The following is a 72089-nucleotide window of genomic DNA, read 5'->3' as shown; positions in this document are numbered from 1 at the left end:
TAGATATATCTGATTATCGGTGACACTGCAGATCATCAATAATCGGGTATATTCTGTATTCTCAGTGATACTGCAGTTCACCGGTAATAAGACCCTCTCTGTGTTACACCGATCGTTACAGAACGACAGACCAAAACCCAAATGGACGCACTGTATAGCCATGTTGAAGTCCTGACCACCGCGGTAAACCAAGTTTCCGCGGCAGTTTTGAACCAACAGACCCAGATCTGTCAGATATCTGGGGCTATTCAGGAACTTCAATCAGTGCGATCTCCTCTCAGCACAGACATACGTATGCCTGTACCTGAAAAATGTTCTGGTCACAGATCTGACTTCCGAAATTTTAGGAGTAGAGTGTTATCATACTTTGAGTTGAGACCTAATTCTTCAGGAACTATGGCCCAAAGGGTTACATTCATTAAAACTTTGTTATCAGGCGATTCTCAGACCTGGGCATACAGTCTGCCCACCGGAGATTTAGCCTTAACCTCCGTAAATTAATTTTTTAAGGCTATGGCCGTAATTTACGACGATCCAGACATTGCCTCGACTTCTGAGTGGAAGCTCAAGTTGTTACGTCAAGGCAAGAGTCCGGTTGAACAGTATACTGCTGAATTTAGGAGGTGGTCAGTGTCAGCCAGGTGGGACACCTTTGCCCTGTTGGATTGTTTCCTATCAGGGTTGTCAGATGAGGTCTTCGATCTCATGCTAAGCCAGCCTGAGCCCCAATCTATCGATGAGGCCATTTCATCAGCCATCAGGATAGATCGCCGGCTGCGCTATCAGAGACAGACCCGGGGAGAAAACCATGTGAAAATAATGTCCCACGCTGTGCCCCCTGAAACTCCACCTCCTCCCGATTTGCCACCTTAACCAATGCAGATTGGTCGATCAGAGTTTTCTCAAGTGGAGCGGAAACGCTACTACCTAGATGAAAAACGGTTACTTCTTCCTTGTACTGTTACATGGGAAGATAAAACTGAGGTTTCTGAGGCCTTTATTGATTCAGGCGCTGCAGCTAATTTTATGGATTTTGAATTTGCAAAGAAATTGGGTATTCCGCTCACCCCGGTAAAACCACCCATTCAGGTTACGGCAGTAGAGGATTCCCCCCTGCAAGGTAATCATCAGCTGTCTCAGACACCAGAGGTGGAAGTCACTATAGGGGTACTACACAGCGAAAGTTTTTTGTATTACACATGACAACCTCCACAGTCATCCTTGGCATGCCATGGTTGCACCTTTACTCTCCACAGTTCGATTGGACCACTGGGCAGTTAACCAGCTGGTCACCTCATTGTTTCCAACAGTGTTTAGGGAAGGTGACATTAGGCGAGACCAGGATTCATTTGGAGGGGGTTCCAGTACAATATTCCGAGTATTCTGACGTGTTCTGTCCCAAGGCTGCTGACAAGTTACCGCCACATCGCCCGTTTGATTGTCCCATCGATCTTCAATCTGGTTGTATGCCCCCAAGGGGCCATCTTTACAATCTATCCGGGCCAGAGAAAGTGGCCATGCAAGAGTACATTCGTGAGAATTTAGCCAAAGGGTTTATTCGCCCCTCTGGATCGCCCGCTGGCGCAGGGTTCTTTTTTGTTAAGAAAAAAGACGGAGGCCTGCGGTCATGCATAGATTACCGGGGCCTGAATAAAATCACAGTGAAGAATCGCTACCCTTTGCCCCTGATAGATGACCTGTTAACACAAGTTACCAACGCTAAGATCTTTTCGAAATTAGATTTACGGGGTGCATACAACCTGGTGCGGATTACAAAGGGCGATGAATGGAAGACGGCCTTTAACACGCCCGACGGGCATTACGAGTACTTGGTGATTACTATAGAAGGTTCATAAAGGGGTACTCCACAGTCATTGCACCCCTCACTAGTCTCACTAAAAAAGGGGCAGATACTACCCACTGGTCTCCAGAAGCTTTGCAAGCGTTCTCCACGTTAAAAGACTTGTTTTGCTCTGCACCCATCCTGAGACACGTCGACACTTCCTACCCCTTTATTGTTGAGGTGGACGCCTCGGAGGTCGGGGTGGGGGCTGTGCTGTCGCAGCGATCAGGGTTGCAGGGTAGATTACACCCATGCGCCTATTTTTCTCGTAGGTTCTCTCCGGCAGAGAGAAACTACGACATAGGCAACAGAGAGCTCCTGGCCATTAAGTTAGCCTTTGAGGAATGGCGTCATTGGTTGGAAGGAGCAGAACATACGATCACAGTTTTCACTGATCACAAGAATTTGGAATACATCGAGGGAGCTAAAAGATTAAGCCCCCGTCAGGCTCGATGGTCTTTGTTTTTCTCGAGGTTCAGATTCATAATTACGTACACTCCAGGTAGCAAGAACATTAAGGCAGGTGCCCTGTCCAGATGTTTTGAGCCAGAGACAGCACAGCCCTCTACCCCAGAGACCATTGTTCCGCAGAAACTGATATTAGCAACAACGGAGACATGGAAAGACTGGACAGAGACCTTAGGGCCCTTTCAGCAGGACGCCCCGGAGGGGAAGCCTGAAGGGGTTATGTTTATACCACTGCCATTCCGTCTCCAGATCTTACAAATGTTCCATTCACACAAAAATGCGGGACACCCTGGGGCCTCCAGAACACAGGATTTGGTTGCCAGGTGCGCTTGGTGGCCTTCTCTGGCAATGGGTTGCAAGGAGTATGTTAGAGAGTTTGCTGTGTGTGCAAAATGTAAGCCCTCCCGGCTGGCACCTGTGGGAACGTTGCAGCCCTTACCCACCCCGAGTGAGCCGTGGACCAGTGGTGCTCAAATACCCCTTTTTAAAATTCGAGTTTGGTCGAATTTGAATAGTAAATTATTCGAGGTCAGTCGAATATTCGAGTCGAATAATTTTTACTATTCGATTCGACCTCGGACTTCGAGCTCACTATTCGAGTCGGTATTCGAGCTCATTATTCGAGCTGACTATTCGAATTGGCCTTAAATAGCTTCCAACACTTGTTTTAAGGGTGAATGATGCAAGAAACATCTTTTTTTCCAAGTAACAACAGCAAGTGATTATGTGGGGATGTTCCTTTAAAAAAAAAGGTGAAAAGAGAAGTTGTGTCCAGAATTTTGTTCAGTACTGTATATACTTCTTCTTCTTCTTCTTCTTTATCTTCTATCTTCTTCTTCTTCTATATCTTCTTCTTCTATATCTTCTTCTATATCTTCTTATTCTTCTATATTGTCTGCTTCTTCTTCTTCTTCATCTTCTTCTTCTTCATCTTCTTCATCTTCTTCATCATCATCTTCTTCATCTTCTTCTTCTTCTTCTTCTTCTTCTTCTTCTTCTTCTTCTTCTTCTTCTTCTTCTTCTTCTTCTTCTTCTTCTTCTTCTTCTTCTTCTTCTTCTTCTTCTTCTTCTTCTTCTTCTTTTTCTTCTTCTTCATCTTCTTCTTCTTCTCCTTCATCTTCTTCTTCTTCTCCTTCTTCTTCTTCATCTTCTTCTATATCGTCTTCTTCTTCACTTATTTCCCTTTTCAATTTTTTTTTTAAAGAAATGCAGCTATTTTTGAGCGTAACAAATAGCTGGTGGTGCACGCATGTTTGAAGCGCCATTGTATGTGCTCCCTGGCAGTGGAAACACACAGACAGCAGGAGGTAAATTCAGCAGCAGCAGGAGGAGGATGAGTGTGTGCAGGCAGTCAATGAGGCAGGCAGCGTGACATAATAGCCCTGGTACCTAGCGGTGATAACAGGGCTGTAAATAAACACAGCAGGCAGGAGGTCCCAGACAGCGGTCGTGCAGCCCACATCGTGTCCAATACACAACTGGGACAACACAGTTTTCAACCCGGGCACCTCAGAAAAATTAAACCTTTTTTTTTTTTTAATGGTTTTTTGGTTTTGTTTGTACAACCAATTACACAGATATATAGCTATTGTTTGACGTAATAGCTGGTGGCAGAGTGGCAGCAGAATGTAATTCTGTGTACCCTGGCAGTGGGAAACACAGACCGACAGCAGCAGCAGCAGGAGGAATGGAGGAGTAATGTGAGCAGCTATTGTTTGACGTAATAGCTGGTGGCAGTGTGGCAGCAGAAGGTAATTCTGTGTACCCTGACAGTGGGAAACACAGACAGACAGCAGCAGCAGGAGGAATGGAGGAGTAGTGTGAGTGTGGCAGCAGGCAGGCAGCGTGACATAATAGCCCTGGTACCTAGCGGTGATAACAGGGCTGTAAATAAACACAGCAGGCAGGAGGTCCCAGACAGCGGTCGTGCAGCCCACATCGTGTCCAATACACAACTGGGACAACACAGCTTTCAACCTGGGCACCTCAGAAAAATTAAACCTTTTTTTTTTTTTTTAATGGTTTTTTGGTTTTGTTTGTACAACCAATTACACAGATATATAGCTATTGTTTGACGTAATAGCTGGTGGCAGAGTGGCAGCAGAATGTAATTCTGTGTACCCTGGCAGTGGGAAACACAGACCGACAGCAGAAGGGCAGTACACAGCAGCCCACTGTAGGTGTAAAATGTGTGGCTGCAGGCGACGTAATAGTCAAACTGAACCAGGCTGGCTTAGTGAGCAGGAGCCAGGAGGTGGTAAAGGGTGGTAAGGCACATTAACGATGGTTCTTAGCCAGTTCATGTCCCCCTCTCGCCGACAACAGGGGCCAGGAACTCGCCTTCCACCCACGCCTGGTTCATCTTGAGAAACGTCAGTCTGTCCACAGACTTGTGAGACAGACGTGAGCGTTTCTCGGTGACCACGCCACCAGCTGCACTGAAGCAGCGCTCGGACAGCACGCTGGAAGGGGGGCAGGACAGCACTTCCAGGGCGTACTGCGCCAGCTCGCTCCGGATCTCCAGGCGCTTGACCCAATACTCCATGGGATCAACAGGGGCATCGCTGTCAAGCCCGCTGTAGGACCCCATGTAGTCAGCCACCATTCGGGTCAGGTGCTGGCTGTGACCGGAGGAGGATTCTGCTGCATGCACCTCCTCTCTAGTCACTGCTGCCGGAGCCTCTACAGTCCTGTAGAGCTCGTTGCTGAGAGACAGCAGGTCTGTGGGGCGCTTGCTGCTGGATGCAGGCACCTGCTGCTGCCTCTGTGCTGGCTGGACAGTGGGGGGGGAAGGCTTCCTCCAAGCGCTCAACAAGGGCCTGCTGCAAGCTCCTTATTTGTTGCGCTGGGTCTCCTCCTGCAGGCGGCAGGAACTGGCTCAACTTCCCCTTGAGGCGTGGGTCCAACATCATGCTGATCCAGATGTCCTCCCTCTGCTTCATCTGGATCACCCTGGGGTCCTTGCGCAGGCACGCCAGCATGTGCGCTGCCATTGGGAAGAGGCGGGCCACATCTGCTGGCACATCGACGGCAGTGCTGTCCTCCTCATCCTCCTCCTCTGCCGCCTCATCCTCTCTCCACCCCCGCACCAACTCAGCTGCGCTGTGCTGATCCCCCTCATCAGCAGCAAGGTCAGGGACCTCCACCAAGTCCTCCTCCTCCTCCCCCTCAGAGGTGGACTGTGCAGCTGCTTGCCGCTCCTGCTGGTCCAAGGCTGCCGCTCCCTGTTCCAACAAAGCATCGAGGGCCCTGTTCAGCAGACAAACCAGGGGCACCCACTCGCAGACCATAGCATGGTCCCTGCTCACCATGTTAGTGGCCTGCAGAAAGGGAGCCAGCACTAAGCACACCTGCTGCATGTGCCTCCAGTCATCATCGGGGACGATGGACGGGATGTTGCTGGTCTTGTCCCTTCTCCGAGCGGCGGAAACAGTGGCCAGGGCAAGGTACTGGTTGACAGCGTGCTTCTGTTCAACCAGACGCTCCAACATCGCCAGGGTGGAGTTCCAGCGAGTCGGAACGTCAAGGATCAGCCGATGGCGTGGCAGCTCCAGCTCCTTTTGCACGTCTTCCAGGCTCGCACAGGCTGCAGCCGAGCGCCGGAAGTGACGCACAACGTTCCTTGCCGTTTCCAGCAGTTCGCCCATCCCCTGGTAGGTGCGCAAGAACTTTTGCACCACCAGGTTCAGCACGTGGGCAAGACAGGGGATGTGGGTCAGGTTTCCCCTGTCTATTGCGGCAACCAGATTGGCCCCATTGTCGGCCACCACCTCTCCGACTCTGAGGCCTCTGGGGGTCAGCCAAATCCTCTCCTGCTCCTGGAGTTTGGCCAACACATGGGTTGCCGTCAGCTTGGTCTTCCCAAGGCTGACCAAGTGCAGCAGCGCTTGGCAGTGGCGGGCCTTCACGCTGCTGCTGAGGCGGGGGGTTTGGCCAGGTGTGCCGGAGGATGGCAGAGGATCGGAGGAACCTGCTGCAGTTCCCCTGACCCTGCGGGGGGGGCACCACCCACTGTGTTGCTGCTGCTGTGCCCGCTGCTGCTCTCCCATCCTCACCCCCTTCCACCAAGCTGACCCAGTGGACAGTGAAAGACAGGTAGCGGCCTGTCCCGAAGCGGCTGCTCCAGGAGTCCATGGTGACGTGGACCCTTTCACCAACCGCGTGCTCCAGCCCTCGCTCCAAATTGGCCATCACAAAGCGGTGCAGTGCAGGAATGGCCTTGCGGGCGAAGAAGTGTCTGCTGGGGAGCTGCCAGTCTGGGGCTGCACAAGCAAGCAGCGCCCGCATGTCGCTCCCCTCCTGCACGAGCGTGTACGGCAGGAGTTGGGAGCACATGGCCCGTGCCAGCAAGCTGTTCAGCTGCCGCACGCGACGGCTGCTGGGAGGCAGAGCCCTAACCACCCCCTGGAAGGACTCGCTCAAAAGGCTCTGGCGTGGCCTTTTGCTGGCACGGGAATCAGCAGACACAGCAGAGGAGGCCACTGAGGACTGGCTGCCAGAACAGGCCTCAGTGTCGGCGGCAGGAGTTGCAGAGGGGGGAGGAGCAGTGCGTTTCCGCACTCCTGCTGGTGCTGCTGGAGGAGCAGGAGGGCGGGTGGCTGCTGTTGCTGCTGCTGCTGCTGCTGAAGGCTGTGCAGTGATGGGTGTGGTGCCACTGCCAGCACCAGATGCCTTCAGCCTCTGGAACTCCTCATGCTGGTGGAAATGTTTCGCAGCAAGGTGGTTGATGAGCGAGCTGGTGCTGAACTTTAAGGGGTCTGCACCTCTGCTCAACTTCCGCTGACAGTGGTTGCAAGTGGCGTACTTGCTGTACACTGTGGGCATGGTGAAAAAACGCCAGATTGGTGACAAAAACGACCCCCTACGGCATGGAACCGATGCTGCCTGTCTCCCTGTGGTGGTTGGGGGGGGCTTGGGTGCGGCTGGTGGTGGTACTGGCAGATGCTGCTGCTGCTGCTGCTGAGCCTGAGACACCAGCAGGCTGTGGGACCTGCCTACTGCTGCCAATGCTTGCAATGATGCGCCTCCTTGCAAGGCCCACGAGCGCATCCTCCTCCTCCTCCTCAGAGCTGCTGAGGACGACATCCCCTGGAGGTGGTGGCACCCAGTCTCTGTCTGTCGCCGTGTCATCATCATCCTCCCCCTCCTGAAACATGTCCTGCTGGGATGATGACCCCCCAAACTCCTCTCCTGATGCATGGATGGGCTGCTTGACTGTCGCCACAGTCTTGCTGTCCAATCCCTCATCCCCCAAAGTGCCCATCAGCATCTCCTCCTCCAAATCGCCAACAACAGCAGACAATACCCTGATGGTGCCTGGGGTAAAAATACTGCTGAGTGACAGGTCGCCAACTTGTGACGGTGAACTGGCCTCCTCCCCAGGCCCTGCTGGGCGGCTGCTGCGAACAGGGGTGGTGGTGGTGGTGGTGGTGGTGGTGAGGGTGGAGGCCTCGGATGCAGAGCTGATGGCGGGCTGCTCATCCTCCGTCATCAGTTGCACCACAGTGTCTGCATCCTTTTCCTCAATGGGACGTTTCCGACCCGGCTGGAGGAAAATCGGAGCAGGTGCTACACGCTGCTGCTGCTGTGTCTCTGCAGCGTGAGTTGCAGATGCTCCTGCTGGGCGGCGCCCAAGGCGTCCACGGCCAGTGGCTATGGGAGGAATGTTAGCCACTGACGCTGCTGCTGCTGCTGCTGCGGAACTGTGCATGGTGGTGCGGCCGCGGCTTGCCACAATGCTGCTCCCTCTCCTCCTGATTCCCTTGCTGCCCTTCCCCTTGCCCAAACCGCGCTGGCTGCCACTTCCAGACATCTTCGATGTTTTGGGCGTAAACACAAAAGTTTTTGAAAAGGGCGGGAGAAAAGTGGGGTACTTTAATGGAGTGGGTTGGTGGGTGACTGAGTGAGTGTCCCGACTCCCTAGTACAGTAAGTAAGTAGTAACAGTCAGGAAGTACAACTAGCAGTTACAATAATCAGTAGTAATCACAAGGAAATAGAGTGTGTGTACACTACAGACAGTGAGTGCACGCATGCGCAAACACGCGCAGGAGCTGGCCTATGAACAGAGAGTGAGTGAGTGTCCCTAGTACAGTAAGTAAGTAGTAACAGTCAGGAAGTACAACTAGCAGCAGTTACAATAATCAGTAGTAATCACAAGGAAATAGAGTGTGTGTACACTACAGACAGTGAGTGCATGCACGCGCAAACACGCGCAGGAGCTGGCCTATGAACAGAGAGTGAGTGAGTGTCCCTAGTACCGTAAGTAAGTAGTAACAGTCAGGAAGTACAACTAGCAGCAGTTACAATAATCAGTAGTACTCACAAGGAAATAGAGTGTGTGTACACTACAGACAGTGAGTGCATGCACGCGCAAACACGCGCAGGAGCTGGCCTATGAACAGAGAGTGAGTGAGTGTCCCTAGTACCGTAAGTAAGTAGTAACAGTCAGGAAGTACAACTAGCAGCAGTTACAATAATCAGTAGTAATCACAAGGAAATAGAGTGTGTGTACACTACAGACAGTGAGTGCACGCACGCGCAAACACGCGCAGGAGCTGGCCTATGAACAGAGAGTGAGTGAGTGTCCCTAGTACCGTAAGTAAGTAGTAACAGTCAGGAAGTATAACTAGCAGCAGTTACAATAATCAGTAGTAATCACAACAAAATAGAGTGTGTGTACACTACAGACAGTGAGTGCACGCAAGCGCAAACACGCGCAGGAGCTGGCCTATGAACAGAGAGTGAGTGAGTGTCCCTAGTACCGTAAGTAAGTAGTAACAGTCAGGAAGTACAACTAGCAGCAGTTACAATAATCAGTAGTAATCACAAGGAAATAGAGTGTGTGTACACTACAGACAGTGAGTGCACGCACGCGCAAACACGCGCAGGAGCTGGCCTATGAACAGAGAGTGAGTGAGTGTCCCTAGTACCGTAAGTAAGTAGTAACAGTCAGGAAGTACAACTAGCAGCAGTTACAATAATCAGTAGTAATCACAAGGAAATAGAGTGTGTGTACACTACAGACAGTGAGTGCACGCGCGCGCAACTACAATACAAAATACAATCACTAAGTAGTAAAGGGACAGCAGAAATACTGTCTAATACTATCTAATACTGTCTAATACTGTCTAATACTAATGAGAAATAAACTAACAGAGGACAGGAGGACAGCTGCCCACACAGGCAGGCCCTGAGGCCTAAAGCTGTAAGCCTGCAGCAGCTGACCTGTCTCTATGTAACACAAAAGCTACTAACTAAAATACAATGTCTATCTAACTAACAACAATATAGGTGTGTATAGGAGGTGTATGTGAGCAAAAACGCTAGGTAAATGACCACAATAAAGCTCTTGCTAAGCCAAAGCACAAAGGAGCAACTCTCTCTCTATGCAAGTCTCAGGCAAGGACGGAGAAACGGAACATGGCGGCCGCTATTTATAGGGTAGGGGCTGGCCAGGGTCCCCCTCTGTGATTGGCTGCCGTCAGAGGGCCTGGGAGCCCTCTGATTGGCTCTAAGGACATCAATCTGGGCTATGACGCTATTCGAGCTCGGTATTCGAGCTCGAATAGCGCCGTTTGCTCGAATAGCTCGAATAGTGAATGGGCTATTCGCGTTTACTCGAATAGCCCATTCAAATAGCTGCAGCTATTCGGAGCTCGAATACCGAGCTCGAATAGCTGAAAAAGAGCTCGAATATTCGAGCTACTCGATTATTCGAGCTCTGCTGAGCACCACTACCGTGGACCCACCTGTCCATGGATTTTGTGGGTGAACTTCCCAGGTCTGAGGGCATGTCGGTCATTTGGGTGGTAGTCGACCGCTTTAGTAAAATGGCCCATTTTGTGCCCTTAAAAGGACTCCCCTCGGCCCAGGAGTTGGCCGATTTATTCATCATCCATGTTTTCCGTTTGCATGGCATTCCGGAAAACATTGTGTCAGATCGGGGAGTCCAATTTGTTTCGAGATTTTGGAGGGCATTCTGTCACCAAATGGGCATGGAACTGTCATTTTCGTCGGGCTACCACCCACAGACCAATGGTCAGACTGAGAGGGTCAACCAATCGTTAGAACAATTTTTGAGGTGTTACGTTGCAGAAGCGCAAAACGATTGGGTCAAGTTTTTGCCCTTCGCAGAATTTGCGCACAATAATTTGATCCACGAGATTCTGTCCATTTCAGATAGTTACTGGGAAGCTGCCCAAATTTTCCCCATTGCCAATCGCTTCCACTCCGTTTCCAGCTCCGGAGGCCTGGCAGAAGTCATTTAACCACTTGAGGACCCACCCTTTACCCCCCCTTAAGGACCAGCGCTGGTTTGATTGATCTGTGCTGGGTGGGCTCTGCAGCCCCCAGCACAGATCAGGGTGCAGGCAGGGAGATCAGATTGCCCCCCTTTTTTCCCCCCTATGGGGATGATGTGCTGGGGGGTCTGATCTCTCCTGCCTGCTGTGGGTGGCGGGGGGGGCACCTCAAAGCCCCCCTCCGCGGCGAAATTCCCCCCTCCCTCTCCTACCTGCTGCCTCCCCCGGTGATCGGGGCTGCACAGGACGGCTATCCGTCCTGTGCAGCCAGTGACAGGACGTCCCCTGTCACATGGCGGCGATCCCCGGCCGCTGATTGGCCGGGGATCGCCGATCTGCCTTACGGCGCTGCTGCGTAGCAGCGCCGTACAAATGTAAACAAAGCGGATTATTTCCGCTTGTGTTTACATCTAGCCTGCGAGCCGCCATCGGCGGCCCGCAGGCTATTCACGGAGCCCCCCGCCGTGATTTGACAGGAAGCAGCCGCTCGTACGAGCGGCTGCTTCCTGATTAATTAGGCTGCAGCTGGCGACGCAGTACTGCGTCGCTGGTCCTGCAGCTGCCACTTTGCCGACGCACGTTATGAGTGTGCGGTCGGCAAGGGGTTAAGGACGTGTGGGGGATCGTGAAAAATAATTTGGGGAAGGCGTTTCAAAGTCGGAAAGGTCAAGCTGACAAAAAACATTCCTTAGTCTGGGTATCCACACACAGACTTAGTCTGGGTATCCACACGTCACTTAACCTTAAAACAGCCTTCAGCCAAGTTGGGGCCCAGGTTTGTGGGTCCATTTCCAGTGGCTAGAAAGATAAACAATGTTACTTATGCCATTGATCTTCCTGCCAGTATGCATGGCGTAGGATCCTTTCAGGTGTCTCTGCTTAAGCCAGCAGTCCATGTGGGTCCCACTCCTCCTCCTCCTGTGATGATAGATGACCAACCTGAGTACGAGGTAGAGAAGATTTTAGACTCACGCATAGTTCAGAACTCAGTACAATATTTGGTTCATTGGAAAGGGTATGGTATTGAGGAGAGATCATGGGTACCTGAAGGTCGCATGCATGCTGACAAACTGATAAGTGAATTCCATGCTTTACATCCTGAGAAGCCTGGAAGGAGCTGTCCGGAGTCCACTCCTCAGGGGGGGGGGGGGGGGGGGGGTACTGTGAAGAAACGCGGAAAAGGGAAAAGCCGCCGCATGGACGCAAGATGAGGCGGCTGTTTCCGCGGCTGGCATAGCGGAACGTGGAGAAACCGCCGCGTCTGACGCTGCGATTTGTACGCATAGGCCTGCTTCTCTCAGTAAGGTGGGATGCGGAGGAAACGACGTTCGCTCAGACAGCGCGGCGGCGGATTCCGCATCCCATACAGCTGCAACATTGCAACACATGACTGGTGTGGCTGGGACTGATAGTCCACACTGGTTTAGGAGGACGCGCGCGCGCAGAGAGGCCGGGCCTTTATGGCAGTCAGAGAAGGGTCAGCTGACCAGGCCGGTCAGCTGACAATTGCAGCAACTTTCATTGGTCCAGCACTTAAGGGAGGTGCTGGAGAGCACTGGTGTATATATACTGGGTGCTGGTCATTTCTCAGGTGTCTGTCGTTGCGATCACTACGTGGTAGCACTCAGGCCTTGTCTGTATCTGTGTTCTAGCATAGTTTCCAAAGGTGTTGACGATCACGGACCTCACACCTTAGCGTTAGGAATATTGAACTGTATTATTTGTTATGACCTTCTGCCTGCCTGACTATTCCTCTGAACTCTGATTCTGTACCTTGCTATCTCTGATATCCTGTTGCCAAACTCTGCTCGTTCCTGGACTCTGTATTTGCATCCTGATTCTGTACCTTGCTATTCTGACACTCCGTTGCCAAACCCTGCCTGTTCATTGGATTCCGTATCTGTCTCCTGAATCTGTACCTTATCTGTCTGTGTGTTAACGACCTGGCTTGCCGACCTCGAGAACTGACCTTACTGTTAGAGGCAGTTCCCAGACCTGTTAGTGACACCCTCTCACTGGTGTCACTCACACTCTGTCCTTCCTACTCTCAGCCTAGCTCCTCCCCCGGGAGAGTCTAGGCCAACGCAAGGAACATACTTCTGTGCAATACTCAAAGTATTACTGTTGCACCTAACACTCACTTGTTATCTCAGGTGTCCAGAGGTTAGTAGATATATCTGATTATTGGTGATACTGCAGATCATCAATAATCGGGTATATTCTGTATTCTCGGTGATACTGCAGATCACCGGTAATCAGACCCTCTCTGTGTTACACCGATCGTTACAGAAGCGCGATAGCAGACAGATAAACAGCACAGGGCGGAACAGCAGGAAAGAAACAAAGGAACACAAGCATGCCACCCTAACTAGTAACAAGTAACACAAAGGAACACAAACAGACAGAGACAGACAGAATGAACGCTTGCGACAGCAAGCGATCAACACAGACAAACAGATGATGTAAACGCTTGCTAATCGGTTGCCTTACACCAGGCAACAGCAGGCGTTAACGCGGGACAAGACAGACAGATGAGTGCAGCCGGTAGCCACCGCGGCTAAGGTCTACACTCCAGGAACCCAGGCAAGAAGGATCCACTGCCGCTACCGCTAGGGCGAGTGCGATCGCAAGGTACAAGACAAGGTAATACAAATGATACAGTGATCTATGCTAGAAGGAGCGCGCTAGACGCCACTAGACTACGACAACCACCGATCAAGGCAACCGGGGGAATATAGTTTACTGGAACAGGGGCTCGTAGCACCAGCCTTAGCTGTAGCTATGCAGAACAATGAAGTGAACAGGAAGCAGACTTTTAACCTGGTAGCATTCACTGAAGGGAAATATGCAAATCCTGGCACACCTGAATGGTAATGAGACTGAACAGGAGCTGCAGGCAGACTGACAGAACTAGGGCCTAGATCCACGGGCAACAAAATACAACTTGCAGAAATAGGATTACCACTGAGCAGAACAGCTTGATCGCAGAAACATCGCGGCCAGCAGGATAAGCCACAAACATGATCCTGACATGGGTATATTGGTTCATTGGGGGACAGAAAGTACTCTTACCATGATTTTTTTTCACATTCAGGAAACACAACGGGAACAGGGATAGACATTAACCCTTCCTAATTCTCCCTTAGGAGTGCGTTCAAAATCTCTAATGCAATTTTAGCATTTCTCGTAGAGACCATTTTTGGGGAGTTCATATATTTGTGTAGTGCCAATTTGCGGACAAAAAGATTAATATCCGTAATGGTATCAAAGGGTGATGGTCAGAATTGGGAACAATAGATAGTCCTTCCTTTTTTTCAGAACGAGTTGTGATCCTTAGTCAATACAAAATCAGACAGGTTAACAATGGCCATTTCATCAGTATTATCTACTAGTCGTCCTCCACTCGATTGCCCCGTTTCCTGCCTGTGTATCCCCATCTCTCCCTCTTCCGGAGATTTCTCAGTGGGTCCGTATTCGGTGTTCATCCTAAAAAAATGGGGTGGTTTACTGGTCTTAGGTATAGCTCCTGTATTATGACATCAGACTCTCCTGTCTCATATTTGCTTTTTATTTGTCTTAGTCAGGGCTGGTTCTAGCTACAATGGGGCCCTGGGTAAAAAAGTGACCCAGGCTCCCCCCCGACACCCCCCCCCCCCCTCAATTATAGCCTTATTCCCCCTGTTGTGGGTGCCTCCAGCCAGATCAACCCCCTCACTCACTTCTCCTGATCCCCCGCATTGTAGCAAAGGCAGTGGTGGATACACACACTCACCTCCGGAACGATGCAGCTCCTGTCTGTCTCCCCTGTAGTTACTCTGTTCTGCACTTCCTGCTTCTCCATTCCAAACAGGAAGTGCAGGACAGAGTAACTACAGGGGAGACAGACAGGAGTTGCATCGACTAGGTCATTCAGGGGGTGAGTGTGTGTATCTCCTACAGCCTATGCTACACTACGGGGGGACAGTGCGTGGGGGGAAGAAGTAAGCGAGGAGAAGATCTGGCCGGCAGCCATTTGAGATGGGAGGGACACGTGGGGGCCCCTATAGAAGTGCGGGCCCTGGGGCAATTGCCCCCTTTGCCTCTATGGAAGCACCGGCCCTGATCTTAGTATTATCTGTACTTTTCTATGCCCAGGTATATACCTGCCCCATCTTAAAGTCATTTGAATCTCTTTTTTTTGTATTTAATGCTTTCTTTGTGTGCGGTGACCTTACTTTGTAATTTGTTCTTCAAATTCTTAAACTCGGGGTGTTCAGAAAACATAAGGAGATTTTTTTTGTGCTTCTGCTAATTTAACATTAGTTTTATCTAAAAATAGTTGTTCTTGATTTTTCAAATAAACCATTTGTTCAACTGTTTGTTTAGTTTTTAAATTTTCCCACCCTTTCATGAAGTCACTATTATCGGTATGTGAATTGGGTTTAGTCATTATATGTAGGCCCCTTACTGTGATTTCCTACTCAATATATGTAGAGACACTAAACACCTCCCACCAGGATCATGTTTGATCCTTATATAATATCAAATACAGTTTTCAATGTTTCTTTGATCTCCATATTGGGTTCCATAGTAGAGATGGCTCGAACCTCCAATTTTAGGTTCGCGGACCTCAAACGTGAACTTCCACAAAAGTTCGGGTTTGCACGAACTTTGCGAACCGCAAAAGATTTCAATGGGCAGGCGCACTTTGAAAAATACAAACACTGTTTCTGGACAAAAAAGTGATGGAAAAGATGTTTCAAGGGGTCTAACATCTGGAAGGGGGTCAGTGACTACTAGAGGAAAACAAATATTTTCAAAAAGACCTTATAGTTTTTAAGGAAAACGATTTTAAAACTCCTTCTGACCGTGGGGAATTTAGTGGTTAATAGCAAAGTCCCCTTACATAGCAGAAACACCTAATTTGCAGGGTATGTAGAGGGAGACAGTGACTACAAGAGGGAAAAAAAAAACAAAAAAGACCTTATAGTTTTTGAGAAAATCGATTTTAAAATTCTCCTTCTGACCATGGAAAAATCAAACCGCCCGCCGACTTTAGCGGTAAATAGTTTAGCCCCCTTAAAATCTAGAAACACCACATTTGCTGGGAATGTTTAGAAGAACCGTGGGAACAAAAGGAAAAAAATATCAAAAAGACCTCATACTTTTTGAGAAAATCGATTTTAAAGTTTCAAAGGAAAAAGAGCCAATTCATTTGATTCAGCTCATTAAAAAGAACCGGATCATTCATGAGCCGTTAATATAGCTTAGAATGCGTCCTGTGCAGGACGTATAGCGAAGGCTGCCACTGTCTCTCCCCACCTGCCTTCACCTGTCACCCCTCACCTAGCCTAGGGGAAGGCTTGGACGCCCCTCTCCCCCGGAGCCCCCCCTCCATACCAAAAAGCAGAGTTATGGGGGTGCAAAAGTGCTAAAATCTCCCATAGGCTTTCATTGGGGCCTAGGTTTTGAGGGTACAAAAGCGCAGGTTTCTGCCGAACGGTACGACTGAGCTGCCCCAAATTTTCAGGCTTTGTACGGAGTTTAAGGGGGCTCAGGGCTGGTGAGTTTCTGGCCCCTAACCCAAAGAGATCATAGCCTAGGGACAGGGTCACAAAAACCTGTTTATTTTTGCAATGGTACTGTGGTGAGGAACATAAATCCCCGTCATGGCGGTTAGCAAAGTCTGAAGCTCACGACATGTTGCATGCAGGTAGAAGGCATATTGTTGTACTTGCACTCCAATTTTGGGTTCCCTACATCTCTGCAAACCAGAGTTATGGGGGTGCAAATGTGCTGAATTTTGCCATTGGCTTTCATTGGGTTTCCTATTTCACTTTCAAAAATCTAAATTTTTTTCAAAGGGCGATGGCTCAGCAGTGGCACATTTTCTAGCATTGTAGGCACTCTTAGGGGGCTCAGGACTAGTGAGTTTGGGGCCCCTAGGCCAAAGAGGTCATAGCCTAGGGTCACAAAAGCTTGTTTTTTGGCAATGATGCCAGTGAAAAACGTAAATCGCCGCCATGGCCGTTAGCAAAGTCTGAAGCTCACGACAATTTGCATGCTGGTAGCAGGCATATTGTTGTACTTGCACTCCAATTTTGTGTTCCCTACATCTCTGCAAACCAAAGTTATGGGAGTGCAAAAGTGGTAAAATCTCCCATGGGCTTTCATTGGGCTTCCTATTTTACTTTCCAAAACCTCACATCTTTTCAAAGGGCGATGGCTCAGCAGTGGCACATTTTCTAGCATTGTAGGGACTTTTAGGGGGATCAGGACTGGTGAGTTTGGGGCCCCTAGGCCGAAGAGGTCATAGCCTAGGGTCACAAAAGCTTGTTTTTTTTCGGCAATGATGCTGGTGACGGATGTAAATCCCCGCTATGGCCGTTAGCAAAGTCTGAATCTCACCACATGCTGCATGCTGGTAGCAGGCATATTGTTGTACTTGCACTCCAATTTTGGATTCCCTAAATCTCTGCAATAAACTCAATGCAATCTCATGAATGAACCGGTTCTTTTTTAATGAATCGGCTCTTTTTAATGAATCAAATGAATCAGCTCTGTAACTTTTCCTTTGAAACTTTAAAATCGATTTTCTCAAAAAGTATAAGGTCTTTTTGAAAGAAAATTTCCTCTTGTTCCCACTGTTCTTCTTAACATTCCCAGCAAATTTGGTGTTTCTAGCTTTTAAGGGGGCTTTGCTATTAACCGTTAAAGTCGGCGGGCGTTTTAATTTCCCCACGGTCAGAAGGAGAATTTTTAAATCCATTTTCTCAAAAACTATAAGGTCTTTTTGAAATGTTTTTTTTTTCGTCTTGTAGTCACTGTCCCCCCCTACATACCTTGCAAATTTGGTGTTTCTACTATGTAAGCGGACTTTGCTATTAACCGCTAAATTCGGTGGGCATAAAAGTCTATGGGAAAAATGCGAACCCAAACTTTTTTGGAAAAAATTTGCGGTTCACCTCAAACACGAACCACTGAGGTTCGCTTGAACAGGGTCACCGGTGAACCGTTTGGGCTATCTCTATTCCCTAGGAGTATTGATGGATTGTGTCGACTTGCCCTTTTCACCCAATGAAAAAAACACTTTGGCCTCAACCATAAATGCTAACATATTTCAGGTAGAGCTTAAGACTCCTGCCATTTGTGCAGGGGCGTAACTAGGCCCCACCGGGCCCCCCTGCAGAATTTCTGAGCATCGTGGGAGGCGCCGATGGACAGCCGGAGAAGACGTCAGAAGGGTAAGTTTGATCCCCCGCCCAGCCCGTCGCACAGCACAGCAGTTCTGGGTGTCATCCGGATAACTACTATCCGGATCACCCGAAGATGAATTTGAAGCCCATGCTTGCGCCGCTGCCCAGACACTGCCTGGACTTAGATTTAAAGTGGAGGGGAGCGCAGAGGGGAGAGCCCCGAGATGAGGGAGGGGGGGGGACCTTCCCCCCTCCCCGCCGAATTGCTGCATGGCTTTCCCCTCATGCTGTGTCCCCTCCAACCCCCGCAAAACGGCCCCGGGTGGGCCTCAGGGGGGGGGGGGGGGGGCCCCCCCGCGGGTGCAGGGGCTGCAGGCCCCATTGTTACGCCAGTGAATTTGTGATGTATCTAGATAACGATAACTACACAATTCAAACAAAAAACACTAAACTGAAAAAAAACTATCATTGGGTAAATGCAGAAGCAAACACGGGGACTGGAGCACAAGAGCAAACACTGGGACTGGAGCACAATCCATAACAAAAGCACCTCCTAACGGTATATGTAATACCTAAAATATAACTTTTAATAAGATAGATAAAAAAATATATATATAAATGGCCTTCATGACCCCCACCAAACAAATGATGTGACGATGGGGGTGGTTAAATTCAAATATAAGTATCCAATGGTTTTTTTTGTTTTTTTCCTTAACAGATTTGCATTAAAGCGTTCCACAACAAAATGTAATTTTAACAAATTTAAAGATCATTTTTCCTTGTACGTTTAAAAATTATTTTTCAAGACTTCAAGGTCTTTTTGAAAATGTTTCACATGTTCCTTATAGACCCCTATTGAATTTAATGTAATCCCAAATTCCAAATTCTGATTCAAAATGAATTCCAATGTGACATTTGGTTGCCCATCCCGTCATCACAGCCCTATCTCTGCTCACATTCCCCGGTCCTGTCAGTCCCAGTATACAGGGGGTAAATTAAAGGGAACCTTAACTGAACGGGGGGTAAAGAGTTTCACTTACCTGGGGCTATTACCAGCCCCCTGCAGCAGTCTTGTGCCCTCGGCGCCACTCTGGAATCCTCTGGTCCCCCGCTGTCACTTAGTTTCGTTTTTGACGACTCACCAGTCGCCGGCCGCCATGCGTATTATTGGACGCATTCACCAATGCAATTAGCGCTATTGCGGACCGCAACGCGTACAAAGATACGCGTTGCCGCATTCTGCACGCGTAGATATGCGGCAACGCGTATTTTTGTACGCGTTGCGGTCCGCAATAGCGCTAATTGCATTGGTGAATGCGTCCAATAATACGCATGGCGGCCGGCGACTGGTGAGTCGTCAAAAACGAAACTAAGTGACAGCGGGGGACCAGAGGATTCCAGAGCGGCGCCGAGGGCACAAGACTGCTGCAGGGGGCTGGTAATAGCCCCAGGTAAGTAAAACGCTTTACCCCCCGTTCAGTTAAGGTTCCCTTTAAGGGAGCCCGGACACTTCTTTATCTCCGAGGAAGCAGATATAACGCGTGAAATTCATGCAGCCGTGGACTGTTGGTTTTTTCAGTGCCTGGGCTTGTGGGTAAGGAGATTTATTATGCATCACTTTTTTTACTTTTACAGGTTGTTGCTCTGAATCTGCTGCATCTTTTCCATTTGTGTGACCCATATGTTATTACTACTGGGGTCCTGCACTGTATTGTGTACATTTATTGCGGTACACCACATCTGACTTATAGGTCTTGTGACACTGGACACTATGGGCCTGATTTACAAAGCGGTGCTAACAGTTAGCACCGTGGTGAAAAGCCCTTTATCACGCCTAAACTCTGTTTAGGCATGATAAGTTTAGGTGTGATAAGTTTAGGTGTGATTAGTTTAGGCATGCTAAGTTTAGGTGTGATAAGTTTAGGCATGATAAGTTTAGGTGTGATAAGTTTTTAGGCGTGATAAGTTTAAGCACCAACTGGGTTAGCATCGCAGTGCACAGCTGATCAAAAGTTTTGCGCTAGCAAAATCTGGTGCACTTCGTATAGAGTTTAATGGCGCTGCATTGCGTGCGGGACTTTGCATGCGATCTAAACTTATCCAAACTTAGCATGCCTAAACTTATCATGCCTAAACTTATCATGCCTAAACTGAGTTTAGGCATGATAAAAATGGTTATCACGCCTGGGGCTCGATTCACAAAGCGGTGATAACCCAGTTAAAGACTTTAGGCGTGATAACCATTTTTATCATGCCTAAACTCAGTTTAGGCATGATAAGTTTAGGCATGCTAAGTTTAGGCATGATAAGTTTAGGTGTGATAAGTTTAGGCATGCTAAGTTTAGATAAGGTTATTACGCGCGCAAAGTCCCGCACGCAAAGCAGCGCCATTAAACTCTATGCAAAGTGCACCAGACTTTGCTAGCGCAAAACTTTTGATCAGCTGTGCACTGCTGTGCTAACCCAGTTGGTGCTTAAACTTATCACGCCTAAAAACTTATCACACCTAAACTTATCATGCCTAAACTTATCACACCTAAACTTATCACACCTAAACTTATCATGCCTAAACAGAGTTTAGGCGTGATAAAGGGCTTTTCACCACGGTGCTAACTGTTAGCACCGCTTTGTGAATCAGGCCCCTGGGCCTCGATTCACAAAGCGGTGATAACCCAGTTAAAGACTTTAGGGGCCTGATTCACAAAGCGGTGCTAACAGTTAGCACCCTGGTGAAAAGCCCTTTATCATGCCTAAACTCAGTTTAGGCATGATAAGTTTAGGCATGATAAGTTTAGGCATGATAAGTTTAGGTGTGATAAGTTTAGGCATGATAAGTTTAGATAAGTTTAGATCGCGCGCAAAGTCCCGCACGCAAAGCAGCGCCATTAAACTCTATGCGAAGTGCACCAGACTTTGCTAGCGCAAAACTTTTGATCAGCTGTGCACTGCGGTGCTAACCCAGTTGGTGCTTAAACTTATCACGCCTAAAAACTTATCACACCTAAACTTATCATGCCTAAACTTATCACACCTAAACTTATCATGCCTAAACAGAGTTTAGGCATGATAAAGGGCTTTTCACTAGCGTGCTAACTGTTAGCACCGCTTTGTGAATCAGGCCCTATGTCTGCGGTAGCACACAGGATCTATTTTTGTATTGAGTCATTGGGCTCGATTCACCAAGCGGTGCAAAGTGTTAGCACCGTGGTGAAAAGGCCCTTATCACGCCTAAAGTCACTTTAGGCATGATAAGAAGAAACTCGCGCGAAGTTGCCGCGCGTACGCGCGTACGCGCGTAAGTGCGCGCGCAACACCCGACGCTTCGCGCGAAGCTCCCATTAAGCCCTATGGGACTTTGCGCGCGCTCTCACGCGCTTACGCGCGGTAACTTCGCGCGAAGAGCAGGAAAAATCGGTGATAACTCAGTGGTGAAAAGGTCATCACGCCTAAAGTCTTTTAGGCGTGATAACTGGGTTATCACCGCATTGTGAATCGAGGCCATTGTGGCCATTATTACATGGATTCATGAGAATTTCATTGTTTTTATTTTGTGGGGGGATATGTCCCTAATAAACTTATTACATTTGGATACTCTATCGTTCTGACAGTTATTTATTGCTTTATGAATTGCTTTTCTTTTGTGTATTCACTGTCAGTCCCAGCATGTCTTTATGAATATGAATGGATAGATATGCTTCAGACAGGTACAGGCGTGCTTTAGTTCTAACAATTCTATTTGACTGTTCTGACTTCACATTTCCCTCAGGCGAATGATAAGTAGCTGTGTCTACTGGATTCCGAGAATCAGAAACTAACTTTCATTTCCCTCTTCTGCTGCAGTGATGGCGTCTGCTATTCTGAGAGAGAAGCTGGAGTGTTTCCTCTGTCTGGACATTTATACAGATCCTGTAAGACTGAGATGTGGTCACAACTTCTGCCGGGACTGTATTGATCATGTGCTGGATACACAGGGGAGGTCTGGAGATTATTCCTGTCCTAGATGTAGGAATCGGTTCAGGAGGCAGCCAACACTGAAGACAAACATTGCTCTGAGGAACAGAGTAGAGCGTTTCCTGTCTTCTCAGCCAGATCAGGAGACAACCGGAGTCTGCTGTACTTACTGTATCCATTCTCCTGTAGCTGCTGTTATGTCCTGTCTGCACTGTGATTCTTCTCTGTGCCATAATCACCTAAGAGTCCACAGCAAGGCACCAGAACACGTCTTATGTGCCCCCACCACCTCCCCGGAGACCAGGAAATGCTCCATCCATAAGGAACTATTGAGGTATTACTGCACTGAGGATACTGTCTGTGTCTGTGTGTCCTGCTGTGTGTTTGGAAGACATATAGGACATAAGATGATGTCACTGGATGAGGCCTCTGAGGAGAGGAAGAAGAAGATGAGGAATGATCTGCAGAGACTGATGGCAGAGACAGGGGAGGCTGAGAAAAGAGTCCAGAGTCTGGAGGAACACAGGAGAAATGCACAAGAAAAAGCAGCTGGTGAAGCAGAGAGAGTCACTACCCTATTTAGAGACCTCAGGAGACGGCTGGAGGAGCTGGAGAAGAGAGTCCTGAGTGACATAATGCGCCAGGTACAACCCTATGATGACATCATCAGGAAGATGGAGATAAAGGAGGAGGAGCTGTCCAGGAAGATGCGTCACATTGAGGAGCTGTGTAACATGACTGATCCACTGACTGTCTTACAGGAATCAGACACAGGTGACTTGTGTGACACGGAGGACAGACATGATAAGCAGCTCCATGATGGAGGGGATCTGGATGTGGCCGGCATCTCACATACATTACACACAGGACTAGCTGATATCATGTCTGGGGTAACTGGGGGGATCTCTGTACAGCCTGCAGACATATTGCTGGATGTAAACACAGCTAGTAATTATCTGCAGATATCAGATGAACAAAAAATTGCATCTTGGTCAGATATAAGCCAGAATCGCCCAGAAACCCCAGAGAGATTTCAGCATTACGCTCAGGTGTTGAGCAGCCAGAGTTTCTCCTCAGGGCGACATTACTGGGAAGTGGATGTTGGGGGATCAGATAGATGGATGGTTGGAATGTGTTACCCCAGTATAGACAGGGGAGGCGTTCAGTCACTGATTGGATGGAATAACAAGTCCTGGTGTTTGGAAAGGATAAAGTGTAATGTGTACTCAGTGAGACATGACAGGAAAGTGATCCAGTTACCTGATGGGATCCTCACTGATAGAGTCAGGATATATCTGGATTATGAGGCCGGGCAGATCTCCTTTTATGGTCTGTGTGACCCGATCAACAGACATCTTCACACCTTCTTCACTGCTGCCTTCACTGAGCCCCTCCAAGCTGGGTTATGTGTAGGGAAGGGTTGTATAAAGATATCTGGGGGGAATCAGGGTGTGTGAGGGATTCAGCCACTGATGACATCACAGGGGGGCATAGACCTCAATTCACTAAGCTCATCTCCTGTCTTTAATAACGTTTCTAGAGTTATCACCATGGTGATGAGGCATGTAGTATGAAGGGAACATTTTTACCTCAGGCAAACCTAAAGTTAACTCTTCTGTCTTTAAGTTAAGAAGAGATCTCTAAAGTTAACTCTTCAATCCTTAAAATAACACCAGAATTCCAAAGTTAAAGACAGGCTGTTAATTACCTGCGTGTGAAAATAACTACAGAGGAGGTAACTTAAAGAGGAACTCCAGTGAAAATAATATAATAAAAAAAAAGTGCTTCATTTTTACCATAATTATGTATAAATGATTTAGTCAGTGTTTGCTCATTGTAAAATCTTTCCTCTCCCAGATTCACATTCTGACATGTATTACATGGTGACATTGTTACTGTGGGCAGGTTATGTAGCTGTTTCTAGCTGTTCTGGCTGTTACAGACAGCTGTAAACAGCCATTTCCTGTCTGTGAACATTGTTACATTGTGGCAGTTTGCCCAGAGTACCGCGGTCCCAGAGCTTCTTGTGGGAGGGGTTTCAGCACAAAATCAGCCACATAGCGCCCCCTGATGGTCTGTTTGTGAAAAGCATTCTATTTCTCATGTAAAAGGGGGTATCAGCTACTGATTGGGATAAAGTTCAATTCTTGGTTGGAGTTTCTCTTTAAGGACTGAAAAGATAAAATAACTCTCTCACTGTGAAACCTTATCTCTACACCTTAATAAGGCAAGATCGATGTGTGGAGGTAAGTTTTCTCTTGCCGTATTATCTCCAGCATGATCTTAGTGAATTGAGGCCAATGACCTCAATTCACTAAGATCATGCTGGAGATAATAAGACAAGAGAAAACTTACCTCCACACATCAATGGTATTTTCAGTATCACATAAAGAAGCTTGCCTTACTAAGGTGTAGAGAAAAGTTTTCACTGTGAGAGAGTTATCTTATCACTTCAGTCCTTAATTTACCTCCTCTGTAGTTAAGTTATCTCCTCTGTAGTTATTTTCGCATGCAATTAATTAACAGCACGTCTTTAACTTTAGAATTCTGGAGTTATTTTAAAGAGGAACTCCAGTGAAAATAATGTAATAAAAAAAGTGCTTCATTTTTACAATAATTATGTAGAAATGATTTAGTCAGTGTTTGCCCATTGTAAAATCTTTGAAATCCCTGATTTACATTCTGACATTTATTACATGGTGACATTTTTACTGTTGGCAGGTGATGTAGCTGCTGCATGGTTTTTGGCAGTTGGAAACAGCTGTAAACAGCTATTTCCCACAATGCAACACAGTTCACAGACAGGAAACTGCCAGAAGTACCACAGTACTCAGAGTTTCTTGTGGGAGGGGTTTCACCACAATATCAGTCATACAGCGCCCCCTGATGGTCTGTTTGTGAAAAGGAATAGATTTCTCATGTAAAATGGGGTATCAGCTACTGATTGGGATAAAGTTCAATTCTTGGTCGGAGTTTCTCTTTAAGGATTGAAATGTTAACTTTAGAGATCTCTCCTTAACTTAAAGTGGATCTGAGATAAGCTTTTACTTATTGCATAATTGTGTTCCTTTCATATAGTTTATAGGGCATTCCTCAAGCCAAATACTAATTTCCTATAAATTAAACAAGCCTCCCCCACAGCTTCTCCAGAGAGCCTTGGCATTCTGAGCCTTAGTAGCAAGGGCTTATGGGAGCTCAGTTTGGGCAGGAGGAAGAGGAGGTTACTAGCCAGAGATTTCAGATGCAGAGATTTCAGATGCAGGAGGTGGAGAGGGGAGTGAACAGAACATGGCCGCTTTCATTGTATCACAGGAATAAATAATCATAAACTGTTGAAGCTGTTTGCAGCTAGATTTGCTGTGTAAACTAAATTTTGGATCAAATATATAGACAAGTTACTTGTTATTGTTAGTTTTTCATCTCGGATCCACTTTAAAAAGACCAAAGAGTTAACTATAAGTTTGCCTGAGGTAAATTGCTTAGTAAATACTACATGCCTTTTCACTATGGCGATAACACTAGAAACAGCTACAGAAATGTTATTAAAGGACCACTATCGAGAAAATCGTAAAATTTAAAGTACATGTAAACATATACAAATAAGAAGTACATTTCTCCCAGAGTAAAATGTGCTATAAATTACAGTACTTTTCTCCTATGTTGCTGTCACTTACAGTAAGTAGTAGAAATCTGACATTACCGACAAGATTTGGACTAGTCCATCTCCTTATGGGGGATTCTCAGGGCTTTATTTATTTTCAAAAACACTTAGTGAATGGCAGTTGCTCCATCCAATTGTCAAAAAAAGTGTACAGCGAGCAGGGAGGCTGGCCAGCATATTTGTATAAATCAATTTCAGGAAGTGTCTTTGTTAAAGAATAAAGGCCATGCAGAGATTCCCCCATAAGGAGATGAGTAGGTCCAAAACCAGTCGGTTCTGTCAGATTTCTATTGACCACTGTAAGTGACTGTAAGTGGCTCATTTTACTCTGGAAGAAACATACTTCTTATTTGTATGTGTTTACATGTTTTTAAATTTTAAACTGTTTCATGATAGTGGTCCTTTAAAGACAGGAGATAAGCTTAGTCATAGCTCCCAACTGTCCCTTTTTCGGAGGGACAGTCCCTCTTTGGGAGCCCTGTCTCTCTGTCCATCTTTCCTCCTCATTTGTCCCTCTTTCAGGACATTGTCCCTCTTTCTATGTAAATATATATATTTCTCTACAGAAAAATGTGTTTAATTGACTCTAAAGTGTATTCCCATTCTTTAACCACTTGAGGACCCACCCTTTACCCCCCCTTAAGGACCAGCAGTGAATTATGTGATCTGTGCTGGGTGGGCTCTACAGCCCCCAGCACAGATCAGGGTGCAGGCAGAGAGATCAGATCACCCCCCTTTTTTCCCCACTAGGGGGATGATGTGCTGGGGGGTCCGATCTCTCCTGCCTGCGTGTGGCTGGTGGGGGGGGCACCTCAAAGCCCCCCTCCGCGGCGACATTCACCCCCCTCCCTCTCCTACCTGTCCCCCCGGTGATCGGGGCTGCACAGGACGCTATCCGTCCTGTGCAGCCTGTGACAGGACGTCCCCTGTCACATGGCGGCGATCCCCGGCCGCTGATTGGCCGGGGATCGCCGATCTGCCTTATGGCGCTGCTGCGCAGCAGCGCCGTACAATGTAAACAAAGCGGATTATTTCCGCTTGTGTTTACATTTAGCCTGCGAGCCGCCATCGGCGGCCCGCAGGCTATTCACGGAGCCCCCCGCCGTGATTTGACAGGAAGCAGCTGCTCGCGCGAGCGGCTGCTTCCTGATTAATCAGCCTGCAGCTGGCGACGCAGTACTGCGTCGCTGGTCCTGCAGCTGCCACTTTGCCGACGCACGGTATAAGCGTGCGGTCGGCAAGTGGTTAAATTGATTTTTTTTATTTCATGTGTTGAAATGAAGAAAAATGAACCAGGTTAGAAAGGACCAGTGTGGTTTGGCTTATAAAACAGCGTATTTTTCTAATGAAATCTTTATAGAATGCGGGAATAAGGGGTGTAATGGGGCGTGGTTAGAGGTCTGGCAGGGGTGTGGCTTAACTGTCCCTCTTTCTGAACTCAAAAAGTTGGGAGGTATGGCTTAGTGAATTGAGGCCATTTAGCTCATTGACCTGCCAGTACTTACTAGCTGTCTGTGATTTCCAGGGACAATTCCTGGTTTCTGTCCTGAATAATTATATCCTGAAATCCTCATTTATTGTCACATTATTATATTTTCATATCTTTAACTGATAAAAATGCATGCACTCTGCATTACTTCAATGGAAGACCAGTATGTTAAAGAAAAAATGGAACTGAAACAAATGATTGATTTTTCTATGATATACTGAATTTATAAGCATAATAAATGTTACAAAGTACATAAGCAGGAGTCATTACTGAGGAATATGCCATATTCACTGATTGTGTTTAGTATATGAAGGTTCAGACACTTAATTCTGCTTGTACAGCAGGGGCGCTCCTAGCATGAGGCAATCCAGGCAACGGCTTGGAGCGGCAAGATGGGGAGGAGCGCCGCTGCGGGGGAGATTCGCTGCTACTACACAGCTACAGTCAGTCACCGTCTGTGACAACTTGGAGCCCGTGGTTTGTGTACATGAGGAATGTGCTCCGCCGCTGCTGCCGCCTCTATACACGCCCCCAGCGGCCCAGCCAATAGGCATGACACTAGGCAGCTCCCAGTCCCACCCTTTTTTCTCCTCCTTTAGCCTAGCCAGCCCCCTCTTCATAGCAGCAGCTGCACGGGTACTCTGATTAGCTCGCGCGCATCGACCGCCTCTTACTCCGCCCCCCGCAAGCGTGACTCGCTGCCGCCGGATGCTAATTGCCCTCCTGCTGAGCCCCCCTGGCGCTGCTTGTCTGCGCAGCATCCTGGTTTCCCCTGGCCCCTCACCTCAAACACCAGTGACCCAGCCAGGAGTAAGGCAAGCAAGCAGCCTGGATTCTAGTGAGAGGTAAGCTGCATCCTGCTAGCCTAGACTCACTGATGGATGCCTGTCTTATGAAGTTGCAGCTCTGAGCCTCTGATCATCCTCTCTTCCATGTAAAATACACAAAGCATCACAGGCAGCATAAACATCTAGTTGCAGCAGCAGCAGCAGCTGATACACGTCCTATTTATAAATCTGCAGTTTCTCCTCCCTGATGAAAGCAGACATATAGGGCTCGATTCACAAAGCGGTGCTAACCCAGTTAGAGACTTTAGGCATGATAACCATTGCACCACGGTGGTGAAAAGCCAGTTTAGGCGTGATAAGTTTAGGCGTGATAAGTTTAGGTATGATAAGTTTAGGTGTGATAAGTTTAGATAAGTTTAGATCGCGCACAAAGTCCCACACGCAAAGCAGCGCCATTAAACTCTATGCAAAGTGCACCAGACTTTGCTAGCGCAAAACTTTTGATCAGTTGTGCACTGCGATGCTAACCCAGTTGGTGCTTAAACTTATCACGCCTAAAAACTTATCACACCTAAACTTATCATGCCTAAACTTATCACACCTAAACTTAGCATGCCTAAACTGAGTTTAGGCGTAATAAAGGGCTTTTCACCAGCGTGCTAACTGGGTTAGCACCGCTTTGTGAATCAGGCCCACACTGTTAACAGCCTGTGCTTTCAAATGAGCTTATCTGCCATGGCAGTCAGGTGACCCAGGGGACCAAATTGCACCTTGTGATAGACACAAATGATGGGGGCTAAACTCAAATACATACAGATGGCATTGGTTTCTTTTTCGATTTTGTTTCTTTCTGTCCTGTGCGTTCAGGTCCACTTTAACCTCTTCAGAACCAGTTATAAAACCCCCTTAAAGGAGTTATCAGGCTTCTAGATGTAAAATAAGGGCTACTTACCCGGGGCTTCGTCCAGCCCCAAGCTCCCAGCATGTCCCTTGTCGCAGCTCTTCCCGCAGCCGTTCACCGCCTCTCTCTCCCGCTCCGCGGTGATGTCAGGCCGACCTGGAGGTTGGCCTGTACTGCGCTTGTGTGAGCGGGGCTGTCAGTCACCGCCGCGTGGACCGGAGTGGACTGCGCAGGTGGTAGTAATTCTCTGCCTGCACAGTACGCTCTGGTCCACGTGGCGGTGATTGACAGCGCCGCTCACGCAAGCGCAGTACAGGCCAACCTGGGGGTCAGCCTGACATCATCCCTGCGGACTGGGAAAAAGAGGAGGCGAACGGCTGCGGGCAGAGCTGCGACAAGGGACATGCTGGGAGCTTGGGGCTGGACGAAGCCCCGGGTAAGTAGCACTTATTTTACATCTAGAAGCCTGATAACTCCTTTAAAATGTGGAACTTTATCATTTATGCATATTAGGGGAGCCTCTAGGCATAGGCAGTACAAGCCATTGCCTGGAGTGCCATTGGTCCTTGGGGCGCCATGTTGCTGGATTAAGCCACGTCCCCTGGACGTAGCTCACCCCCTGACTACACCCCACCCCACGTGTGTTCTATTACTTGCTTCTAATGCATCTGCTTAGTGTAAGTTGCAGGCAGCTGCCACTGTGTCCCTCTGTGCCTTGTACATCCTCCCCCCCCCCACCCCCCTTTGTGCCTCCTCCTGTCTCCTTGTGCCTCCTTAAGTCCCTTGTGCCATGTCTGACCACCTGTTTGTCTTTCTGCCTCCTTTGATACCGCCTGTCTCCCTTTGTGCCTTCTTCTGTCTCCATGTGCCTCCTTCAGTCCCCCTGTGCCACCTTATTATTATTATTATCTATTTATATAGCACTGACATCTTCTGCAGCACATTACAGAGTACATAGTCATGTCACTGACTGTCCTCAGAGTAGCTCATACTCTAATCCTACCATAGTCATAGTGTAATGTCCTACCATATTATTATTATGTATTTATATAGCACTGACATCTCCTGCAGCACATTACAGAGTACATAGTCATGTCACTGACTGTCCTCAGAGGAGCCCACACTCTAATCCTACCATAGTCATACATTTAGTTGCTTGCTTTCAGCATAATGACATGAATGTCAGAACATCACCAAAAATTGGTAAATTGTTAAAAACTGGTTCATTCACACTAGCAGCGGTTTAGCACTTTGAAGTGAAATCATATGCATGAAAGTTCATAGACTTCATTTTATCATTCACATCGTTCAGTGCAATTTATCGTGCTGCATTATTTATAATGTGTTGACTCCAGGGCCGTTTTATCGCATGACAAGACAAGACAAATAACATTTATATCTCGCTTTTCTCCTGGCGGACTCAAAGCGCCAGAGCTGCAGCCACTAGGACACGCTCTATAGGCAGTAACAGTGTTAGGGAGACTTGTCTAAGGTCTCCTACTGAATAGGTGCTGGCTTACTGAACAGGCAGAGCCGAGATTCGAACCCTGGTCGCCTGTGTCAGAGGCAGAGCCCTTAACCATTACACCTTCCAGCCAAAGCTATGACACATAGCTACGCATGCGCCATGGGCTGCAATTGTATTCAATGAATAGCACATGCATTCCCGTGCATTCTAACACATGCGTTATGGAAAACAAGTGCCCAGAGTTCAGCTGGAGAGCTTCCTGTATGTCACATCCTGTATATGGACGACACAGAGACGTGGTGAAGCCTGCGGAGCCAGAGACACCGTGGCAGCGAACACAACGGAAAATAGGCCCAAAAAGTTACTTTGATGTGGAGTGAAGGTGCAAAAGTTTTCCTACTTATATGACAAGTTTTTGAGAAAATTGATGTTAAAAAAATGCAAAAAAAATGTTTTTAAATTAAGAAAAATGACAGTTTAAAAAACATTTTTCTTTGTATATTTAAATCAATTTTCTCAAAACTACGAGTGCCTTTTGAACAATTCTTTTTCTAACTTGTACCTACTATTCTCCTTAAAGGATACTGCAGCCGAAAGGCTGCAGAGAGATAAAACCTGCATTGTGTAGGTAAAGAAAAGGGCATACTCACCGCTCCCCTCGCTCCCAGCCGTCGGGTCCCGCTCGTCAGCCACAGCTCCCGGTACTGGCCGACTTGCGCACATGCGCAATATGTCCTGTAATCTTCGCTTCTGGCGTCGCATCATGACGCCAGAAGTACGGACACTCCCCCGCCTCCTGCGTGTGCGCTCCAGCGGCTCCACTATAAAGCTACATGCTAGCTACATGCTACAAGGTGGGGGGAAAGGCTGCGCATCCCTAAACACATGTTGCAATTGAATGGTTAATCGCACAGGCATACACCGCCTCTGCCGGACTGAAAAATGCATGCCCTGCATCCAAGACAAGTGCTAACATTTATTATGCTAGGAGGAACTTTAGCTTCCAATATGGTTTGCATGCAAAGTATATTATACTAGACACTTGCGCCACGGTGAGGCAAACCTCCGGGCAAGTGACCTAACCTAAATTTAAAACCTTGGGAGCAGCTAAGCAAAAAAAATGTGTAACTTACATTTGGTAGAACAGCGAGGAGAACGCCAGCGCATACCACTAAGGCTGCATCTGAAATGACCACCAGCTCAGTGTGTAGCACCTAAATAGATTTTCTGCACACTTCGCATTCAATTCAGATGCAAATCATATGCAATGATTGTAATTTCAAATGCTTACTATTGCATACGAAATTAATTACGCTTTTCCCTGACATTCCGCATAGTCGTAATTTCTGCTCATCGCTAGTTTTTTCTTGCTTGCTGGTGGCTTAAAGGGCATTTCATTGATACGGTGTGAAAATATCCCAAAACTTAGGGTAAAAAGTGAATTGGATGGGGCCCATAGTCTGTGATACAAGGACAGACAGTACATGTGAAGTGGAGTATTTCTGCATCCATGATTTGGAGGGTAAGGGGGGAACCCCACAGCACCGCTAGTTCCCAAGATATCATATACAAACCTATCTCAGGAATTAGCGGGGCTAGGGGTCTGCCATTTGACAGCGTGTGCAGATCCTATTCATAATAAAGGGTCCAATCACCGACCGTTTTTGCTGCAATCTGGCAAGACAAGATGTTTTTGACTTGCGGTGTGAACCCAGCCTTATTATGGGGCTATTGTGCAGGAATAGTGGAAAACATGTATAAACACTGCTATAGAGCACTGATACATGCATAAAAGGAAACATTTTATTATTGGTATCAAACATTTAAATCCATTCACATGGGTGATTTGGTATTAAAGAGAGCCTGAGGTGGGGAAATAAAATTTAAAAAAAAAACGATGCTACCTGATCCTGGGGGCTGGGCAGATCAGGTAGCCGCCATCCCCTGCAGCTCTCTCCGCCGCTCCTGTGGCCAGATATCCTTCATTTTGGCAGCTGTGGAAAGCCTGCAAGAACAGCCCCAGTGGGCGTTTTGAACAAGGAATCCCTCTCCTTCTTTCCCCTCGAGAATAGCGACAATTATTGTTGCCAATTTTGGGGAGCTATAGCACGGTGGGGGGGGGGGGAGAAAGAGGCGGTTGGGGGACACTGAGGCATGTCGTGAGGCAGAGAACGTGCCTCTGTGTCATCTGCCCCACCCACGAACCACCTTGGGTTCTCTTTAAGGCAAAGATCATAGATCTAAACATACCGGTAATGAATAACGAATCCTCTCTTCCTGTTTTGCAGCAATGGCCCTCAGTACAGCAGTGATAACTGAGATTATTATTCTATACTGCATGTTGATGCATTGTCAGCACATGGAAATATTCAGAATCAAGTACCTATCACCCCCCAGTGGATAGATCACCACCACCCCGGTCACACCGCCGCTCCCTCCGCTCATTAATCCAGATTAATGAGCTCACAGGGGATTTGATCGGGGTGGATAAATGGACGGGTGAGTCGGAGGGGTCAGAGGAGAGAAGGTCGCCCATCCTGGGATTTCTGAACAGAGAGGAAGGTGCGGAATACTGCGGAATACCCATCCTATCAGCCCCCGGTGTATGATTACTTATACTATCTGTGTTTCCATTCATACGTCAAACCTTCATTTCACAAAGCATTGCCACATTCGGTAAAGCAAAAAACTGCTGATTTTACCAAACTGTTTGTGAAGTGTCATTTCACCAAAACTTTTACCGCATGGAAAACTAAAATTACCGACTAGTGAGGTAAACACTAGTGATGATGGTAATCTGCTAATTAAATTTATGTGAAATCTCGCAGAATTTTTCGCAATTACGGCCATACGTAATTCATTCATAATTTCATGTACTTTTGTGCCAACTTTAGCGGTCAGGAGCAAGGCCTCCATATGTGCTATCGTCATCAAAATTGCTGCGTATGTTGAGTGGAATAATGGCAACAAGTAAAAAAAGACCTTGTAGTTTTTGAGAAAATCAATTTTAAAAATACAAAGAAAAAATGTTTTTTAAACTCAACAGTTTAAAAACCATTTTTCTTTGCATTTTCAAAATCGATTTTCTCAAAAAAACTACAAGGTCTTTTTGAAAAATGATTTCCCTTGCCTTGTTTCCAGTATTGCCCTTAGCATACGTAGCAATTTTGGTGATGATGGCATTTATGGGGGCTTTGCTATTAACCGTCACAAAATGATGCAAAAATTATGCGGAATTGTGGTTCCTGATAACATTTACAAACAAAATTAAGATTTTTCCAGAAATTTTGCATTAAGATTTTGCGTTATAATTGTGAATTAAGTTAATACGATACTAATGGATTTAAGCTGATACAAGATCATTTTATGCAGCCTGGACTTGCTCATTACTTGACAGTATAACAATTAAAAATTCTGCCTGTATCACATCTTTCTTCCATTTTCCCTGTAATGCAATAATCCATCAAATACTGAATGAAATACCGCATGATTCCTTAAAACACTGAATGAAATACTGTATGGGGTAAAAATCTTTGTGAATTTTTCAATAAATTACCAAACTATTACTGCATGCATGAAAAAAAAATTGGGGGAAAAATGTATAAAATAAGCGTGAGGTAATTTACCGAACATGACATTTTTGCTGAACCTGTCTTGGTAGATTGAAGCCAAAGTCACACAAGGCCTAATTTACTCCAATCTCTCATGCTACATATCACTTCAAAACACAAACAATTAAGCAATAATGGCCTGACTTTATTTAAAGGATACCCGAACTGACATGTGACATGATGAGATAGACATATGTATGTACAGTGCCTAGCACACAAATAACTATGCTGTGTTTTTTTTTTCTTTCCCTGCCTGAAAGAGTTAAATATCAGGTATGTAAGTGGCTGATTCAGTTCTGACAGGAAGTGACTACAGTGTGACCCTCACTGATAAGAAATTCCCCTTTTTATCTCTTTCTTGCTCTCAAAAGCCATTTTCTGCTAGGAAAGTGTTTTATAGTTGGAATGTCTTATCAGCGAGGGTCAAATAAGGGTATCACATGTCACTTTGGGTATCCTTTAAGATTGCCTACTCTTAGGTGAATAAATCTTGATACTCTCATTTGGATCATATCAGACTAAAGTGTGGCTTGCTTGCTGGGTTGTGCATTGGAATTTATACTGCCGTAGTAGTGTGAGCTTGTGGCATGCTGGTTAGAGGGAGAGAAATCCCATCTTGCAGCACTGGAGTCCCAGGCTCACATTTCAGGCTCTATCTGCATTGAGTTTGTATGTTCTCATTCTGGAAGGGCAGCTGGCTTCCCTCTGAATGTCTCCATACTATTGGGGGGACATTAGATTGCTAGCTGCTCTGGGGGTCAGTCAGTGACATGAAGGGTGTGAAACAGGAAAAATAACAAAATCAGAAAACGCACACTGAGAGTTTGAGAAGAGCATTAATCGGGATGTCCTTATTTAGAATGATCTCACCTTGTGATGTGGCTGTGAGAACCATACGGCATCCAGCAGTAGAGCTTTATTCCTATTAGGTCGGGAATTGGCCCGCAGGCAGGCTGATCAGCTGCATTACTGTACGAGCTGCTGTTTTACCCTGATGCCTGACGAAGTGGGAGTATAACCCCTGCGAAACACAGCACATTATACAATAAAGCTTGCCTTTGCGCCCTGATTTTGGCTCCCAAAGTCTGCTCTGTACGTTGCGATACACAAGACTTGACAGCTGCTTGTCCAGTCCAATCTGGGTAAGACAGTAGCTCCTACAGTGACATCGAACAGCTGAACAGCCTGCCTACGCTCCTCCTGCCGTTCGACTGGCTTTTCCAACATCACCACAGCCCGTTTCCCAGCCTAAGGGGGATAAAAGCTCCACTGCTGGACGCCCATACGGGTTCTCTCAGCCAGTGAGATCATTCTAGCCAAGGACAGCCCTACCAATGTGCGCTTGCTGTCATTTTTCATAGAATTACGGTGCACTGCAGAGCACTGATCTGAGCTGAACTTGGGACTCACGCTCTGAGCGCACCCTTAAAGGATACCAGAGCCCAATATCTAATCATTAAAAAACATGCGGTGCTGGTGGTGGGAGGTGTTCAGCAGTCACTTACCGCTCCCTCTGTTCAAAGATGTTTGCCTCCGGGGTCCTCCATTATAGCCCCCAATTGCAGCTCCCGTCCAGCCCGCCCACTATGCAGAGGGCTGAACTGCAGAGGGCTGCGGAGGGCGCACACTGACGCCAGCAGGACTGGATCGCTCGCGCCTCTAAGTGATGTCAGAGGGGGGCGGTATCTGAATAGTGGGCGGGCTAGTTGGGAGCCGCAAAGGAGCTATAACGGGGTCCGGAGGCAAACATCTGTGAACAGAGGGAGCGGTAGGTGACTGCTGAACCCCTTCCACCAGCGCAACATGTTTTTTAATGATTAGATGTTCAGCTCTGGCATCCTTTAAGATTTCTCTTGAGCATCGCCCTTGTATGAACTTGTGCAGTCACACAAATAATGTATAGTAGCGGGTGGTAGTACGCGGTTAGAGTGCAGAAAGGGGATTTAGTGGATAGTTTGATGCACCATTGCGTATGGTGTTGTTATTATTGTTATTTATATACGGCCAACTTCTTCTGCAGTGCTGTACAGAGTATGTTATCTTGTCACTAACTGTCCCTCAGAGGGGCTCACAATCTAATCCCCACCATAGTCATATGTCCATGTACAGTGGGTTGCAAAAGTATTCGGCCCCCTTGAAGTTTTCCACATTTTGTCACATTACTGCCACAAACATGAACCAATTTTATTGGAATTCCACGTGAAAGACCAATACAAAGTGGTGTACATGTGAGAAGTGGAACGGAAATCATACATCATTCCAAACATTTTTTACAAATAACTGCAAAGTGGGGTGTGCGTAATTATTCGGCCCCCTGAGTCAATACTTTGTAGGACCACCTTTTGCTGCAATTACAGCTGCCAGTCTTTTAGGGTATGTCTCTACCAGCTTTGCACATCTAGAGACTGAAATCCTTGCCCATTCTTCTTTGCAAAACAGCTCCAGCTCAGTCAGATTAGATGGACAGCGTTTGTGAACAGCAGTTTTCAGATCTTGCCACAGATTGTCGATTGGATTTAGATCTGGACTTTGACTGGGCCATTCTAACACATAGATATGTTTTGTTTTAAACCATTCCATTGTTGCCCTGGCTTTATGTTTAGGGTCATTGTCCTGCTGGAAGGTGAACCTCCGCCCCAGTCTCAAGTCTTTTGCAGACTCCAAGAGGTTTTCTTCCAAGATTGCCCTGTATTTGGCTCCATCCATCTTCCCATAAACTCTGACCAGCTTCCCTGTCCCTGCTGAAGAGATGCAGCCCCCGAGCATGATGCTGCCACCACCATATTTGACAGTGGGGATGGTGTGTTCAGAGTGATGTGCAGTGTCTCATCTGACCAGAGCACCTTCTTCCACATGGTTGCTGTGCCACAAGCCACATGGCTTGTGGCAAACTGCAAACGGGACTTCTTATGCTTTTCTGTTAACAATGGCTTTCCTCTTGCTACTCTTCCACAAGGCCAACTTTGTACAGTGCACAACTAGTAGTTGTCCTATGGACAGAGTCTCCCACCTGAGCTGTAGATCTCTGCAGCTCGTCCAGAGTCACCATGGGCCTCTTGACTGCATTTCTGATCAGCGCTCTCCTTGTTCGGCCTGTGAGTTTAGGTGGACGGCCTTGTCTTGGTAGGTTTACAGTTGTGCCATACTCCTTCCATTTCTGAATGATCACTTGAACAGTGCTCTGTGGGATGTCCAAGGCTTAGAAAATCTTTTTGTAGCCTAAGCCTGCTTTAAATTTCTCAATAACTTGATCCCTGACCTGTCGGGTGTGTTCTTTGGACTTCACGGTGTTGTTGCTCCCAATATTCTCTTAGCCAACCTCTGAGGCCCTCACAGAGCAGCTGTATTTGTACTGACATTAGATTACACACAGGTGCACTCTATTTAGTCATTAGCACGCATCAGGCAATGTCTATGGGCAACTGACTGCACTCAGACCAAATGGGGGCTGAATAATTACGCACACCCCACTTTGCAGTTATTTATTTGTAAAAAATGTTTGGAATGATGTATGATTTTCATTCCACTTCTCACATGTACACCACTTTGTGTTGGTCTTTCACGTGGAATTCCAATAACATTGATGCATGTTTGTGGCAGTAATGTGACAAAATGTGGAAAACTTCAAGGGGGCCGAATACTTTTGCAAGCCACTGTATGTATTGTGTTAGTGTATGTATTGTAGTTTAGGGCCAATTTTAGGGGAAAGCCAATTAACTTATCTGTATGTTTTTGGGATGTGGGAGGAAACCGGAGTGACCGGAGGAAATTCACAGCGACATGGGGAGAGCATGCAAACTCAGTGCAGATAGTGCCCCATGTTGGAATTGACCCGAAGACCCAGCGCTGCAAGGCGAGAGCACTAAAGCACTACGCCACCGTCCTGTCCGTGGGGTTACAAACTCTAAATAGCTGAGGTAAATTTTTGTTACATAAAATAACCCTTTATTCAGCATAAATCTTTTGTGTTTTGTATTTTTTTTTTTATTTTATTTTCTTTTTGATTATTAAAAAAATACCTCTTATTTGAAATACACCCAGACATGATTTTTTAGAACTAATAGTATGATCAGACTAACTATTCTAGCCCATAAACCATTTTGACTACCCAGATATTTTCCTCTTCCTGCATGAGTAATTCGTTGTGCATGGCAGAGACAATTGTAGCTATGTACTATGTACAGCAATACAGAACAAGTCAATGCTCTATAAATCAAATAATAACAGTAATAACAATGAAGTAACTGATTGACTGGCTGCAGCTCACACATTCCCACATTACGGTGTGTGTTTCTATTACGGTGGACCTGAATTCTTACACAAGAGAGAAGGAAAACAGAGAAATGCACCCTGTATGCATTTAGAGAGTTTATTCTGTGTAATTTCCCCTGACCTGTGACTAATCACAAGTTGTAATTTGATCTCTCAGCTGTGTCACCTGACTGCCACAGCAGATAAGCTCATTTGAAAGCACAGGCTGTAAACAATATGTCTGCTTCCATGAAAGCAGGAAGTAAACACACTGCAGATTTATTTTCGGATTTGTATTGGCTGTAACAAAGAAATGTTTTTTTGTTTTATTATGCTGTTGCTTATCTTTTAGAGCAGAGAGGATAGGAGTTCTGAGTTCTCCAGTCGATATCTTTATCTACCGGGAAAATATACTCTATCTTCTTGACTGCTAATAGGCCTATGTAGATCTCTTCAAGCCAAGTACACACGTTAGATTTGTGTCTATCGATCACCAAGCTTCCGTAATTTACTGTGTGAACAGTTGTCTACCAACCTCATTGACAACATTGTTATTGATTTGTCATGTTGGCCCACTTAAGCCTGGAATTTTTTCATTTTGTATTTAAAATAATTTTCCAGCACTTTTCAACCGTAAAAGTAGGTTCAAAAGTACTGACAGAATTATTTTGAGTCATTTCTTGCTTTCTGGTGGCTTAAAGGGAACCTTAACTGATCGGGGGGTATAGAGTTTTACTTACCTGGGGCTATTACCAGCCCCCTGCAGCAGTCCTGTGCCCTCGGAGCCGCCCTGGAATCCTCTGGTCCCCCGCTGTCACTTAGTTTCGTTTTTGACGGCTCACCAGTCGCCGGCCGCCATGCGTATTATTGGACGCATTCACCAATGCAATTAGCGCTATTGCGGACCGCAACGCGTACAAAAATACACGTTGCCGCATTCCGCACGCGTAGATATGCGGTAACGCGTATTTTTGTACGCGTTGCGGTCCGCAATAGCGCTAATTGCATTGGTGAATGAGTCCAATAATACGCATGGCGGCCGGCGACTGGTGAGCCGTCAAAAACGAAACTAAGTGACAGCGGGGGACCAGAGGATTTCAGAGCGGCGCCGAGGGCACAGGACTGCTGCAGGGGGCTGGTAATAGCCCCAGGTAAGTAAAACTCTATACCCCCAGTTAAGGTTCCCTTTAAAGAGTAACTGTCAGGCATAAAATAAAAAATCAGTTATTTATTTCTATCTGGTAAACAAGTAATAAGGATGCTAACCAGGCAATCCAAAAGTTAAAATCACTATTACTTTTCTTGTTAATAAATGATCATTCCCTAGTTTACCTGACTCTTATTTGGTACACACAAAATTTGGTACACAAAAGAGAAGTTGCAGGGCATGCTGGGTTGTCTTTTCTTGCTTTTCTACTTCCCCGCAGACTTAACTAATGCAGCCTGATTGGCTGAAGCCTCTTTCTCTCCTGTTTTCCCCTCCCACACCTCTGTTCCTCTCTGATTGGCCAAAATTTCTCAGGCTGAGACAATGCACTTTCTATAGTGAAGGGTGGGCAAATCAGCCAGAGGAGAGTAAGGGCAGATATTACATCACAACTGGCTTCAAAGTAGCCACAGTAAATATGGAAACTGTCTAGAATAGGATTCTCTACTTTTCCTATATAAAATTCACAAGAATCATAACGTGGACAGTGCAATACATGTGATATGTAAGTAGAGCAAGTATTTATCTACTTATATATTTGTTTTTTTTCCTGAGATAGTATGGCTGACAGCTCCACTTTAAAAGACATTTTATTGATATTTATTATTGAGAAGTTTAAAAATCCAGTCCAACCTAGATTCAAATACAGTGTGATTCTACATCCAATTTAGATGCTACATCCAATTTAGATTGACCAATCACTCACTGGCCAATTTTCCACCCCCACAGAGCTTTCCTACACAACCTGTTCATAGTATTTAGAATATGTTGGTCCTCATACTATATGGAGGTGGAAAAATTGGCCCATAAAACTGTGTGTACCAGTTTTAAGGCCTTGTACACAGGCTGGATGATCTTTGGTTGAGTCATTTGTTTTACGCCATATTGGTTGAGAATCTCTCCTGGATCTGCCATGATGACTAATGGTTGTGAAGGGTCATAGAAACTAATAGTGAATACGTAGATAGGAGGCTCCCAGCAGTGAATGTATTAGACACAGTAATTATAAATAAGACGGTTGGGTCTTATCTTCAAAAGAGGAGGTCGCGCTGTGACGTATCAAAGGAACTTTATTATAAGCACTGGACAATGCGTTTCACAGCTCTTGGTCAGTAACAGTGTGATCAGGAGTAAAATCAGATGCTGGGCGCCTCCTATCCATTGGATTGCATCACTTATGCCTTTGGTAAGGGACACTGGCTGGTAGATTGGTCTTCCAGTTGGCTTTTTTCTGGAGCTGCGACCTACCCATCCACATAAAGGCCGAGAGGAGATGGTACTTCCCCTCCATGGTGATTGGGTGGTTGTTTCTTGGAGCAACCTAATTTTCTGTATATTTACTTTAGTATATTGCTATTCACATTATTTTTCTCCTAGCCATTACAACATACCACACCAGATTGGGCTCCCGATGTCTTTGTGCTTCACTCTTTCTCTTTAAGTTCAGTGTGTACATAGCTTCATGACTGAGCTTTGTTGTTCTTCCATTGTAGTAGCTGCACCAGGGTGGCTTTTAGTCGTCCTCCCTCTCCCCTCTCTATAGAACAGAACAGGTCTCTAAGCTGTGTGTCTATACAAAAAACATTCTAGAATGTTCCCAAAAATGGCTTTCTGAGAAACAATTATTGAAAGTCTATAAGAAGCTCAACATTTAACATTCTCTCTTTTCTTTGCTTAGAAGTCTGGAGAATTCTCCTGCCTGCGTTTGGTTCAATTTTCAGCACCACTTATCATCATCACCGTTCTGCCTCATTTACCAGATGGAGCTGTCCATTTCTTTCACTTCATTCGAATCAAGTAAGCCACTTACTGTTGTCTGTTTCAGTGGTGCAACTATCATTTATGGGGCCCCCCAGCGAAACTTTGATGTCTCCCCAATGTCCACACCTCTTCCCTTGCTTCCCCCTTGGTGCCCGTCACAGCCCGGGGGCCCATCTCACAAGTGTGGCCTTCAGGATCTTCATACCCATAACAAGTGTGGCCACAAAACACCTGATCTGTAGTATAGTCCCCTGTACCGGGGGAAGGGAAGGTTAGCAGTTGGAGCCCCCCCACAGCTCTGGGCCCCCTGCAATCACAGGAGCTGCTCCCCTCCAGTTACGCCCCGTGTCTGTTTGCAACTCACATCATTTCCTTTTGCAATGCCAAGTTTTTACCTCTTTGAATGAATGTGGACAGTTTGGGGATGACCCACTTTAAATGTTGTGCTATATTTTGTTAAGTTTATGCATTTGTTTCTTTTAGGACTAGGCCAGAACGTCACTCTTTCCTACACAGAATTCTTTCTCCTCCCATTTCCCGGAATCACCAACTTCCGGCAGATCCTGGTCGCTCCATGCATCTCAGTCTATATTATCATTCTGGTCCTAAACTTTCTAATTTCGTATATTGTTCTTTGGAAGAAGAGCCTCCACACTCCCATGTATATCCTGATCTCTCTGCTTCTCTGCCTGAATATCCTGGGCACCACCGTGGTGACCCCTGAGATGATACAGAGTCTATTGGCACAGACCAGGATCTCCTTGTCAGGCTGCTTGTCGCAGATGTTCTTTGTCTACTCCTCTACCATGTTCAAGTCTATTGTGCTTCTGCTAATGGCCTTTGACAGGTACGTAGCAGTTTGTAAAGCACTGCGCTACCATGAGATTATAACCAGGAATTCTCTGCTCCAGTTGTCCTTTGTAGGGTTGTGTAGGAATAGTGTTCTTGTGTCTGTTCTTCTTTTTCTGTCAGCAAGAGTTCAGTACTGCAAGTCCAACATCATTATGAACTTTGTGTGTGAGTACGGAGTGCTTCTTAATTTAGCTTGTGGAGACGTCTCCAGAGTCCAGATGGTGGGTTTGGTGGTACGGATAGGTGTCAACGTATTGGATGTCACTGTCCTCTTAGTTTGCTACATGAAGGTTTTGAGTGCAACCCTGAAGATAGCAGTGGGCAGTGCACGGCGCAAGGCCCTGAACACTTGTGGGAACCATCTCCTTGTGGCACATCTTGTCTACTCCTGTGGTCTTCTCTCCTCCATCTTATACAAGGTGGAACAGTCTATGTCCTACGACTTCCAGAACCTCTCCAGGGCAATATATTTCTTTTTTCCTGCTATCGCCAATCCGGTTATCTATGGATTACGGGTCAGTGAGATTAAAGACTGCCTGATCAAACCTTGGAAAAAGAAACTGCTGATGAACAGAAAAAAACATCTGGCAACTTAGTTAATTTTATTTAAGAAAGTCAGCAAAATATTTTCCTTAGATTCTGTAATTTCTTAGTATTATAAAAGTGTCTATGGAATTCCGTATTCTAATTTTTTTTTTTAGATGTAACAATCCAAGTCTGAACATTAACCTGTCTGGAATCTGCTTCTGTGTTTCATATTCCTTAACCTCCCTTGCAGAGTAAGGAAGACTCATTAACCAGTTCAGCCTTCAGTCGTTTTCAGCTTATGCATCCGAGCAATGTTCACCTCCCATTCATTAGCTTATAACTTTATCACTACTTATCACAATGAACTGATCTATATCTTGTTTTTTTCCGCCACCAATTAGGCTTTCTTTGGGGGGTACATTTTGCTAAGAGCTGCCTTACTGTAAATGCATTTTAACAGTAAGAATAAGAAAAAAAATGAAAAAAATCATTATTTGTCAGTTTTCGGCCATTATAGTTTTAAAATAAAACATGCCTCCATAATTAAAACCCACGTATTGTATTTGCCCATATGTCACGGTTATTTCACAGTTTAAATGATGTCCCTATCACAATATATCGCGACAATATTTTATTTGGAAATAAAAGAACATTTTTTCCGTTTTGCGTCCAGCACTATTTACAAGCTTATAAAAAAAAAAAAAAAAATAGAGAGAAATATTTCATCTTTACATAGATATTTAAAAAGTTTTAACCCTTAGGTAAATATTTATGTTGTTTTTTTTTATAGTAATGTTTTTGTTTTTTTTATTAAACATTTTATGTGGGCATTTTTGGGAGGGTGGGATATAAATAGTGTTTTATTTGGGGAAATATTTGTGTATTGTAATGTTTTTTTACTTTTACTTGTAGTTTTACTTTTTGACCACAAGATGGCAATCTTGAGCTTGTTTACATGACGTCACTCTAAGCGTACAATGTACGCTTAGAGGGACATAGCTTCAGAAAAAGCGTAGCTTTCGAGAGAAGCTGTCGCTTTTTCAGCGGGGGAGAGGAATCAGTGATCGGGCACCATAGCCTGATACATTGATTCCTGGGCTACCGAATCCAAGGCCGGGAGTGTGTGTGCACCCGCGCGATCGGCCGCGGGAGCGCGCGGACGCGCACATGGCCTCTTGGACATAGGTACTACGTCCTGGAGGCATAAATGGTTAAACTTCTTATCTTTTTCCAAATGTCAGAATGTTTTTTTCAGCCATACACAACTTTTATTGTCCCGACTCCCAACTGACCCGACAGAGTTCCTTTTAACTTAAGGCTTGTACACACGTTCAACTTTTCAAACCAACTGTCGTTCAAACTAGTTGGTCGGATGATAAATTGGACATGTGGACACCTAAACGACCAACTGATAAGAGGCGGTTTGGCCAATTCAACTTGCGGATCATTTGGGATGACTATTGGGCAATTGACTGTCATGTCAGGGCATGTGTACAAACAACTTATAGTAATTTGACTAGTCCTGAGCAGCTCTCAGAGCTCTGCCGTCATTGAGACAGCGGAGTGGTTTGCTTGAGGTTCCTGGCGTGTGGTGTGGATGGGGATTGCGGTGGGTATGGCAATTCTTCGATATTCCGCCGTTTCTTGCACCTGCGGTCTCTGGTCCTTAAGGGGGCAGAGACCACTGGTACTTGTAAGTGGTTAATGTCCCCCTGGTGCCCAGTGCAAGCTATAAATTACCTGTCCATAGCTTCTGCATCGAGCTCCCTGCGTTTTCCATATACGTGCACCCCACATGGTTGCCTAGTAAGGGTGTGTGTGTGACGTCAGGCGGAGGGAGTCTGGAGCAAGTGGAGGCTGCGAACAGGTAATGTACAGCTTGCACTGGGCACCGGGAGAGGACATTAAACATTAGGAGGGACAGTGCCGGGGGCTTCGTCATGTTCGTCGCTCGTCCCGGTATCACTCGCCATTACCGCAGCGCACCCAATCAAGGGAGTTGGCCCTACATCTTGCAGCATGTCCGATTGATTAATGCGACCGGAAATCGGTCACTCGCCTGATGTATGGCCACTTATAGAATAAAAGGTGAATTGGATCAGGTGCACTATATTTTAAGCAGCAAGGTCTAATACGTGTAAACTGTGTATAAATCCATGCATTTCAGCATAATGTCGCTTTGTGGATCAGCCCCTTTATCTGTTGTCTTATCTATAAAACCTTTAAAGAAAATCTGTGAGAAAAAACCCTCTGAGGAATACTTACCTCGGGTGTGGGAAGCCTCAGGGTCCTAATGAGGCATCCTCTGTCCTCCTCCGTTGCGGCAATCCAGTGCTGGAAAGCCCCCCGAATATCGGTGAGGTAAACATTTACCTACCCCTGATGCGATGGAGATCCACTACTGCCGGGGAAGGTAGATATTGAAGGCGCTACTGCACCAGCACCACAGCTTATCCTTTGTCGGCTGTGGTTTCGCAGGAGCCAGAGCTGCATTTCTTAGGTTTAGGTGTCTCTTTAAAGAGAATCTGTATTGTTAAAATCGCACAAAAGTAAACATACCAGTGCGTTAGGGGACATCTCCTATTTCCCTCTGACACAATTTCGCCGCTCCTCGCCGCATTAAAAGTGGTTAAAAACAGTTTTAAAAAGTTTGTTTATAAACAAACAAAATGGCCACCAAAACAGGAAGTAGGTTGATGTACAGTATGTCCACACATAGAAAATACATCCATACACAAGCAGGCTGTATACACACTTCCTTTTGAATCTCAAGAGATCATTTGTGTGTTTCTTTCCCCCTGTTCTCATGCACTGAAGTTTCAGGCTGCTCATTTCTTCCTGCAAACAGCTTTGCCCTTGTCTGTAATCCTCAGTATGTGAAAGCCCAGCCAGCTCAGAGGAGGATTTATCCAGCTTGTAAAAGATAAGAGAGAAGAGAGAAGTTGCCCTAATCTAAATATCACACAGGCAGTGTGCATAGAGGGGCCTGGAAGGGTGAGTTCATAGCAGAACCACAACACTGAAGAACTTGGCAGCCTTCCAGACACAGGCCTGACAAGTCTGACAAGAGAGAGATAAGTTGATTTATTACAGAGATGGTGATAGTAGAACGTGCTGCAGTAAGCCAGGACACATTAGAATAGCTTTTTGAACTTGTAGGATGATAAAAAACAGGATGCAATTTTTGTTACGGAGTCTCTTTAAAGTACACAGCAAGCAATAAAGTACAAAAAAAAAAGTAGGGCGAGAAAAGTTAATCAGAACAAAAAAACATTTTGAGGGTTTATTTTCCTTCAAAGGTGCTGAAAGAACATTTTTTAGTTGTGGTGAAAACTAAGTAAGGAGAGAGAATGTGTAATTTGTGAGTGTTTTTGAATGAACCCAATAGTTACATAACCTGAATCAGGGCTCGTTCACACCACGAGCGCTTCTGAGCACACCAGCGCTTTGAAAAACATTTGGCTAATGTATTTGCATGGGATGGAGCACACCAGAGCGATGTGATTTTCTACCAAACGCAAACTCGGGTCCTGCAGCATTTCTGCTGATTTCTGAGGCGATTCAGCCTCAGTGTTAAGTATAGGAAAGTGGAAAATCGCTCTGAAAAGCGCCAGATCAGAGCCATTTCCCAAAAGTTTTTGTTACAGAAGCTGTTAAGTAGCATCTCTACTGTAACAAAAAATAAAAAACGCTACACCAAAATGCTACAAAAATCACTAGGCATGCTTAGAAAATCACTAGACACATGCCTAGAATCGCTCTGAAAAATCACTTCAAAAAGCGATGAGCATTTGCGATTAGGCTAGCACTTTTTGGTGTGCACTGGCCCTCAGTTACATAACCCATATACCTTTACATTATTGTAGAATGTACTCTAGCTTACTTATTTCTCTATTAATGACCAGACACTCGAGGTCTTCTCAAAGGTTAAATACAAGGGGTTTATTTACAAATATACATATGTACAAGTTAGAGCATACAGTACAAACTATGTGACTCACATAATGGCTCTATATACCCTATGCACAGTCACACAATTTCATTAGCTGAGCCCCTTTCTGTCCCACAGTCCATGGCAGCATTCCAAGAAAGAGAGCTTTAGCAAAAGTCCCCTTGATATCTCCTCAGAAGACCCCTCCTCCATGGCTTAGATTACTAGTAGAGATGGGCCGAATGGTTCGCCGGCGAACGGTTCCAGGTGAACATCGGGTGGTTCGCCTTTGCCGGCGAAGGCAAACTTTCCCGGAAGTTCGATTCGCCCCATAATGCTCTATGAGGGTCAACTTTGACCCTCTGCATCACAGTCAGCAGGCACATTGTAGCCAATCCGGCTATACTAAGCCCTGGAGCCCCACCCCCCCTTATATAAGGCAGGCTCCGGCGGCCATTAGCCTCACTCGTGTGCCTGCTAGAGACAGAACAGGGACAGCTGCTGCAGACTTTTTCTCCTAGGGACAGATTAGTCAGGCTCTTGCCTTCTTAGCTTGCTTAGCTGAATCTTATTGCTATAATAGCGCCCCAGAAAAGCTCTTTTCAGAGCTCATCCTGCTCGTGTGATCAATTTTTTTTTTCTGTGTTCGAAACTGACACTTGTGTTTTTTAGACAGCATTGCTAATTCATACTGTGTGTCCCACTGCCAGCAGCAGCACATTCAGTGACTACCTGTGTGTGTGAGACACTTGTGTTTTTTAGACAGCATTGCTAATTCATACTGTGTGTCCCACTGCCAGCAGCAGCAGCACATTCAGTGACTACCTGTGTGTGTGAGACACTTGTGTTTTTAGACAGCATTGCTGATTCATACTGTGTGTCCCACTGCCAGCAGCAGCAGCACATTCAGTGACTACTACCTGTGTGTGTGAGACACTTGTGTTGCTTAGACAGCATTGCTAATTCATAATGTGTGTGTCCCACTGCCAGCAGCCCACCAGCAGCAGCAGCAGCACATTCAGTGACTACTACCTGTGTGTGTGAGACACTTGTGTTGCTTAGACAGCATTGCTAATTCATAATGTGTGTGTCCCACACCCAGCAGCCCACCAGCATTCAGCAGCACATTCAGTGACACCTGTGTGTGTGACAGGGAGCTGCACATTGTACTACCTACCCAGTACTGCATTTACCTACTACTAGTACCTGTTGTGTTTAGTTAACTCACCTCATCACTGCATACACCTACGTTTGTGTTGCGTGAACCCACCTCGCTGCACATAACTACCTTTTTTGTTGAGTGAACTCACCTCACTGCATCTAACTACCTGTTGTGTTCAGTGAACTCACCTCACTGCATCTAACTACCTGTTGTGTTCAGTGAACCCACCTCACTGCATATCTACCTTTTCTGTTGAGTGAACTCACCTCGCTGCATATAACTACGTTTGTGTTGAGTGAACTCAGCTGACTGCATCTAACTACCTGTTGTGTTCAGTGAACTCACCTCACTGCATATATAACTACCTTTGGGTTGAGTGAACTCACCTCACTGCATATAGCTACCTTTTGTGTTCAGTGAACTCACCTCACTGCATATATAACTACCTTTGGGTTGAGTGAACTCACCTCACTGCATATCTACCTTTTCTGTTGAGTGAACTCACCTCGCTGCATATAACTACGTTTGTGTTGAGTGAACTCAGCTGACTGCATCTAACTACCTGTTGTGTTCAGTGAACTCACCTCACTGCATATATAACTACCTTTGGGTTGAGTGAACTCACCTCACTGCACATAGCTACATTTTGTGTTGAGTGAACTCACCTCACTGCATATATAACTACCTTTGGGTTGAGTGAACTCACCTCACTGCACATAGCTACCTTTTGTGTTTAGTGAACTCACCTCACTGCATATATAACTACCTTTTCTGTTGAGTGAACTCACCTCACTGCACATAGCTACATTTTGTGTTGAGTGAACTCACCTCACTGCATATATAACTACCTTTGGGTTGAGTGAACTCACCTCACTGCATATCTACCTTTTCTGTTGAGTGAACTCACCTCACTGCATATAACTACGTTTGTGTTGAGTGACCACTGGCAGTATTCCTCCTCCTCCTCACCAGTCCACGCAGGCAAGGACAGGACGCCCCAGCGATCTCGGGGTGATGTCGGACATGCGGACATTCTTTAGTCCAATGCCTCGCAGTAGCCCTTCGGGATCCACCCTCCACCAACGCCTGGACCGGCAGGTAGCCGACTACCTGGCCTTAAGTGTGGATGTACACACTGCGACTGCGAGCAGCGACGATGAACCCTTGCTCTACTGGTTGCGCATGTTTGACCTGTGGCCAGAGCTGTCCCAATTTGCCATACAACTTCTCTCTTGCCCTGCCGCAAGCGTCCTGTCAGAAAGGACCTTCAGTGCAGCTGGAGGCATTTTCACTGAGAAGAGAAGTCGCCTAAGTCATGACAGTGTTCAGTACCTGACCTTTATCAAAATGAACGAGGCATGGATCCCTGAGGGCTATTGCACGACAGAAGACTAAGTTAGTCCCCACACACAGCATCTCTGCCTGCAGGCCGCTTGACTGCCTTCTCCGCCACCAACACCAGGGTCCAGGACTCTAGGCGGATTCCAGAATTTTTAAGGCCGCTGCTAGCAGCGGCCGCTATACTAATTTTTCTGGGACATGCACATGCCTGCCTAATTTTTCTGGCTGAACTGCAGGCGGCTGCAACAAAAGAACAAAAGGCATGTACATGTGCCCATCCCCCTTCGTGATCATTACCGTGAAGGGGCTTGTGTATCACAATGAAGCAATGACCGCCGGCTATATGAGTGTCTCGGGTGGGGGTGGAACACCAAAGATAATAAGGTCGTTGTTTCATTGTGGTCAGACCAAATTTGATCAGCTGGACAGTCACTGTTCTGTCATTCAGCTACATCAGCCGGGCGACCATATGGGCTGAAAAGCCACCATCACCTGCACTCTCGTCATGGTGCGCACCAGTCCAGCACGGCCGTCACTACACAAACGGCTGTTTGCAGTCACTGCATACCTTTCACTGCATCTGTGACTGCACATTATACCTGGCAGTCAGTGCATAACTTGCACTTGAATGGATACAGTTTTAAACAATTTAAAAATACAACCATCTACATTTTCAAAGAATTTAAAAATACAACCATTTACAATTTCAAACAATTGAAAAAAAAGGCAAAAAACTTGCCCTCCGTAAAACATTCTTGGCAAATGCTTTCGGCTTGGTTTGTCTTCCGCTGGGTCAAGGGTCCATCTGATCACAGATGCCTCGTCTGCAAAGCACGGTCAGGGCAGCTACAGCATGGGTTTCAGCAGGCTCCCACTTTGGGCCGGAATCCAACCTTCATTCCCCGCCCATTACCCGTGGTGACAATGTCAGACTTGCCCGCCTCCATATGATTCTCGTGAAAGGAATGTGGTGTCATCTTTGCCCGCCATAACTGGTTCTCGTTAAAGGATTTAAAGTACATTCATTTCAAATACAACAAGCCCTCGATAGTCCTCCTGTATTGTTATTTTTGGTCACTACCTCGGGGCGGGCGGGCGTGCATGCCTGCCTGCTGCCCTCCTTGCCTGTGTAGTGGTAGCCGTTGCTCAGGCTCCACACCGGATTCCATCCCTCATTCCCCGGTCATTACCCGGAGTCACAAATGGCAGACTTGCCCGCCTCCATATGATTCTTGTGAAAGGAATGTGGTGTCATCTTTGCCCGCCACAACTGGTTTTCGTTAAAGGATTTAAAGTACATTCATTTCAAATACAGCAAGCCCTCGATAGTCCTCCTGTATTGTTATTTTTGGTCACTACCTCGGGGCGGGCGGGCGTGCATGCCTGCCTGCTGCCCTCCTTGCCTGTGTAGTGGTAGCCGTTGCTCAGGCTCCACACCGGATTCCATCCCTCATTCCCCGGCCATTACCCGGGGTCACAATGCCAGACTTGCCCGCCTCCATAGGATTCTCATTGTAGCGGTACTGAACAAGTACACAGCAAGTAGAAAATGTAATTTAAAAACAAAACGTAAACTTTTTAACAATGCCATGGAAAGTTGAGAAGGAAGTCACACATTACCTGACATCACTGAGTGAGGAAGAGCAATCTCGTTATGTTGCGCAGTAGTCCAGCATGGCCGTCACTACACAAACAGCTGTTTGCGGTGCGTTACACAGTGAGTTTGGTGTGTCAGTGTGAAGCAGTACCTTAATTACACTCCCTGTTTGATGTATACACATGCAAGATGTTTGAAAGCACGTTAGGCCTGCAATTTAGCATTCAATGTGATTTCTGCCCTTAAAACGCTGTTTTGCTTCACATCCAGATTTTTCCCCGGGACTTTTGGCGTGCATCCCACTCCGCCATGCCCCCCTCCAGGTGTTAGACCCCTTGAAACATCTTTTCCATCACTTTTGGGGCCAGCATAATTTTTTCTATTTTTCAAAGTTCACCTCCCCATTGAAGTCTATTGCGGTTCGCAGTATGAAATACAGGCCTTTGTTTACCGCCCAAGGCTTATCAAAAGATTCCCTGTGAATAGCATACAAAGTTCAATCCATGTAGGCACATCTGAAATGACTTTAAACTAGAGTCGAAACAACGGGGGGGGCGCCGAAAAATGGGCGTGACAATGACATTATATGGGCGGAGCTAACATAATGATGTAACAGCGAAGCATAAGAAAGCAGTGTTTACGCCATGATGTGGTCAAACGAGGTTTCGCATCATGGGTGTGCAGAAACTGTGTGATGCTATTTAATAGTATACCGTAACCCCAAAGCAGCAAACACAGCCAACTATGACCATTAAATGATAAATGCAGCAACAGTTACCCCAGACACCAGAAAATAAACGCAATGTGGGCAACATGTCACCACAAAATAAATGCAATGGGCAACATGTCAGCACAAAATAAACGCATTGTGGGCAACATGTCAGCACAAAATAAACGCATTGTGGGCAACATGTCAGCACAAAATAAATACATTGTGGGCAACATGTCAGCACAAAATAAACGCATTGTGGGCAACATGTCAGCACAAAATAAACGCATTGTGGGCAACATGTCAGTACAAAATAAACGCAATGGGCAACATGTCAGCACAAAATAAACGCGCTGCGGGCAAACAAGTCAGCACAAAATAAATGCATTGTGGGCAACTTGTCAGCACAAAATAAACGCATTAAGGGCAACATGTCAGTACAAAATAAACGCATTGTGGGCAACATGTCAGCACAAAATAAACGCATTGTGGGCAACATGTCAGCACAAAATAAACGCATTGTGGGCAACATGTCAGCACAAAATAAATACATTGTGGGCAACATGTCAGCACAAAATAAACGCATTGTGGGCAACATGTCAGCACAAAATAAACGCATTGTGGGCAACATGTCAGTACAAAATAAACGCAATGGGCAACATGTCAGCACAAAATAAACGCGCTGCGGGCAAACAAGTCAGCACAAAATAAACGCATTGTGGGCAACATGTCAGCACAAAATAAACGCATTGTGGGCAACATGTCAGCACAAAATAAATACATTGTGGGCAACATGTCAGCACAAAATAAACGCATTGTGGGCAACATGTCAGCACAAAATAAACGCATTGTGGGCAACATGTCAGTACAAAATAAACGCAATGGGCAACATGTCAGCACAAAATAAACGCGCTGCGGGCAAACAAGTCAGCACAAAATAAATGCATTGTGGGCAACTTGTCAGCACAAAATAAACGCATTAAGGGCAACATGTCAGTACAAAATAAACGCATTGTGGGCAACATGTCAGCACAAAATAAACGCAATAGGCAACATGTCAGCACAAAATAAACGCATTGTGGGCAACATGTTAGCATAAAATAAACGCACTGCAGGCAAACAAGCCAGCACAAAATAAACGCACTGTGGGCAACATGTCAGCACAAAATAAACGCATTGTGGGCAACATATCAGTACAAAATGAACGCATTGTGGGCAACATGTCAGTGCAAAATAAACACAATTTGGGCAACATAACACCTGGAAAAAAAAGAATTTACTCACCTGGCAGAAGTCTCCTCTCGCTCCTGGCCGGCCTCTGGCGCGCTGCTCCTGGGACCGTCTTGCTCCTCCTGCATTCTCCCGCGCTGGCAGGCAGAGCAGGGCTACTGCAAGATGGCGCCCGAAGCCCTGTACTGGAGACACAAATAGTCTCCAGTACAGGGCTTCGGCAGCCGGGACGTCCCGCTGCTAAAAGCGGGACATTTTCCGGGACCTCATGCAGCCTGGGACAGGGGACCCCGAATCCGGGACCTGTCCCGGGTAAACCAGGACGTCTGGTCACTCTATTTAAACTCCAGCAATTATTAATAAGCAAATACCCTCATTATTGTTTATTTGTGTTCTATGTAGAATATGCTGAGCTAGATGGCTTCATGATGATGTCAGTGTCCCTCTGGTCATTAATGACTAATGAGCACATGGGGAATCTGATTTGGGGGAATATATAGAGAGAAGGATTGGCTGGGAGGTCCGAGGAGACAGTCACTTGGCCAGGCGCTCTGCAGAGAGGAAGGTATGCTTTACCACTGACCCAGCTCATCTCTGTCACTGTGTGTCCAGGAGGAACGACTGCTTACATTTGTTTGTCAAAGTATTTCAATGATTTTCATGTGAAATCAGTTCAGCTTTCTTTATTGCTTTAGCTATATGAGTTGTATAAAATAACATGAAATATGCATTTTTTTCAGAAACATCTGATCTGCTGCATGCTTTTTCCGGGTCTATGGCTAAAAGTTTTAGAGGCAGAGGATCAGCAGGACTGCCAGGCAATCTGCATTGTTAACATTTTATAAATATGTCATCCTCCATATACCTCTCACTTCAGGTTTGCTTTAACCACTTCGGGACCACAGTCTTTTCGCCCCTTAAGGACCAGAGCCTTTTTCTCCATTCAGACCACTGCAGCTTTCACGGTTTATTGCTCGGTCATAAAACCTACCACCTAAATGAATTTTACCTCCTTTTCTTGTCACTAATACAGCTTTCTTTTGATGCTATTTGATTGCTGCTGCGAGTTTTACTTTTTATTATATTCATCAAAAAAGACATGAATTTTGTCAAAAAAATGACTTTTTTAACTTTCTGTGCTGACATTTTTCAAATAAAGTAAAATTTCCTATACATTTGAGCGCGAAAGTTATTCTGCTACATGTCTTTGATAAAAAAAAAAACATTCAGTGTATATTTATTGGATTGGGTAAAAGTTATAGCGTTTACAAACTATGGTGCCAAAAGTGAATTTTCCCATTTTCAAGCATCTCTGACTTTTCTGCGCACCTGTCATGTTTCATGAGGGGCTAAAATTCCAGGATAGTACAAATACCCCCCAAATGACCCCATTTTGGAAAGAAGACATCCCAAAGTATTCAGTGAGAGGCATGGTGAGTTCATAGAAGATTTTATTTTTTGTCACAAGTTAGCGGAAAATGACAGTTTGTGACAAAAAAAAAAAAAAAAAAAAGTTTCCATTTCTTCTAACTTGCGACAAAAAAAAATGAAATCTGCCACGGACTCACTATGCTCCTCTCTGAATACCTTGAAGTGTCTACTTTCCAGAATGGGGTCATTTGTGGGGTGTGTTTACTGTCCTGGCATTTGGGGGGTGCCTAATTGTAAGCACCCCTGTAAAGCCTAAAGATGCTCATTGGACTTTGGGCCCCTTAGCGCAGTTAGGCCGCAAAAAAGTGCCACACATGTGGTATTGCCGTACTCAGGAAAAGTAGTATAATGTGTTTTGGGGTGTATTTTTACACATACACATGCTGGGTGGGAGAAATATCTCCGTAAATGACAATTTTTTTATTTTTTTTACACACAATTGTCTATTTATAGAGATATTTCTCCCACTCAGCATGGGTATGTGGAAAAATACACCCCAAAACACATTATACTACTTCTCCTGAGTACGGCGATACCACATGTGTGGCACTTTTTTGCACCCTAACTGCGCTAAGGGGCCCAAAGTCCAATGAGTACCTTTAGGATTTCACAGGTCATTTTGAGAAATTTCGTTTCAAGACTACTCCTCACGGTTTAGGGCCCCTAAAATGCCAGGACAGTATAGGAACCCCACAAATTACCCCATTTTAGAAAGAAGACACCCCAAGGTATTCCGTTAGATGTATGGTGAGTTCATAGAAGATTTTTTTTTTTTGTCACAAGTTAGCGGAAATTGATTGTAATTGTTTTTTTTCACAAAGTGTCATTTTCCGCTAACTTGTGACAAAAAATAAAATCTTCTATGAACTCGCCATTCTCCTAACGGAATACCTTGGGGTGTCTTCTTTCTAAAATGGAGTCATTTGTGGGGTTCCTATACTGCCCTGGCATTTTAGGGGCCCTAAACCGTGAGGAGTAGTCTTGAAACCAAATGTGGCAAAATGACCTGTGAAATCCTAAAGGTACTCATTGGACTTTGGGCCCCTTAGCGCACTTAGGGTGCAAAAAAGTGCCACACATGTGGTACCGCCGTACTCAGGAGAAGTAGTATAATGTGTTTTGGGGTGTATTTTTACACATACCCATGCTGGGTGGGAGAAATATCTCTGTAAATGACAATTATTTGATTTTTTTTACACACAATTGTCCATTTACAGAGAGATTTCTCCCACCCAGCATGGGTATGTATAAAAATACACCCCAAAACACATTATACTACTTCTTCTGAGTACGGCGATACCACATGTGTGACACTTTTTTGCAACCTAGGTGCGCTAAGGGGCCTAACGTCCTATTCACAGGTCATTTTGAGGCATTTGGATTCTAGACTACTCCTCACGGTTTAGGGCCCCTAAAATGCCAGGGCAGTATAGGAACCCCACAAGTGACCCCATTTTAGAAAGAAGACACCCCAAGGTATTCTGTTAGGAGTATGGTGAGTTCATAGAAGATTTTTTTTTTGTCACAAGTTAGCGGAAAATGACACTTTGTGAAAAAAAAAACAATACATATCAATTTCCGCTAACTTGTGACAAAAAATAAAATCTTCTATGAACTCATCATACACCTAAAAGAATACCTTGGGGTGTCTTCTTTCTAAAATGGGGTCACTTGTGGGGTTCCTATACTGCCCTGGCATTTTAGGGGCCCTAAACCGTGAGGAGTAGTCTTGAACCCAAATGTCTCAAAATGACCTGTGAAATCCTAAAGGTACTCATTGGACTTTGGGCCCCTTAGCACAGTTAGGCTGCAAAAAAGTGTCACACATGTGGTATCGCCGTACTCAGAAGAAGTAGTATAATGTGTTTTGTGGTGTATTTTTACATATAACCATGCTGGGTGGGAGAAATATCTCTGTAAATGACACATTTTTGATTTTTTTTACACACAATTGTCCATTTACAGAGAGATTTCTCCCACCCAGCATGGGTATGTGTAAAAATACACCACAAAACACATTATACTACTTCTCCTGAGTATGGCGATACCACATGTGTGACACTTTTTTGCAGCCTAGGTGCGCTAAGGGGCCCAACGTCCTATTCACAGGTCATTTTGAGGCATTTGTTTTCTAGACTACTCCTCACGGTTTAGGGCCCCTAAAATGCCAGGGCAGTATAGGAACCCCACAAGTGACCCCATTTTAGAAAGAAGACACCCCAAGGTATTCCGTTAGGGGTATGGTGAGTTCATAGAAGATTTTATTTTTTCTCACAAGTTAGTGAAAAATGACACTTTGTGAAAAAAACAATAACAATCCAATTTCCGCTAACTTTTGACAAAAAATAAAATATTCTATGAACTCATCATACACCTAACAGAATACCTTGGGGTGTCTTCTTTCTAAAATGGGGTCACTTGTGGGGTTCCTATACTGCCCTGGCATTTTACGGGCCCAAAACTGTGAGTAGTCTGGAAACCAAATTTCTCAAAATGACTGTTCAGGGGTATAAGCATCTGCAAATTTTGATGACAGGTGGTCTATGAGGGGGCAAATTTTGTGGAATCGGTCATAAGCAGGGTGGCCTCTTAGATGACAGGATGTATTGGGCCTGATCTGATGGATAGGAGTGCTAGGGGGGTGACAGGAGGTGATTGATGGGTGTCTCAGGGGGCGGTTAGAGGGGAAAATAGATGCAATCAATGCACTGGGGAGGTGATCGGAAGGGGGTCTGAGGGGGATCTGAGGGTTTGGCCGAGTGATCAGGAGCCCACACGGGGCAAATTAGGGCCTGATCTGATGGGTAGGTGTGCTAGGGGGTGACAGGAGGTGATTGATGGGTGTCTCAAGGTGTGATTAGAGGGGGGAAATAGATGCAAGCAATGCACTGGCGAGGTGATCAGGGCTGGGGTCTGAGGGCGTTCTGAGGTGTGGGCGGGTGATTGGGTGCCCGCAAGGGGCAGATTAGGGTCTAATCTGATGGGTAACAGTGACAGGTGGTGATAGGGGGTGATTGATGGGTAATTAGTGGGTGTTTAGAGGAGAGAATAGATGTAAACAATGGATTTGGGAGGTGATCTGATGTCGGATCTGCGGGCGATCTATTGGTGTGGGTGGGTGATCAGATTGCCCGCAAGGGGCAGGTTAGGGGCTGATTGATGGGTGGCAGTGACAGGGGGTGATTGATGGGTGGCAGTGACAGGGGGTGATTGATGGGTGATTGACAGGTAATCAGTGGGTTATTACAGGGGAGAACAGATGTAAATATTGCACGGGCGAATTGATAAGGGGGGGGTCTGAGGGCAATCTGAGCGTGTGGGCAGGTGATTGGGTGCCCGCAAGGGGCAGATTAGGGTCTAATCTGATGGGTAACAGTGACAGGTGGTGATAGGGGGTGATTGATGGGTAATTAGTGGGTGTTTAGAGGAGAGAATAGATGTAAACAATGGATTTGGGAGGTGATCTGATGTCGGATCTGCGGGCGATCTATTGGTGTGGGTGGGTGATCAGATTGCCCGCAAGGGGCAGGTTAGGGGCTGATTGATGGGTGGCAGTGACAGGGGGTGATTGATGGGTGGCAGTGACAGGGGGTGATTGATGGGTGATTGACAGGTAATCAGTGGGTTATTACAGGGGAGAACAGATGTAAATATTGCACGGGCGAATTGATAAGGGGGGGGTCTGAGGGCAATCTGAGCGTGTGGGCAGGTGATTGGGTGCCCGCAAGGGGCAGATTAGGGTCTAATCTGATGGGTAACAGTGACAGGTGGTGATAGGGGGTGATTGATGGGTAATTAGTGGGTGTTTAGAGGAGAGAATAGATGTAAACAATGGATTTGGGAGGTGATCTGATGTCGGATCTGCGGGCGATCTATTGGTGTGGGGGGGTGATCAGATTGCCCGCAAGGGGCAGATCAGGGGCTGATTGATGGGTGGCAGTGACAGGGGGTGATTGACGGGTGATTGACAGGTGATTGACAGGTGATTGACAGGTGATTGACAGGTGATCAGGGGGGATAGATGCATACAGTACACGGGGGGGGGGGGGTCTGGGGGGGGTCTGGGGAGAATCTGAGGGGTGGGGGGGTGATCAGGAGGGAGTAGGGGGCAGATTAGGGACTTAAAAAAAAAATAGCGTTGACAGATAGTGACAGGGAGTGATTGATGGGTGATTAGGAGGGTGACTGGGTGCAAACAGTGGTCTGGGGGGTGGGCAGGGGGGGGTCTGAGGGGTGCTGTGGGCGATCAGGGGGCAGGGGGGGGGGAAATCAGTGTGTTTGGTGCAGACTAGGGTGGCTGCAGCCTGCCCTGGTGGTCCCTCGGACACTGGGACCACCAGGGCAGGAGGCAGCCAGTATAATAGGCTTTGTATACATTACAAAGCCTATTATACACTGTTGCAGCGGCGATCCGGATGCCAGTAACCCGCCGGCGCTTCCGAACGGCCGGCGGGTTACGGCGAACGGGGGGCGGAGCCAGTCCCCGGCGGCTGATCGCGTCACGAATGACGCGATCGCCGCATAGCCACTCCCGCAGCCGCCCCCGCCGATGGGCGTATTGCGGTCGTTTGGGCCCAGACTTTGCCGCCGCCCATCGGCTGGGGGCGGTCGTTATGTGGTTAAAGTGAGTCTCAAGCAAAATTAAAAAAAAAAAACTACTTACCTAAGGAGAGGTAAGGCTCTGGCTCCTATAGAACCTTCCCATTCCTCTCACAGTCCCTTTAGTTTTGGAGCCCAGGTGCTCCCGAAGATGGCGGCTCTGTACTGCATATGGGCGAGTGTGCAAGAGCGCGTGCTCGGACATGCCCAGTACGGAGCGGGCCCGTCATAAAGAACACTTTGGCTCCCAAAGACCCCTGAAGTTTTCCGCAGTGGCAGAGAGGAGCCTTTGATCCATTGGTCGAAGACCGCTAATGGGGAAGCCAGCGATGGAACGCGGGGCCAGGAGGACCCAGAGCCTTCCCTCTCCTTAGGTAAGTATCTGTTTTTTTTTTTTTTTAATATTACTTTAATATCAGCAGGCAACTCTTCCCTTCTCCACTGCTGAGCTCTATGATATACATACCAGTCTAACAAGCTTGGATAGAAGGCGGGGGGGGGGGGGATACGGCTACCTCAAGCTTCATGTTTCATGTTCCTCTCTTTCAGCGTTTGTTATGGAAGATGGTGGCCTCACACAGAGAATGGCTCTGGCTCAGAATCTCTCTCATTATTTCACAGAATTTTTTTTCTTCCCATTTCCTGGAATCACAAAACAGAGGCAGATCCTGGCCTTCCTGTTCTTCTCGATTTATGGCCTGACCCTTGTCCTAAACCTTGTAATTTCTTCAGCTATTTGGTGGCAGAAGAACCTTCACTCTCCCATGTATGTCCTCATTACTCTCTTCCTCGTGGTAAACATTGCCAGCACCACCACAGTCATGCCCAAGATGACTCTGAGCTTTCTTGGGGTTAACCAGATTTCCCGCGCTGGCTGTCTGACACAGTTATTTATTAGCCAATCAACCTCCATGTTCAAGTCTGTTGTTCTCCTCTTGATGGCATTTGACAGGTATATTGCAATCTGTAGACCACTGCACTACCATACAATAGTAACCAAGACTTCCCTGCTCCACCTGGCCTTAGCAGGACTGGCCAGGAATAGTGTAATTGCAACAGTCTTTCTGTATCTGGCATCAAAACTCAATTACTGTAAGCCCAACATCATCCTGAACTTCATGTGTGAGTACATCGTGCTTGTTAGCTTGGCTTGTGGAGATGTCTCCAGAAGCCAGATAATTGGCTTGATGTCAAGGACAGGTGTCACACTTTCCGATATCACCATCTTGTTGGTCTGCTACATGAAAGTTCTCACAGCAGTCCTGAAGATTGCCTCTGGCAGTGCCCGACATAAAGCTCTTCACACCTGTGGCAACCATGTTCTAGTCGCTCTTCTGGTCTATTTCTGTGGCCTCTTGTCCTCCTTCTTGCACAAGGTGGATGAATCCATTTCATATGACTTTCAGAACCTCACCAGCATAATATACTTTCTTATTCCATCCATGGCCAACCCGGTCATCTATGGTTTGTGTGTCAGGGAAATTAAAGACTGTTTGATGAAGCCCTGGAAAAAGAAATAAGAAAACAAAACATGAGGGCATTATATCTGAGGTCTAAGCCAAAAAATTACAACAAGATTAATAAAGGCGTTAATAATTGTGTGTATTTTAGCATACATGCCTGTCTTAAATCATTGCTGTTCACCTAGACAGCAATCTTGGGTAAATAAAGAGGTGTCTGCCAATCTGGCACAATGCCCTGAGAACTGCTCAGAATTCTTCCTAAGTCCGTTCTGTGGTGTTTTGGTTTATCTGTGTTCACTTTCTTTTTTCTCAGCACATCACGTTTATTGTGGTAAGAAGTAGTGTTGGGCGAACAGTGTTCGCCACTGTTCGGGTTCTGCAGAACATCACCCTGTTCGGGTGATGTTCGAGTTCGGCCGAACACCTCATGGTGTTCGGCAAAACCGTTCGGCCATATGGCCGAACTGCGAGCGCATGGCCGAACGGTCCCCCGAACATTTGGCTAGCGCTGTGATTGGCCGAACGGGTCACGTGGTTCGGCCCGAACGTGCTCTGATTGGCCGAACGGGTCACGTGGGTCGGGTAAATAAATACCCGATCCGCGTCATTTCCCCGTCATTTGTCTGTGGGATTAGCTTTGGGTAGGCAGGCAGGTTAGATAGAGTCTCTCTCGCTCTCCAGCCAGGCTAGCCAGGGTCCCCCCCAGTCAATGTGTGTGCTGCTGCGTTCAGTAGTACACCGGCGCTCAGTCACCACATTACTATTTAGCATTCTGTACTCTGCCAATCAGTGTTATATTGCTGCGATCTGTAGTACACCAACGCTCAGTCACCCTATTACTATTTAGCATTCTGTACTCTGCCAATCAGTGTATATATAGCTGCGATCTGTAGTACACCGGCGCTCAGTCACCCCATTACTATTTAGCATTCTGTACTCTGCCAATCAGTGTATATATAGCTGGGATCTGTAGTACACCAACGCTCAGTCACCCCATTGCTATATAAAGCATTGTGTACGCTGCCAATCAGTGTATATGTTACGGCCAGAACCCGAAGTTTGGCCACTTCTAGTTCTGGCCGGCCACTTCGGGTTCTGGCCGGCCAATTCGCGAAGTGCCCGCTGCGCTGCGGCCAATGTTAGAAACGGATCGTTTACTCTGATATGAATGTATCTTCTGGCCGCAGCGCAGCGGCCAAACGTATTAATTTGTTGCAATTTTTAGCCGGCGGCAATGTAACGATTCAAGCCGCCGGCTTTTTCATCTGCCTCATCTCTCTCCCTCTCTTTCTTATGGGCAGCCGGCGGGGGGGGGGGGGAGGGGACACGCGAGTCCCCCCGGGAGTCGTTCGTCGCAGCAGGGGCAGCAGAGCGGGGAGGCTGCAGACATTGCTTCTGCCAGCACCCGCTCTGCAAGAACGGCAGGCTTCCCTGCCGCGACGAACGACTCCGGAGGGACACGCGTGTCCCCGCCCGGCTGCCCATAAGAAAGAGAGGGAGAGAGATGAGGCAGATGAAAAAGCCGGCGGCTTGAATCGTTACATTGCCGCCGGCTAAAAATTGCAACAAATTAATACGTTTGGCCGCTGCGCTGCGGCCAGAAGATACATTCATATCAGAGTAAACGATCCGTTTCTAACATTGGCCGCAGCGCAGCGGGCACTTCGCGAATTGGCCGGCCAGAACCCGAAGTGGCCGGCCAGAACTAGAAGTGGCCAAACTTCGGGTTCTGGCCGTAACATATATATAGCTGGGATCTGTAGTGCACCAACGCTCAGTCACCCCATTACTATATAAAGCATTGTGTACGCTGCCAATCAGTGTATATATATTACTGGGATCTGTAGTACACCAACGCTCAGTCACTCCATTACTATATAAAGCATTGTGTACGCTGCCAATCAGTGTATATATATATTACTGGGATCTGTAGTGCACCAACGCTCAGTCACCCCATTGCTATTTAGCATTCTGTACTCTGCCAATCAGTGTATATATTACTGGGATCTGTAGTGCACCAACGCTCAGTCACCCCATTACTATATAAAGCATTGTGTACGCTGCCAATCAGTGTATATATATTACTGGGATCTGTAGTACACCAACGCTCAGTCACTCCATTACTATATAAAGCATTGTGCACGCTGCCAATCAGTGTATATATAGCTGGGATCTGTAGTGCACCAACGCTCAGTCACTCCATTACTATATAAAGCATTGTGTACGCTGCCAATCAGTGTATATATAGCTGGGATCTGTAGTGCACCAACGCTCAGTCACTCCATTACTATATAAAGCATTGTGTACGCTGCCAATCAGTGTATATATATTACTGGGATCTGTAGTACACCAACGCTCAGTCACTCCATTACTATATAAAGCATTCTGTACTCTGCCAATCAGTGTATATATAGCTGGGATCTGTAGTGCACCAACGCTCAGTCACTCCATTACTATATAAAGCATTGTGTACGCTGCCAATCAGTGTATATATATTACTGGGATCTGTAGTAAACCAACGCTCAGTCACTCCATTACTATATAAAGCATTGTGTACGCTGCCAATCAGTGTATATATAGCTGGGATCTGTAGTACACCAACGCTCAGTCACTCCATTACTATATAAAGCATTGTGTACGCTGCCAATTAGTGTATATATAGCTGGGATCTGTAGTACACCAACGCTCAGTCACTCCATTACTATATAAAGCATTGTGTACGCTGCCAATCAGTGTATATATATTACTGGGATCTGTAGTGCACCAACGCTCAGTCACCCCATTACTATATAAAGCATTGTGTACGCTGCCAATCAGTGTATATATAGCTGGGATCTGTAGTGCACCAACGCTCAGTTACTCCAGTACTATATAAAGCATTGTGTACGCTGCCAATCAGTGTATATATATTACTGGGATCTGTAATACACCAACGCTCAGTCACCCCATTACTATATAAAGCATTGTGTACGCTGCCAATCAGTGTATATATATTACTGGGATCTGTAGTGCACCAACGCTCAGTCACTCCATTACTATATAAAGCATTGTGTACGCTGCCAATCAGTGTATATATATTACTGGGATCTGTAGTGCACCAACGCTCAGTCACTCCATTACTATATAAAGCATTGTGTACGCTTCCAATCAGTGTATATATATATTACTGGGATCTGTAGTACACCAACGCTCAGTCACCCCATTACTATATAAAGCATTGTGTACGCTGCCAATCAGTGTATATATATTACTGGGATCTGTAGTGCACCAACGCTCAGTCACCCCATTACTATATAAAGCATTGTGTACGCTGCCAATCAGTGTATATATATTACTGGGATCTGTAGTACACCAACGCTCAGTCACCCCATTACTATATAAAGCATTGTGTACGCTGCCAATCAGTGTATATATATTACTGGGATCTGTAGTCCGTTTGGGTAAATATTCATGGTGGAAATAAAAGTTGCCAATTGCTTATTGGGGTATGCTACAGGCCACCTCTTATTAATGAAGCTGCAGAACTGAGATTACTACAGCAGATTGAAAAAGCTGCAGGTAAAAATGAGGTCATAATTATGGGCGACTTCAACTTTCCAGACATTGACTGGAGTATTGAGGCTACCCATTCTGGTAAAAGCAGCAGATTTCTGGCAGCACTACAGGACAATTACTTGACTCAAATGGTAACTGAACCAACTAGGGGGAATGCGTTACTGGATCTGATCATTTCTAATAGACCAGATAATGTATCAAATGTGCAGGTTCAAGAACATTTGGGAAATAGTGATCACAACATGATAACGTTTGAGCTGGTGACTGATAGGCCAAGGGGCAGCGGGACCACTAAAACTATGAACTTTAGAAAAGCAAAGTTCACTCAAATTAGGCAGGCACTAAGTTTGGTGAACTGGGATAATGTCCTACAAGGGAAAGACACTGAAGGGAAATGGCAAGCTTTTAAACTTATACTCAATCAATACTGTAGTATGTATATCCCATATGGAAACAAAATGTCTAGGAATAAAAAAAGGCCTCTATGGATGAATAGAAAGGTTAAAGATAAAATGAAGAGGAAAAAGAATGCCTATAAGGTCTTAAAACAGGAGGGGACCGAGGCTGCACTAAGCAATTATAAGGAGTGCAATAAAAATTGTAAAAAAGAAATTAGGCAGGCAAAGATTGAAGCTGAAAAACAAATCGCTAAGGATATCAAATCTAACCCAAAAAAGTTTTACAAGTACATTAACTCTAAAAAAAGAAAGGTTGACTGTATAGGACTCCTAAAGGATGAGGATGGGAACTCAATGGTGGATGACCAAGGTAAGGCAGAGTTATTAAATGCTTTCTTTGCTTCTGTCTTCACAAAAGAAACAGCACTGTTGCAAACTACAGAGGCGGAAGAGTCTCAATCTTCTAACTGTAATATTAAATACTTAACGCAGGAAGAAGTGAAGGCAAGACTAAATAAATTAAAAATAGACAAGGCACCTGGCCCGGATGGCATGCATCCTCGGGTCCTAAGGGAATTAAGTTCAGTTATAGATAAACCCCTTTATCTTATCTTTTGTGACTCTCTTGCAACTGGCAGAGTCCCAGTGGATTGGCGTACAGCCCACGTTTTCCCATTATTTAAGAAGGGCAAAAAATCTGATCCAGGAAATTATAGACCTGTAAGTTTAACATCAGTTGTATGCAAACTATTTGAGGGGTTACTAAGAGATACTATACATAACTTCATAGTAGAAAATAATCTTATTTCTCAGCATCAACATGGGTTTACTAAAGACAGGTCCTGTTTGACTAACATGCTCAGCTTTTATGAGGTAGTGAATGCTAATATGGATATTGGGAATGCTGTAGAAGTGATATACTTGGACTTTGCAAAGGCCTTCGACACTGTTCCCCACAAAAGTCTGGTGCAAAAGTTGAGGATGCAAGGACTGGGGAAGAGTCTGTGTTCATGGATAGGGAACTGGCTAATGGACAGAAAACAAAGAGTTGTGGTCAATGGATCATACTCAAAATGGGAGACTGTTAGCAGTGGGGTCCCACAGGGGTCTGTTCTGGGTCCAGTGCTCTTCAATTTATTTATTAATGACCTAGTAGATGCAGTAGTGAGCAATGTTGCTATTTTTGCAGATGATACAAAATTGTGCAGAATCATTAACTCTCAGGAAGATAGTGTCATATTGCAACAGGATCTGGATAGGATGGCTATATGGGCACATACATGGCAGATGAAATTCAATGTTGACAAATGTAAGGTCATGCATTTTGGACGTACTAATGGTCTAGCACCATACAAAATAAATGGGATACAGTTGGGGACATCAAACTTGGAGAAGGACTTAGGAGTACTCATTGACAACAAGTTAAATAATCGTACTCAATGCCAAGCAGCTGCAGCTAAAGCTAACAAAATTTTGGGATGCATTAAAAGGGAAATAAAAACTCGAGATGCTAGCATAATATTGCCCCTGTTTAACTCTCTAGTAAGGCCACATCTGGAATATGGAATTCAGTTCTGGGCACCACATTACAAAAAAGATATTGCAGTTTTAGAGCAGGTGCAGAGACGAGCAACAAAATTGATGCGTGGGATGGAAGGTCTCACTTATCAAGAAAGGTTAGATAAACTGGGTTTATTTAGTCTAGAGAAAAGACGCCTTAGAGGGGATCTAATTAACATGTATAAATACATCAGAGGGCAATATAATACCTTGGCGGATGAGCTTTTTGTCCCTAGGCCTTCTCAAAGGACTAGAGGACATGATCTGCGCATGGAGGAAAAACGTTTTAGCCATTTATTTAGGAAAGGGTTCTTTACAGTAAGAGTGATTAAGATGTGGAATGCATTGCCACAGGAAGTCGTTATGGCAAACTCTATACCTGCATTTAAAGGGGGCTTAGATGCTTTCCTTGCGTTGAAAGACATCCATGGCTACAATTACTAGGTAATGCCTAATGATGTTGATCCAGGGATTTTATCTGATTGCCATCTGGAGTCGGGAAGGAATTTTTCCCTTTAGGGGCTAATTGGACCATGCCTTGCAAGGGTTTTTTCGCCTTCCTCTGGATCAACAGGGATATGTGAGGGAGCAGGCTGGTGTTGTACTTTATACTGGTTGAACTCGATGGACGTATGTCTTTTTTCAACCAAAATAACTATGTAACTATGTAGTACACCAACGCTCAGTCACTCCATTACTATATAAAGCATTGTGTACGCTGCCAATCAGTGTATATATATTACTGGGATCTGTAGTGCACCAACGCTCAGTCCCTCCATTACTATATAAAGCATTGTGTACGCTGCCAATCAGTGTATATATAGCTGGGATCTGTAGTGCACCAACGCTCAGTCACTCCATTACTATATAAAGCATTGTGTACGCTGCCAATCAGTGTATATATATTACCGGGATCTGTAGTGCACCAACGCTCAGTCACCCCATTACTATATAAAGCATTGTGTACGCTGCCAATCAGTGTATATATAGCTGGAATCTGTAGTGCACCAACGCTCAGTCACCCCATTACTATATAAAGCATTCTGTACGCTGCCAATCAGTGTATATATAGCTGGGATCTGTAGTACACCAACGCTCAGTCACCCCATTACTATATAAAGCATTGTGTACGCTGCCAATCAGTGTATATATATTACTGGGATCTGTGGTGCACCAACGCTCAGTCACTCCATTACTATATAAAGCATTGTGTACGCTGCCAATCAGTGTATATATAGCTGGGATCTGTAGTGCACCAACGCTCAGTCACCCCATTACTATTTAGCATTCTGTACTCTGCCAATCAGTGTATATATATTGCTGCGATCTGTAGTACACCAACGCTCAGTCACTCCATTACTATATAAAGCATTGTGTACGCTGCCAATTAGTGTATATATAGCTGGGATCTGTAGTACACCAACGCTCAGTCACCCCATAACTATATAAAGCATTCTGTACTCTGCCATTCAGTGTATATATATTACTGGGATCTGTAGTGCACCAACGCTCAGTCACTCCATTACTATATAAAGCATTGTGTACGCTGCCAATCAGTGTATATATATATTACTGGGATCTGTAGTACACCAACGCTCAGTCACTCCATTACTATATAAAGCATTGTGTACGCTGCCAATCAGTGTATATATATTACCGGGATCTGTAGTGCACCAACGCTCAGTCACCCCATTACTATATAAAGCATTGTGTACGCTGCCAATCAGTGTATATATAGCTGGGATCTGTAGTGCACCAACGCTCAGTCACTCCATTACTATATAAAGCATTGTGTACGCTGCCAATCAGTGTATATATATTACTGGGATCTGTAGTGCACCAACGCTCAGTCACTCCATTACTATATAAAGCATTCTGTACTCTGCCAATCAGTGTATATATATATTACTGGGATCTGTAGTGCACCAACGCTCAGTCACTCCATTACTATATAAAGCATTGTGTACACTGCCAATCAGTGTATATATATTACTGGGATTTGTAGTACACCAACACTCAGTCACTCCATTACTATATAAAGCATTGTGTACGCTGCCAATCAGTGTATATATAGCTGGGATCTGTAGTGCACCAACGCTCAGTCACTCCATTACTATATAAAGCATTGTGTACGCTGCCAATCAGTGTATATATATTACTGGGATCTGTAGTACACCAACGCTCAGTCACCCCATTACTATATAAAGCATTGTGTACGCTGCCAATCAGTGTATATATATTACTGGGATCTGTAGTGCACCAACGCTCAGTCACTCCATTACTATATAAAGCATTGTGTACGCTGCCAATCAGTCTATATATATTACTGGGATCTGTAGTACACCAACGCTCAGTCACCCCATTACTATATAAAGCATTGTGTACGCTGCCAATCAGTGTATATATATTGCTGCGATCTGTAGTACACCAACGCTCAGTCACTCCATTACTATATAAAGCATTGTGTACGCTGCCAATCAGTGTATATATAGCTGGGATCTGTAGTGCACCAACGCTCAGTCACCCCATTACTATATAAAGCATTGTGTACGCTGCCAATCAGTGTATATATAGCTGGGATCTGTAGTGCACCAACGCTCAGTCACTCCATTACTATATAAAGCATTGTGCACGCTGCCAATCAGTGTATATATTACTGGGATCTGTAGTGCACCAACGCTCAGTCACTCCATTACTATATAAAGCATTGTGTACGCTCCCAATCAGTGTATATATATTACTGGGATCTGTAGTGCACCAACGCTCAGTCACTCCATTACTATATAAAGCATTGTGTACGCTGCCAATCAGTGTATATATATTACTGGGATCTGTAGTGCACCAACGCTCAGTCACTCCATTACTATATAAAGCATTGTGTACGCTGCCAATCAGTGTATATATATATTACTGGGATCTGTAGTACACCAACGCTCAGTCACTCCATTACTATATAAAGCATTGTGTACGCTGCCAATCAGTGTATATATATTACTGGGATCTGCAGTGCACCAACGCTCAGTCACTCCATTACTATATAAAGCATTGTGTACGCTGCCAATCAGTGTATATATAGCTGGGATCTGTAGTACACCAACGCTCAGTCACCCCATTACTATATAAAGCATTGTGTACGCTGCCAATCAGTGTATATATATTACTGGGATCTGTAGTGCACCAACGCTCAGTCACTCCATTACTATATAAAGCATTGTGTACGCTGCCAATCAGTGTATATATATTACTGGGATCTGTAGTGCACCAACGCTCAGTCACTCCATTACTGTATAAAGCATTGTGTACGCTGCCAATCAGTGTATATATAGCTGGGATCTGTAGTGCACCAACGCTCAGTCACCCCATTACTATTTAGCATTCTGTACTCTGCCAATCAGTGTATATATATTGCTGCGATCTGTAGTGCACCAACGCTCAGTCACTCCATTACTATATAAAGCATTGTGTACGCTGCCAATCAGTGTATATATAGCTGGGATCTGTAGTGCACCAACGCTCAGTCACTCCATTACTATATAAAGCATTGTGTACGCTGCCAATCAGTGTATATATAGCTGGGATCTGTAGTGCACCAACGCTCAGTCACTCCATTACTATATAAAGCATTGTGTACGCTGCCAATCAGTGTATATATATTACTGGGATCTGTAGTGCACCAACGCTCAGTCACTCCATTACTATATAAAGCATTGTGTACGCTGCCAATCAGTGTATATATATTACCGGGATCTGTAGTGCACCAACGCTCAGTCACCCCATTACTATATAAAGCATTGTGTACGCTGCCAATCAGTGTATATATATTACTGGGATCTGTAGTACACCAACACTCAGTCACTCCATTACTATATAAAGCATTGTGTACTCTGCCAATCAGTGTATATATATTACTGGGATCTGTAGTGCACCAACGCTCAGTCACTCCATTACTATATAAAGCATTGTGTACGCTGCCAATCAGTGTATATATATTACTGGGATCTGTAGTACACCAACGCTCAGTCACTCCATTACTATATAAAGCATTGTGTACGCTGCCAATCAGTGTATATATATTACTGGGATCTGTAGTACACCGGCGCTCAGTCACCCCATTACTATATAAAGCATTGTGTATGCTGCCAATCAGTGTATATATATTACTGGGATCTGTAGTGCACCAACGCTCAGTCACTCCATTACTATATAAAGCATTGTGTACGCTGCCAATCAGTGTATATATAGCTGGGATCTGTAGTGCACCAACGCTCAGTTACTCCATTACTATATAAAGCATTGTGTACGCTGCCAATCAGTGTATATATATTACTGGGATCTGTAGTACACCAACGCTCAGTCACTCCATTACTATATAAAGCATTGTGTACGCTGCCAATTAGTGTATATATAGCTGGATCTGTAGTACACCAATGTTCAGTCACCCCATTACTATATAAAGCATTCTGTACTCTGCCAATCAGTGTATATATATTACTGGGATCTGTAGTGCACCAACGCTCAGTCACTCCATTACTATATAAAGCATTGTGTACGCTGCCAATCAGTGTATATATATATTACTGGGATATGTAGTACACCAACGCTCAGTCACTCCATTACTATATAAAGCATTGTGTACGCTGCCAATCAGTGTATATATATTACCGGGATCTGTAGTGCACCAACGCTCAGTCACCCCATTACTATATAAAGCATTGTGTACGCTGCCAATCAGTGTATATATAGCTGGGATCTGTAGTGCACCAACGCTCAGTCACTCCATTACTATATAAAGCATTGTGTACGCTGCCAATCAGTGTATATATAGCTGGGATCTGTAGTGCACCAACGCTCAGTCACTCCATTACTATATAAAGCATTGTGTACGCTGCCAATCAGTGTATATATATTACTGGGATCTGTAGTACACCAACGCTCAGTCACCCCATTACTATATAAAGCATTGTGTATGCTGCCAATCAGTGTATATATATTACTGGGATCTGTAGTGCACCAACGCTCAGTCACTCCATTACTATATAAAGCATTGTGTACGCTGCCAATCAGTGTATATATAGCTGGGATCTGTAGTGCACCAACGCTCAGTCACTCCATTACTATATAAAGCATTCTGTACTCTGCCAATCAGTGTATATATATTACTGGGATCTGTAGTGCACCAACGCTCAGTCACTCCATTACTATATAAAGCATTGTGTACGCTGCCAATCAGTGTATATATAGCTGGGATCTGTAGTGCACCAACGCTCAGTCACTCCATTACTATATAAAGCATTGTGTACGCTGCCAATCAGTGTATATATATTACTGGGATCTGTAGTGCACCAACGCTCAGTCACTCCATTGCTATATAAAGCATTCTGTACTCTGCCAATCAGTGTATATATATTACTGGGATCTGTAGTGCACCAACGCTCAGTCACTCCATTACTATATAAAGCATTGTGTACACTGCCAATCAGTGTATATATATTACTGGGATCTGTAGTACACCAACGCTCAGTCACTCCATTACTATATAAAGCATTGTGTACGCTGCCAATCAGTGTATATATATTACTGGGATCTGTAGTACACCAACGCTCAGTCACCCCATTACTATATAAAGCATTGTGTACGCTGCCAATCAGTGTATATATATTACTGGGATCTGTAGTGCACCAACGCTCAGTCACTCCATTACTATATAAAGCATTGTGTACGCTGCCAATCAGTGTATATATATTACTGGGATCTGTAGTACACCAAAGCTCAGTCACCCCATTACTATATAAAGCATTGTGTACGCTGCCAATAAGTGTATATATAGCTGGGGTCTGTAGTGCACCAACGCTCAGTCACCCCATTACTATATAAAGCATTGTGTACGCTGCCAATCAGTGTATATATAGCTGGGATCTGTAGTGCACCAACGCTCAGTCACTCCATTACTATATAAAGCATTGTGCACGCTGCCAATCAGTGTATATATATTACTGGGATCTGTAGTGCACCAACGCTCAGTCACTCCATTACTATATAAAGCATTGTGTACGCTGCCAATCAGTGTATATATATTACCGGGATCTGTAGTGCACCAACGCTTAGTCACCCCATTACTATATAAAGCATTGTGTACGCTGCCAATCAGTGTATATATATATTACTGGGATCTGTAGTACACCAACGCTCAGTCACTCCATTACTATATAAAGCATTGTGTACGCTGCCAATCAGTGTATATATATTACTGGGATCTGTAGTGCACCAACGCTCAGTCACTCCATTACTATATAAAGCATTGTGTACGCTGCCAATCAGTGTATATATAGCTGGGATCTGTAGTACACCAACGCTCAGTCACCCCATTACTATATAAAGCATTGTGTACGCTGCCAATCAGTGTATATATATTACTGGGATCTGTAGTGCACCAACGCTCAGTCACTCCATTACTATATAAAGCATTGTGTACACTGCCAATCAGTGTATATATATTACTGGGATCTGTAGTGCACCAACGCTCAGTCACTCCATTACTATATAAAGCATTGTGTACGCTGCCAATCAGTGTATATATAGCTGGGATCTGTAGTGCACCAACGCTCAGTCACCCCATTACTATTTAGCATTCTGTACTCTGCCAATCAGTGTATATATATTGCTGCAATCTGTAGTGCACCAACGCTCAGTCCCTCCATTACTATATAAAGCATTGTGTACGCTGCCAATCAGTGTATATATAGCTGGGATCTGTAGTGCACCAACGCTCAGTCACTCCATTACTATATAAAGCATTGTGTACGCTGCCAATCAGTGTATATATATTACCGGGATCTGTAGTGCACCAACGCTCAGTC

The 72089-nt window shown here is 45.6% G+C and overlaps 2 protein-coding genes across 2 annotated transcripts; both read left to right on the top strand.

Moving 5' to 3' along the window:
* Positions 1-40847: 40847 nt before the first annotated feature.
* Positions 40848-42324, top strand: LOC137544598 (olfactory receptor 52K2-like). The gene is made up of 2 exons (XM_068265694.1): positions 40848-40912; positions 41360-42324. The coding sequence occupies exons 1-2, from the start codon at positions 40876-40878 to the stop codon at positions 42322-42324; spliced, it is 1002 nt and encodes a 333-aa protein (XP_068121795.1). The 5' UTR covers positions 40848-40875.
* A 16516-nt stretch (positions 42325-58840) lies between these two features.
* On the top strand, positions 58841-59776 carry LOC137544597 (olfactory receptor 52P1-like). Its single transcript, XM_068265693.1, has one exon. The coding sequence runs from the start codon at positions 58841-58843 to the stop codon at positions 59774-59776; it is 936 nt and encodes a 311-aa protein (XP_068121794.1).
* Positions 59777-72089: the final 12313 nt, after the last annotated feature.

This window comes from Hyperolius riggenbachi, chromosome 2, assembly GCF_040937935.1.
Source record: "Hyperolius riggenbachi isolate aHypRig1 chromosome 2, aHypRig1.pri, whole genome shotgun sequence".
NCBI lineage: Eukaryota > Metazoa > Chordata > Amphibia > Anura > Hyperoliidae > Hyperolius > Hyperolius riggenbachi.
Note: the sequence above shows the minus strand (reverse complement) of the source record. Positions and strands in the feature narration are given on the sequence as shown.

Coding starts and splice junctions, on each gene's coding strand:
- LOC137544598 (XM_068265694.1), top strand. CDS start 40,876: ATGGAGCTGTCCATTTCTTTCACTTCATTCGAATCAA. Junction 40,913..41,359: donor TTTCACTTCATTCGAATCAA/GTAAGCCACTTA, acceptor TGTTTCTTTTAG/GACTAGGCCAGAACGTCACT.
- LOC137544597 (XM_068265693.1), top strand. CDS start 58,841: ATGGCTCTGGCTCAGAATCTCTCTCATTATTTCACAGAATTTTTTTTC.